General features: G+C 46.0%; 3 protein-coding genes across 3 annotated transcripts in view; 2 read left to right on the plus strand and 1 right to left on the minus strand.

Annotated features, from left to right (window-relative positions):
• Nucleotides 1–16,934: 16,934 nt before the first annotated feature.
• ABHD8 (abhydrolase domain containing 8) lies at nt 16,935–22,012 on the plus strand. The gene is made up of 4 exons (XM_054981756.1): nt 16,935–17,647; nt 18,155–18,325; nt 19,177–19,393; nt 21,857–22,012. The coding sequence occupies exons 1-4, from the start codon at nt 16,941–16,943 to the stop codon at nt 22,010–22,012; spliced, it is 1,251 nt and encodes a 416-aa protein (XP_054837731.1). The 5' UTR covers nt 16,935–16,940.
• A 24,998-nt stretch (nt 22,013–47,010) lies between these two features.
• On the minus strand, nt 47,011–60,329 carry BABAM1 (BRISC and BRCA1 A complex member 1). Its single transcript, XM_054979217.1, has 9 exons — nt 60,274–60,329; nt 58,669–59,013; nt 57,434–57,492; nt 55,025–55,145; nt 54,032–54,110; nt 52,775–52,799; nt 50,753–50,882; nt 50,549–50,635; nt 47,011–47,694 (listed from the first exon to the last, which is right to left on the minus strand). Exons 2-9 carry the CDS (start codon nt 58,951–58,953, stop codon nt 47,494–47,496), a joined length of 987 nt encoding a protein of 328 aa, XP_054835192.1. The 5' UTR covers nt 58,954–59,013; nt 60,274–60,329; the 3' UTR covers nt 47,011–47,493.
• A 3,148-nt stretch (nt 60,330–63,477) lies between these two features.
• The window catches only part of USHBP1 (USH1 protein network component harmonin binding protein 1), a 24,634-nt gene continuing 16,950 nt past the window's right edge, over nt 63,478–71,161 (plus strand). Inside the window, exons 1-4 of the mRNA XM_054980317.1 lie at nt 63,478–63,538; nt 66,880–67,028; nt 68,907–69,022; nt 70,219–70,343. Coding sequence (XP_054836292.1) covers nt 63,530–63,538; nt 66,880–67,028; nt 68,907–69,022; nt 70,219–70,343 — 399 coding nt within the window. The 5' untranslated portion in view covers nt 63,478–63,529. The remainder of the gene's footprint in view (nt 63,539–66,879; nt 67,029–68,906; nt 69,023–70,218; nt 70,344–71,161) is intronic.

Raw genomic sequence — 71,161 nt, forward strand, 5'->3', positions numbered from 1 at the left:
TGGGCAGAAAATATGCTTTCAGAGGTGCAACATGGAGCAAGTCTGGGGATCAGATACTCCCAGAGGATTTCTGTGCCCGTGTCTTTACTCGAGACGTGTTATTTTTCTGTGTGGAGGTGTCAACACTAAATATTGTTCTTAGGTTTAATATCTGTAACTGGAGAGATTGTGGTTTCCTATCAGGAGGTTAACACCTTTTAAGGTTCTCTGGGATCTGCCCCCTCCTGATTCCAGAGTGGGACTTTTCCCCTTAAAGCACGTTTTTCCAGTGGGATGCCTAGTGTAGCTGATCCATTATCTTTCCAGCTTATAGAGGTGCCTTTCTAACATATAAGAGGTACCTGAGAAGCCAGCTGTGTGAATCCTGAGTTCGAATTGCTCCATAGCTCTGAACTAAATGGACTGATGGGAGTTCTTGTAAAATGGCTTCTTGTCTGTTTGGTATATCTTTCTTTCTCTCTGTAGTCTCCTTTGCACCCCCAAAAAACAGGACATTGACTTTCAGAGAGGCATTGCAAACCCAAGCAAGAGAGATCGTGGGTTAAACTTTATATTAAAATAGTTAATAGCTGCTGCTAGGCTTGTGTAGCTTCTGCAATTCTGTATTCATGTTTGTGTAAGAAAAGAAACGGTGCTGACACAGAAATCAACATGGGGGAAACCTCAACTCTCTTTTACTTTAAAAAAAAAAGGGTTTCTAGTCCTTGAAATTGTCAAAATAGTCCCATTCCCAGTGGGATCTCAGAAATCAGGTTGTTCAGTGCCCAGGGGGTGGAGCTGGAGAGACTTTCTCCATTTTTGCTCTTTCCTGTGACTAAAAGTGATATCCTAAACAGACTTACTCCTATCTAAGCCCATTGAAATCAATAGGCTTAGACTGGAGTAACTCTGCTTAAGATTTCACTGTAATTTATGCACAATTTGCAAATAGGTGCAAATATGCACAACTGGCATAATGTATTTCAGAATTCAGCTTGCTTTTGACAAACAATTCGGAATGTTTCAAATATATGCAAACCACAGGCCAATGTTAAGAAGCCAAGGACATTTTATTGACTTGGAGTTATAGACCCCCCAAGCATCTGGCATGTGATTTCCTTTTAATATCCATCTTAATAACAGCTCTGTGTTCCTGTTTCACAGGAGAGGGATGGAGGCCGATAGCAGGTAGCTGAAAAGTGCAGATCTAGACGGTTTGTGTGGTATAGTGGTTAGAATGTCAGACTAGGATCTTGGAGACCCGGGTTCAAATCCCCACACTGCCATGGAAGCTCACTGGGTGACCTTGGGCCAATCACACACTTTCAGCCTAACCTACCTCACTGGGTTGTTGTGAAGATAAAATCAAGGAGAGGAGATCGAGGCAATCTGCTTTGGGTCCCCGCTGGGGAGGAAGGCGGGGTATAAGTGAAGTAAATAAAATAAATAACGTGGTATGCCACTCTCCTGTGGTGCTCCATGGCCCCCCTTGCCCCATGCTCCTCACTGAAGGTATTATCATCTTACTGTCAAGGTGTGATGTTAGTAGACCCAATTTGCCTCCTGCCAAACCTGTACAAAGCAGGGGTGTGTGCTTGAAGCCTGGTTTAAACATAATACCAGCTCAGCCAAAGGACTCAAAGAAATCAGGCTCACCTGTGGATTTTGCTGAGCACCTCATTGAAAGTGGGCTGTACCTGAGCAAAGGGCTATGCAGTCCACGTAGCTGCTTTTCAAGTATAGTACCCAAGTTCAGCGAGATGCCACGGGAGTGCAAAGTTCCATCTGGCCAAGTGTTTTTGTTTCGCTAGGTCTGGAACTACAGCATAGGCAGACAGGAGAGCCTCCAAAGCCACTCAAAAGTATGCTGTTCCAACTTCATGCCTGCTGGCAGGGAGTTACTTCTGGTTCCTCCAAGAAGGATAGCAGAAAGTTCATTACAAAAGTACAGTGCAATTTAAAACAAATCAGGTTCAGCTCTGATATGCATGTGCCATCTTGGAAAAAGGGAACAGCAATAGTATTACTACTACCACCACCACCACTACTACTACTATTATCACCTCAATGACTACCACCATTACTTCTTTTACTACTACTAATCCACTCTCTAGGGTTGCCAGGCCTGTGCCAGGCAATCCCGGGAGCTTTGGGCGGTGAGATATAGGAAGGAGGAGTGTGACACAACATGTTGATACCTCTTTGGGGTAAAGGCCTGGAAGTACTATTACCATGTTGCATGACACTCTAGGAATTCCCCCAATCTCTGTGGCAAAGACCATAGAGATTGAAGAAATTCCTAGAGCATTGTGGAGACAGTGATATCGTCACTTTTGTGCTGTCCTGGTTTTCTCTTGCTGCAAGAGTGGGGAGAGCCTGCAGGGCAGGAGGTTGCCTTCCTTAACAAGTAGGCTGGCAATACTCCCCCACTTCCTATAGAGTTTTGGCAGGCATGATTTTTAACACCTTTGTCCAGTTATTATCGCACAACGAGAGAAAGCTGAATTGTTTTCTTTGCCTCTGTGGATGGGTAGCCAACTCTGGGTTGGAAAATTTCTGGACCCTGAGGAGGGTGGGGTTTGGGAAGGGGAGGCACCTCAGTGGAGTACAATGCCATAGAGTCCACCTTCTAAAGCAATGCTTTTCTCCAGGGGAACTGATCTCTGTGGCCTGGAGATTAGTTGTAATTCCAAAACATCCCCAGGCCCCTCCTGGAGAATGGCAACCCTACTCCCTGGATTTGCAACAAGGATCAGAAATATGATCAATAGCACTGCAAATGGCCAGAGCTTTCTGCTGATTGGATCAGGTTAGAGTCAGTAAAACTGCGCTGGCTTAAAATACAGCTTCACAGTTTGCTTTGCATTGTTAAGGGAGAAGGGGAAGTCAAATAGAAAGCCTGTAGCCTAAAAGGAAGAAATTAGCCTCTGCAAGGTCAAAAAGAGAACGTCCATGGAGAGGGATGAATAGATAGGCTTGCTGCTCATCAGCGTGATTTTAAACACAGAAGGAAAGTTCTTGCAGCTGCTATTTGGGTGGCAACATCAATGTCGATGGAGCAGTCAGATAATTTTAGATTCGGGAATTAATGTTCTTGGAGGGGGCGGGGGGCATTTAGATGGTAATGCATACTTCAAATGCAAAGCTCAAACCTGCTTTAGAACACCCAAGCAGATGAGCTAAGGGCCTGGATTTCCACCACCCCAAACTCCATCCTCAACGGACACAGTACTTTAACAACAGTAAGAAATTCAGGTCAAGACCACAAGCAGCATACAGTCTAAATTTCAACACTGCGGGAAGCGCATAAATGGAGAAACAGGCAAGACCCGTAATCTTTATCCCCTGTGCTATTTTCCACATGCAAGCCCTGTCCTCAAGAGCTGTTTCTTATTCTTTAGAGGAAAATATACCTGGGATTTGCATCAGATTGGTGCGGAGGGAAAGGGTTAAACGTACTCCTTCCTCCGCAGAAGGAAATTCAGGGAGCTGAGCTCAGGAAAAATCCTACAGGGAGATCTGATTATAGATCTTCTTTCATCTCGTCTAGTTTGTCCCTTGGGCTTCAGCATTCTCAAGGACGAAATTTGGAAGTTAAAGAAGAGCTTTACAGAACAATATGCTTTGTGGGGGGAGGAATTCTGATGGCATCTTTTAGGATGGTGCTGGAAATAATGAATGAAAGGGAGGGTTTCTGCCTAAATAGACAGAGGAAACGTTGCAGGAATGAGGTTAAAGTCTGGCTAACTTTCCCCATAGGAAGGAGGGCAGAATCTGAGATGACTGCAGTAGGTGCTTGCAATACATTCAGGGGCCAATTTTCCACGCACACACGCATGCATCTATACCCACAGCCAGGGCTTTTTTTCCGCAGGAATGCGGTGGAACGGAGTTCCGGCACCTCTTGAAAATGGTCACATGGCCGGTGGCCCCGCCCCCTGATCTCCAGACAGAGGGGAGTTTAGATCGCCCTCCGCGCATGAAGGGCGATCTAAACTCCCCTCTGTCTGGAGATCAGGGGGCGGGGCCACCGGCCATGTGACCATTTTCGCCGAGGGCGATTTAAACTTTAAAAAACTCCCCCCTTGTTCCAGCTGACCCAAAGTGACGTCATTGTGCGGTCCTGAGTTCCACCACTGAGTTCCACCACCTCTTTTCCCAGAAAAAAGCCCTGCCCACAGCCAGCAGGCTTGTCTGCATATGACAGAAATTCAGAGGAGTTAGCCGTGTTAGTCTGACAAAGAGAACTTTGGTTCTTGAAAGCTTACGCTACAGTAAAGTTGGTTAGTCTTAAAGGTGCTACTGGGCTCTTTTCTATTATGACAGAAACGTTACCAAGAAATCTAACATCACAAAGGCCTCTTGTTAGGAAGGTCTCCTTCCCTCTCCTCATTGGGTTAAGAAACCGAGGCACAGCATGGACTGGAGAGGAATGTGTTGAATGCATTCGGTCATGAGCCACCTTGAGCCCTTTTGATAGGCTAAAATAAAAGAAAATAATCAATACCGGAGAAAGGAGACTGCTTTCCTCTCAACTTGCAAATCCCACCTTGCTTGAGTCAAGCAAGAAAGCATCTAGTTTTCTGCATGCAGGGAATCTGTTGTGTTGTGACCCCTGTGCAGTCAAGAGTTCCAACGCCCCTCAGCAGCTGCAGTGTCTAAAATGGTAGGCTGAGTCTTGCGCAGCACCTTAGGGTTCATGTGTGTGCATTTCAGTGCACATGCGCAAGTATTCTTGGTTGGCTCTGGAAACACTTTCTTGGAACACTTTCTTGGTAGTCCAGGGTTCTGGATTGTTTCAGTTGTGTGATGGGATGGTGCTTTCCTCAATGTGTGTCTTAGACATACTCCAGAAAGCTGAAGCTAATAAAATTCATTCTCACAAACAACAGATGGTGGTAAATCTCTGCCACTTCAGATTGCAGTCCACATGAAAGAACACTGCTCCATACAAAGAATTCTCTGTGCATAGAAAACTAGCATGTCAGCAAAAATGGTACTAGCCTAGCTTCCTTAGCATCTAGTTTTCAGCAGGCAGGGAATCATTGATGTGAGGGCATTCAAATTTCCTGCAAGTAGAAACTAGCACATTAGGGAGGAATAGAAAAGAGCAAGAATCCAGTAACACCTATAAGACTAACAAAATTTTCGCTGTCTTATAGGTGCTAGTCTTTTGTTAGTCTTATAGGTGCTACTGGACTCCTGCTCTTTTCTAATGATACAGGCAGACTAACACAGTTACCCATCTATCTCCATTAGGGAGAAATGTTATAGCCCAGTCTCTTTCTTGATGTAGAGGATTTTTGGAATTAGGAGATAAACCACAGCAAGATCTTAACCAAATTAGTAAATCTTCAAGGCCTGGGAAACCTCCAGTCCCTTTTCCAGTGTTCCACATTTTGCATTTTTTCCCCCAATGCACAAAACACAGCTTTTGTTTCACTCGATGCTCTATGCAGCTGTACTATCATTCTTAGCCAGCTATAGCTTTCTGCATGAAGTTTATCTCCCTTTGTGCTGAGTTATATAAAATCTGAGCACTCTTCTCTCAAAGTAGGTCAGTAAAGCTGTTTTTTCGGGCAGCTCCTGCCAGGAACAGAGGAGACCATGAGTTGGGGGAGGACAGGAGTATGGTGGGGAATTCTGAATGTGAATGAAGAAAACTTGGCATAAGATATGAGGAGGACTAATGAATTGTGGTTGGCTTTATTAGAAACCTGCATTTTTTCTTTCTGGAGGAGGAGGGGAGGAAATGCAGTCAGAGTTGGGAATACATTGTGCACCTGTCCACCCAGCATCTCACTCGGTGGCATCTTTTGCACATGGAGACGCTGTGGCACAAGTGCTGTTTGTAAGAAGAAGAATTGGTTTTATGCCTTTCACTACCTGAAGGAGTCTCGAAGCAGCTTACAATCACCTTCCCTTCCTCTCCCCACAACAGACACCCTGCGAGGTAGGTGAGGCTGAGAGAGCTCCGAGAGAGCTGTGACTGACCCCAGGTCACCCAGCTGGCTTCAAGTGGAGGAGTGGGGAATCAAACCTGGCTCTCCAGATTACAGTCCTGCCACTCTTAACTATACCAAACCGGTGGCATTTGGAAATCCCTTATTTGGAAGGGGCCTCAAGAAAAGAGACCAAGTCAGGTAGTGGGAAGACAAAACTGTATAGGGGATAAAGATGAAGAACATTTCCTTGGGGGGGGGGGGGTGAGATGAGGCAGAAGTCCTTTTACTTTGCGTGTTGACACCCTCCGCCTCAGCATTTGGCATCAGAATGCTCCAGAGCTAGCTTAGAACCACAGAATTCTCCGCTCAATGAGCATCATAGAGTTCCAAAGTCTTGCACAAACCAGAGGAAACATTCTAAGTGATACAGGGATACTTGGGGAGATGAACTGTCTCACAAAGGTTCTTCCCACCAAGATTTCTTCTCGTCCGCCCGTTTTCCTTCTTTAGCCAACGCCTCTCTCTGTGCTTTTTGCTCTGCTGGATATGGGGGCCATCTTGCCTCCGCCACCAATAATAACCCACCTGGGATGGTTTCCTAGGAGATAACAGAATGTTGTCCTTAGAATGAATGTGGCATTTTTCTACACCTGTCATCTGGGTTCGGCAGGTACTTTTAATTTTAAGCTGCCCAGTATTCTAGCTGCGTCGTAGGATTGGTAACAAGCCTGGAGGAAAATGTCCTCTCTCTTTCATAGAGGCTTAATGGGTGGAAATGGGTGAGCTTCTCAGGGCAAGGAGGTAAATAATATCACATGGTAACTAACATTGCATTAAGCCTCTATTAAAATGATAGGACATTTTTCTCCAGGCCAGTTGGCAACCTGGAGCCTTGAAGAATGGAGGTGTTTTCCTAGCTCTGTAGAACCCTGTAGAAAAGCATCCGTGATGGTCTTTCAGCCAGATAGCGCGCAGTACAATGGCTGCTTTGTAGCCTACTCCACAAGTATTTAGAAGCATCTAGCTGGCCACTATTGGAAGTAGGAGCCGAAACAGACGTGACGATTTTCATGTGTTCTCCACGTGATTGCACTTACACGTGTCTCCCGCAGGTTTTGCAGTTCACGTGCTGCCCGTGTGTTTCGGCATACAGCCCAGGATGCTGGCCCTGGTGGACCTTGAGTCTGACTTAGAGCCAAGCTACAAGTGACGCCTGACACAGGTTGGACACTTTTCAGCTTCCCTCAAGTTTTGATGGGAAATGTCGGCATCCTGGTCTTGCAGCTGTAATGGAGAGCCAAGCTGTAAAGCCAGGACGCCTACATTTCCCATCAAAACTTGAGGTAAGCTGACAAGTGTCCAACCTGTGTTAGGCGTCACTTGTAGCTTGGCTCTAAGCACGGCCCATTGTATGCACTTAGTTATTTAAAAAAAGGGATTAAACTGAGTCACAGAGTAGGAAAGGCCTATCGTTTAGTTGTGATAGCTCAGTGGAACTTCCATGTTCTGAGGTAGTCTACCTCTGGATACCATTTTTAAGGGGGAGAGGTCAAAAAGCAGCAGAGGAACGTTGCCTCCAATGTTTTGTTTGTATGCTTTCCGAGAGCATCCAATTCAAAACAGGACACTGGATTGGATGAATCTTTATTCTGGAAAGGCAGGCCTAGAGGCAGTCTACCTGTAAATAATTAGATGCTGGGAAGCACACAGTAGGGGAGCTTGGTGCCCTTTGTGGCCCTGGTAATGGGCTTCTCACTGAAGCATCTGACTGTCTGCTGTTGGAAGCAAGATGCAGGATTAGATGTGGGAAAAGATTTCAAACAGCTGGGTTGGCCCTTTGATCCAGCAGGGTTCCCTTTTTATGTTCCTAGAACAGCTTCCAAATTTCTCTGTTTTGCACAGCCTTTCCCCCTCCCCCATCCACAGAAACACTGGATTTGCCTGTAGGCGTCTTGCAGTAGCAAGTAGCATTGAGCCCACATTTTCCAAGCCTGTGAAGAGCTGCACAGACTCACCCCATCTTCTCCCTCCGTACATACCCCAGTCCCGTAGCTCTGAACATCTTGTTCTTAACAAACCTTGGAGACGACACTCTAAGAACCTACCCGGATCTCTTTTTCCCCACATGGGAGTCAGCATGAATAAGGAGGCGTGACCCGCTGTTTCTGCTTTCCTTCTTAATTAGGGGTCTCTTTTTGATTAGAGGAAGCAGGAGGGCTTTGTGTAGGCCGCAAGCTCCAATTTTGCTGTCAGCCTGCCCCGATTCCTCCATATTTGAACCAATTTCATCCTTGCTGGGGGAGGGCAAGAGGGGGCTTATGCAACATGGTTCATTTCTGACTCAGTAATGGCAAATCACATTATGAAACTGGCACTTAGATCGTCAACTTTGTCAGCCAGAACAAGCAATGGTACCCAACTCAGCCCTCGTCGCTATGGTTACCAGCATCCCTCTTTCTCTCTCTCTGTGCTTTTCACGAAGATCCCCTACAGTTCACAGGATTTAATTTTGCCCTCTTCTGAGAAAGGCCCTTTGACACTGAGGTATGGAAGCAGCCATAATGTCCGTTGTCTGGTCCTGGCTCTGACACTGAATCGCTTTTGAGGAGGACCTGCTCACAGGCTGGTTATATAGCTCATGTTGTAGGGGGCTTCACTTTCCCCTTGCTTGAAAGTTCCCCTGGGATTAACATCCTCAGGTGTGAAGGACAGCAGCTAAATAGAACTTAGAGCCAGCATACCTCTGAATACCAGAAGGGGAGGCCACTTCCACACTCGTTGAATAATGCACTTTCAATGCATTTTAGCAATCCTTTGGAGGTGGGTTTTTTGTTTCACACATAAAAACCCATTTCCAAATGATCACTAAAGAGCATTGAAAGGGCATTATCCAACGGGTGTGGAAGCAGCCGGAGTGTGTGCGCAGTGGGTGGCAGGTGTGGCTATTCCTGGGATGCTCAAGTCAGAGAAAAACCTTTCAGATGCTTCTAAGTCTTCAGTCACCCAAGACTGAGCAGGAGAGGTCCATTTCTAAACAGCAGAGTGCATGCTTTGCAGAAAGCTGCATGTACAATCCCTTGTGTTTCCAGTGGAAAAGGATCTCCGGAAGTCAGTCTTGGAGGAAGATTTTTCTCTACCTGAGACTTTGGAGTGCTGCTGAAAGTTAGAGGAGGCAACATTGGGCCAGAACGGGCCTCAAAAAGTGTTGGCAGAATTCCGATGCAGCATCGTTGAACTGATTAAGAATAACAAAAGCTAAATTAATGGAACTAACGAACTGGAAAGAGAAGAAATAAACTAGCTGCCTTGCTAGTTGGGAAAGTTCTCTAGAGTTCTAGAAGAAAGGCCTAAGAAGAGCATTCTGCAGAGAGACAATGAAAAGCCCCTTTAGAAAGAAGGCACTTCTGCTCCCTGCAGGATCTTCTTCTCTTCTTTGTATGCAAGACATTGCTTACTCCAACAGTTAAGTAGAGCTCAGGGCGGACAAGGGAGAGAGAGCACAGGCTTTGCCTTCAGAAGGCTCCATCCCTCCCTCTTAAAAAGGATCTCCGAGCTGGAGAAAGCCTCACTTTGCCAGAGAGCATAGAGACGTGCTTCTTGTCAAAACAGGCAACCCTGCATGGGCCAGCATGGCAGAGACCATTTGACTCAACAGAACAGCAGCTCAATGGATTCTCCGTCACTCACTGAAAGTGCCAGTTCATACCTACTTAAGGTAACCAGCTACAGGCTGGGAAATTCCTGGAGATTTGGGGGGGTGGAGCCTGGGGAGGGCGGGGCTTGGGGAGGGGAAGGTCTTCAGTGAGTATAACGCCATCAAGCGTTTTCTCCAGGGATATTGATTCTGTATCCTTGTGCGATCAGTTGCAATTTGGGGAGCTCTCCGGCTACCACCTGGAGGTTGGCAATTCTACCCCTGCCCTGTTCCTCAACCCAGACTCTTGATTTCCAAACCCATGCCTCTTGGGAAGGACAGCTCAGCGCTGGCTGATTCTTTCTGACAATGATGGATTCCCAGGCGACAGACGGGCTGGGGGTGGGGAGGCAGCCAACACGCCAGGGAAAAAAAAGATAGAGCCTGATCTTTTCCAAGAGGCATCTCTGCACTGCCTTGACCTCCCCATTCTTCTCCCTCCCCTGTGGTTCAATTCCAAAAGGAGCCGATGTCAGCTTTTCTTTTCTTTTTTTTCCCCCCTAAGCTTCTCTGATTTCCCTTCTGGAATCCATCCCAGTTTTTAAAGAGCTCTCCTGAAAGCCCAGAATTGCAGAAGGGATAGCAACAAGATCAGTCCGCGTCTGTGCCTCTTCCTTGAGCCAAGATTCGATTTGCAAAAAAAAAAAAAAAACAGCTGCAGAAGCATTTTTGGGGAATGGTTCTTCTTAATGCAATCACTTGTTCCTGGCGGCAGATTGGAGTGTTGTTAAAGGGACAGATTCTGAGGCGGGTTCAGAAGGCAGCAAGATCAGCAGTGTTACTCAGAAGTAAGTCCCAGCTGCCTTCAAGGGATTTATTCTCCAAGGCAATGTGAAGCATACATTTGGGGCACTGCATCTTTTATTACCCTGGGTTTATATTAAAAACAGAGAGTGGGTTACTTCCATGCAAGAAGTTGACGTTATCTCCAGATGTGAATGAAAAGCCTGTATTGGGTGGGTTATCCTGCACTGTGCATTTCATTTTTATTTTCCTGGCCTTAACAATATTATGGTCAGCCCAAATGATGCACAAGAGAGAGACTTTAAATTAGTTTATAGCATGCATTTTAAACTGGTATAATAAATCATTACTTCATTCCGGGCAATGACAGAGGATTATGAAATTATGCATTGTATGGAGAAAGCGGACACAGAAAACTTTCTTCCCAAATACTAGGACTTAGTGGAAGCTGCTAGGCAAGACATTCAGGCAAAAACACTGCATTTCTTTATGCGATGTACAATTAACTTATGGAACTCAGTGCCACAAGATATAGTGATAATGGCCATAGATGGATTTACCAAGGGAGTTGGGCAAATTCTTGGTCTATCAATACGAGCCATGACAGCTGAGTGGAACTTCCAGGTTCAGAGTCAATCTACCCCAGAATATCAGCTGCTGAGGGGCAAATAATAGACAAAGTCTGAGTTGCCTTATAGGCAATTCAGGGACTTCCCAAGGACCATTGCTGGAAACGGGATGGTGGATTAGATGGACCCTTGGCTTGCTCCAGAGGGACTTTTCTTAAGTTTTTATTAAAGAGAATTAGAAAAAACTGTGGAAGAGAAGAAGGGAGGAAGTCTATTCCCAGGTAGTTGCCATTCTAGTTAAACGTGTATCATGCTAAGAGTGTGTGTTTAGTACAGGCAAAGTTACAGCATCCAAAGGGTTAACCTTCCCCTTCTGCAGCTTCCTCTTTGCTCTGCTTTGCTTATGTCTAATAAAAGAGCCTCTAATTAGACTAACAGCCTGTTAATTAAATCAGGAGGCCTCCGTAATGGCTGCCCTCTTCTGCTTTCTGATGCAGCCCAGGGGGTTCTGTTGGGCTAGTGCCGGAAGGTTTGGCTCCCCTCCCAAATTGAAGTTCCATCCCTACCGCTGTTTGCATGCCATTTCCTTGGACATCTGCTTGCAGATGGGAGGGTACATGTTTGAATGCTTCCTCCTCCTGGAGGAGTGGGAAACCCCAGACCTAAAAAACTAGCATGTCAGGGTTCCAGGTGGGAGTGGAGTTCTCCTAGAATTACATCTCCTATCCAGAGTACAGAGATCGGTTCCCTGGGAGGAAATGGCAGCTTTGGAGGGTGGGCTTTGCGGCATCATGTGCATGCTAACCTCCTCCCCTGCCCCAAATTCTGACCGCCCCAGGCACCACCCCCAAATCTCCAGGCATTTCTCACGCTGGAGTTAGCAAACCTGCATTCGCTCACCCGTTCTGCTTTCTCATGCCTAACTCTTCTTCAGATGTCCTCATTTAACTCTGTTGCCACACTACTTCTTGGCAGGGCTGATTTCGAGGGGGAAAGTGCAGGTAGTTCCCCAAAGAGGTCACATGTCAGGTGGCCCCGCCCACCCGACTCTCAGCCATTTGGGGCCTATTTTGTCCTGAATTGGGGCCAAAATGGCCCGGACCGGGCCTCTGACGGGTGGTGGATCACTCTTCTGTTCAGCAGCAGCCTGATCCTGACCATTTTCAGGCCCTTTTTGCCATTTTGGGCCCACTTTCGGCCCTGAATGGCCAGGATTTGGTCCAAAGCAGCCAGGATAGGTGATGTCAGGGGGTGTGGCATATGCAATTCAGTTATACTAATGACACACTTCCAGTGATGTCAAGGGGCATGGCATATGCTAATGAGTTCTGCTAATGAGTTCCTCCAGCTCTTTTTCTATGAAATGACCCCTGCTCCTTGGGAAAGCACAGTGCAGGAATGGGCAACCAGTAGGGTTGCCAGGTCCAGGTTTGGACATTCCTGGAGATTTGGGAGGTGGATCCTGGAGAGAGCAGATTTTGGGGAGGGGAGGGGCCTCAGTGGGGTATGATGCCCTAGAGTTCACCTTTCAGAGCAACCATTTTCTCCAGGGGAACTGGTCTCCATTGCCTGGAGATCCGTTGTAATTCCAAGAGAGATCTCCAGCTACCACCTGGAGGCTGGCAAGCCTAGCAACTGGCAGCCAAGATACCAGTTAAACCCTGGAAGCCATTTGGCCTGGCCATACACTCCCTGCCAAGTTCATCCCCTCTCTCCAGTCATGCTCTCTCCTACATCTAGATCATAGACAAAAGACACTTCAGGGACTGGGCCGCACATGGGATAGTAGAGTGGATAGTGGATAGTGTCCAACTAGAATCCTGGGAGACTTTGAGCCAAGCCACAAGTGACGAATGACACTTGCCTGGCAAGTGTCATTCATCACTTGTTGCTTGGCTCTTGGAGTCAAATCCTCACTTCTACCATGGAAGCTCACTGGGCGACCTTGGGCCCATCACATACACTCCTCCTGTCCTACCTCACAGTGTTGTGAGAGAATGGAGAAGGGGAGAACAGTGTTCTAAGATGCTTTGAGTCTCAATTGGGGGGAAAGTCGGATATGAAGTTGAATGACCTTTTCAACACAGGGCTGGCACATTTATCCAGATCCTTCAGGGAAAAAATGGTCTGCTCCCAGATGCATCAAAGAAACCCTCAAAGCTTTCCATTAACATGTCCCTGTCTCATCTTATGCCCTGGTACCCCTCCAGTTGTGTACCTTTGCCCTCAGCTGCCCAAAGGTCTTCTGCTCCCACAAGCAACTGCTCTACTCTTTCTTCCTTGCTGGGCATTATGCCTAGACTTGCCTCCCAGAACACCTGAGCTGAAAACCTGGATGACCTTTCCCTCCGGAGTCCCCATCAACATCAATAATTCACTGCCAACTTTCTGAATAATGAATACGCAGCAGAGAGGAGAGCCGGGTGCAGGAATCTCCCTAGCCACTCCTGTCCCTGACTCACAGAAGATACGGCAATGCTGCTTTTGAGAATCCGGAGGCGGCCTTAGGGTTGCCAGATCTGGGTCGAGAAATATCTGGAGATTTGGGAGTGGGGCCTGGAGAGGGTGGGATTTGTAGAGGGGAGGGACCTCAGTAGGGTATAATGCCATACGGTCCACCTTCCAAAGCAACCATTTCCTCCAGAGGAACTGATCTCTGTTGTTTCAAGATCAGTTGTAATTCTGGGAGATTGCTGGGCCCCATGTGAAAGATGGCAGCCATCTACACCCCAAGTTGGAAATGCATCTCAAGTGCTAATTTTTCAGCACAGTGGTTAAGAGCAGGTCTTTCCCAGAGGAGGGCATGGTTTACTGAGGGGAGGGGCCTCAGTCAGTTTGGTGTAGTGGTTAAGAGCGTGGGACTCTATAATCTGGAGAGCTCGGTTTGATTCCCCACTCCTCCACTTGAAGCCAGCTGGGTGACCTTGGGTCAGTCACAGTTCTTCCAAGAGCTCTCTCGGCCCGACCCACCTCACAGGATGTTTGTTGTGGGTATAATAACACGCTTTGTAAACCGCTCAGAATGGGCATTAAGTTGTCCTGAAGGGTGGTATATAAATCGAATGTTATTATTATATTATTATTCAGTGGAGTATAATGCCATAGAGTCCACCCTCCGAAGCAGCTGTTTTCTCCAGGGGGGACTGACCTCTGTCATCTGGAGATCAGCTGTAATTCTGGGAGACTGCCAGGCCCCACCTGGAGGTTGGCAACCTTAGTGGTGACACCGGCCACTCCTAGTCAAATCATCTCCATCCTCTCTGAACACAAACACAAAACCAACACTACAACAGCTCCTTAAATGTCAGCACTAATATATAAATTCCAGTGCAAGTAATTTTTTTTTTAAAAAAAGATAAGTCATGATAATCTTCAAAGCTTTGCAGGACAGTGTTTAGGCGTGCCAACTCCAGATTAGGAAATTCTTGGAGATTTGGAAGTGAAAACTGGGTATGGTGAGGTTTGGGGAGCGGAGGGTCCTCGGCAGGGAATAATGCCATAGAGTTTACTCCACCTCCCCCCACCCAAGGCAGCCATTTTCTCCAGGAAACTGCTCTCTGTCCTCTGGAGTTCAGGTGTAATTCCAGGAGATCTCCAGACCTCACCTGCAGTCTGGCAAGCCTAATTGCTTTGCAGTACCATCCGCTGGCTGCGGTAGAACCAGTTCCTTTTCACAAGGATTCCATAGTCTATCCATTTGCCTTGGGCCTTCCGTCTAAGAGCAAGCTCCCTTCTTATTTAGACTCCTTGGTTAGCCCAAAGTTACATAGAACCTTTTTGCATTCACGATTCAATTGCCCCTTTTCAATGGCATTGCTGGGCTGCCTATTCAGGATCCCGTTCTCAGATCGGTTATGCCCCTGCCCCCTCCAATCAGTCAACTCTCTTGGACATATTATCTTGCAATGTCCTTATGTGTTTCAGCTTAGGCTAAAATGGATTATGCCAGGCCTTGATAAATGGACTATGCTTCCTCTAGCAACATTAGAGCAAAAGGTTCAATATCTCTTAGAGGATTCTGATCCCAAACATACTTATTTTGTTGCTCAATTTCTAGAGGTTACAAAATAATCCACAAAATAGAAAGGCACCGTATGGCTGGAAAAAGAGCTTCCTCACACAACTATATCCAAAAATATAACTATTTATCTCACCAACCAGGTGTTCACAAGAATATAGAATAACACTTATGGTAGAATCCCAAATACACGAGTGAAAAGTCAATGACAAAACAATATGATTTGAGCCTGAGTAAATAATGTCCCCGAGTAAAGTCCAGATTCTCCAAGGTACATCAAATGTATAGCGAAGGCCAAGCTTTCTTCTTTGTAATTCTTTAGGAGGACCCAGAACCATTAGTGGCGGATGGCAACTTCTGAATCGACGAGCCCACAAAGGAGCCACAGGACATGCGGGGAAAGAATCACAGCTATCAGCTCCTCAACAGGGTGCAAGCTGGATTCCCGTTTTGGGATAGCTTTCTCAAGAGCGTTGATAGACAGAGTTCCAGATACAAAACCAAACCTCACTTCTCTATTCCCAAGTGGGAGCCTGGATACAGGTCCTGAAAGCTATCCCGAAACAGGAATCCAGCTTGCGCCCTGTTGAGGAGCTGATAGCTGTGATTCTTTCCCCGCACGTCCTGTGGCTTCTTTGTGGGCTCGTCGATTCAGAAGTTGCCATCTAATGGTTCTGGGTCCGCCTGAAGAATTACAAAGAAGAAAGCTTGGCCTTCGCTATACATTTGATGTACCTTGGAGAATCTGGACTTTACTCGGGGACATTATTTACTCAGGCTCAAATCATATTGTTTTGTCATTGACTTTTCACTCGTGTATTTGGGATTCTACCATAAGTGTTATTCTATATTCTTGTGAACACCTGGTTGGTGAGATAGTTATATTTTTGGATAGTTGTGTGAGGAAGCTCTTTTTCCAGCCATACGGTGCCTTTCTATTTTGTGGATTATTTTGTATTCTCCGTGATAGGTTTTTGTTTTGGCGGTCGTTCTGTACTACACGGTGCCCTTCTGCTTTTATAATTTGTTCAATTTCTAGAGGTAGCAGAGAAGTGCCAAAGGGAGGTGTTTTAAGATATGGGTTTTATTTAAGTTCAGTTTTATTGTTCAAGACTTTGATCTAAGGACAGGGAGAAGAAAGAATTCCATAGAAATGGGGTGACTGCTGTAATGGTCTTGCAATTCTGGGGCCCTGGGCAGAAGTCAAGGATGGGACCCCAGAATTACTGTGTATAGCAATCCAGATTAGCAATTGCTCTGTAAGGCACTAATCAGGGTAGCAGTCCCACCCCACTCCCAGCCTCTGCCCTGACATCTCCAAGGCAATGACAGTGAGGGATAGAGCCACCACCCTTCATCGCCGTCCCCTGGGGAATCATGGCAGGCAGCAGCAGCAGCAGCTTCAGGACAATGACCAATGATTGGCCCCCTCCATCCGCCTTACAGCTGATTGCTGGAGGGATGCTGCCTAAGCGACGCCCCTCCTGTCATCACCTGCCATGACAGCAGAGAGGCAAGAAGTGGTATCTGGTAATCCAGACAGCTCAGTGATCACCCCACCCCTCCCAGCATGGGGCCGGAGAAGCTGTCCCATTTGCCCCATGGCTAAGAGCGACCCTGGTTGCAACACATTCCTTCAAGGGCTTGCAGCCTTCAGGACTGAAGCTGTAAATGGCTGATCTACAAACCAAGAAGTCTTTGCATGGGAGGGGGAAGCTTGACTCTGCAACAAATTTCTGGATGGCTTGATTCAGGGCACTATCTCTCAGGCTTGTGAGTGTTATGCACCATCAAGTTGCCTCCAACCTATGGTAATCCTAGGTCCCTTAGATCCTAGATCCCTTAGATCAGCCTTAGATCCTTTTTATTTACAATATACATTTTAAAATATTTCCGGGATGGGAGCAAAGTGTTTATGTCTGGACGGCTAGAGAGTTTTGCCTGCTAATGGCATGGTTTTGCTCTTGTTGGTCTCGGCTGCAGGAATCACAATGTTGACCAGCATCACCGAAGGGCTGCTGTGTTGCCTGATGGGCAAAACACCCAATGCAGTGGGGCCTCTGGAGAGCATCGAGTCCAGTGACGGCTACAGCTTCGTGGAAGTGAAGCCCGGGCGGGTCCTGCGTGTGAAGCACATTGCTCCAGCCCACCCAGCTGGGACAGAGGAAGCGCCCCAGAAATCCGGAGCAGTGCACTGCAAACGGCGGATCACGGTCTATCGCAACGGACAAATGGTCATTGAGAACCTGGGTGACTCCGTGCGCTCAGACATCCTCCAATGCCAGAATGGCACTGAACCCAACAGCACTGTGGAAGTTGACGTTTCAGATGCAAACACCACGGTTCCACCCTCAGCCAACTCCTCTGCCACTGCTGTTAAACGCCGCCGGCGCAAGCCGAAGAAGACAGTCAATATTGACTGTTCCAAGTACATCACCAGTTGCAAAGGGACCCACGGTGATGTGGTCCTCTTTTTCATCCATGGCGTTGGAGGCTCTCTGGACATCTGGAAGGAGCAGCTGGACTTCTTCACCAAGCTGGGGTACGAAGTAGTAGCCCCAGATCTTGCGGGCCATGGGTCCAGCTCAGCCCCCCAGATTGCTGCTGCCTACACTTTTTATGCCCTGGCCGAAGACATGCGAAGCTTGTTCAAGCGGTATGCCAAGAAGAGAAACATCCTCATTGGACACTCATATGGGTAAGAAGGGAAGGGGGCTGGCCCTCTCCCATACAAGACGCCTCTGGGAACCAAAATGCAGGAATGGGGATTCTAACTTCTCTATATCAGATATCTGTTAAAGTACAGGAGGTGGGTGTCCCCCACACCCCTTGGCAACTTAGCCATCATCATTTTATTTATTGAATATGTTTGCCTATCGCTTTCTCCTGAACCTGTCCAAGGCGGCTTTCCAGGTATAAAACAATTCAAAAACACAGTATCAACAACAAAAACAATAAAAGGAGCTTGCGACAGCACAGAAAACATTTTAAAATTTCCTTAAAAACACAACAGCAAAAGATTTAAGTTAAAAATTTGGTCAGGAAGTATAAAACAGCTTACAATCAAAAATTCAACATACCAGTAGGAAGATGGGGAGCCAGGATAAAAAGGGCAGGAATCTACATTATTCCTTTGTTCCCGAGATGATCCCCTAACGTTGTCTTCCTTCCTTAATTGCCTATTTCCTCCCCTCTCCCCTTGCAGGGTCTCTTTTTGCACTTTCCTGGCCCATGAATACCCAGACCTGGTTCATAAGGTTATCATGATCAATGGTGGCGGCCCAACGGCTTTGGAGCCCAGTCTCTGCTCCATCTTCAACATGCCGACCTGTGTCCTCCGCTGCCTCACACCGTGTCTGGCCTGGAGCTTTCTCAAGTGAGTAACTGAGATGGCCGGGGGGGGGGGGGTAGGTGGGCAGGAGGAAGTATTACTAGGGGGAAAACAGGCATAGGTGAAAGCAAAAAGCCGGCCACTGGCGATTCCTGATCTCCTCATTGATTGCACACAGAGGGCACTGATAGAAACGCTCTGCTATCCTGCAAGCTTCAAGGTTCCCTGGCAAATTAGTTCAATGGTAGAACTCAGAGCCAAGCTACAAGAGACAAATTACACGAGGAGGCGCACGTGAAGAGAGTCACAATGTTAACTGGGAAGCTGGGTTTTAAAAAAAATCGGAAGGCTTTGTCCATTTCCCCTCTCTACAGAGCCAGTGAAATCGCTGCTCAGAGAATTTGTCAATTTCCTCTTTGCCTCCTGAAGGCTCTGTCAGTTTCACCTCCCCTTCTAAGAGGCAAAGAGGAAATAAACAAACCCTCTGAGCAGGGATCTCCCTGGCTCTGTAGAGAAGGGAAACTGACAAAGCCTTCCAATCTCTTTTAAAACGCAGCTTCCCGGCTAACATTGTGACTCCCTTCACGTGCTCCTCCTCATGGAATTCGTCTCTTGTAGCTTGGCTCTGTGTTTGCATGTAGAAGGTCCAGGCTCAGTCCCCTGCATCTCCAAAGTGGGTTGGGGGACAATGAGAAGATGCTGAGGAATTGACATTGCAGCAAATCACACATGTAAAGGGGATTCCTGATATTTCCATTCCACAGCAGAACAAAGACAAGGTAATTTTTAAAAATGCAAAATCCAGGGAGAAGTTGGGGTGAGAATGTCAAGATTCACAGCCTAATCTGTAATTCCAGGCTGCCTACTTAGCTCTCTGCTTCCCTCGTCCTCTGCAGGGCTGGCTTTGCTCGCCAAGGCGCCAAGGAAAAGCAGCTGCTGAAGGAAGGGAATGCCTTCAACGTCTCGTCCTTCGTCCTGAGAGCCATGATGAGTGGTCAATACTGGCCCGAGGGAGACGAGGTCTACCATGCTGAGCTAACGGTACCGGTGCTGTTGGTTCACGGAATGCACGACAAGTTTGTTCCCATCGAAGAGGATCAGCGTATGGCCGAGGTACGGGCTTGCGAATGAGGCTGCATTGCCCACAGAGCTTATCTCAATGTCCGTTTACAACAGAGTGGCTCTTCCAGTTGAATGAAGTCAAACCACCTGCTAACAGTTGAATTGATGACTACGCAATGTGCTTTCATTGCATTTCAATGCAATTCAGAGCTGTTCAATTAACTCTCATAGATCTTGAACAGTATAACAGGAGTCCACAGGTCAGGCATCCCTGTAGTAGTGGAAGGTCCAAATGCTCTACTAGTGACGTAGTATAGAGGTGGAGACAATATCCATCCATCCAGTGTTCTGCCCTTTCTCCAAAGACCTCAGTGCAGCCTACATGGTTTCCCGTTCCTCTTCTTTATCCTTGTAACATCCTGCAAGGTAGATTAGGCCTTGAGAAAGTGACTGGCCCAAGGTCCTCTTAGCAAGCTTTATGGCACAGTAGGGATTTGAACCTGGGCTTCCCAGATCCTAGTCTGGCACCCTAACCACTACACCACGCAGGTTCCCGTATAGACTGGTGCAAAATCTCTTTTAACCAGAAATCATCTCAGTATGTGACAGGACCACTGGGAGGGCAGTGGGCTACCATTTAGGGGGGTACTTGCTAGCCTTTCATTTAGTCATGACGCCGGGGATGCAGAAAGGAGACAGTCTTGTGTCTAAAGAGTTGCCCTGGTAGTGACTCTATCTCTGCTCAGTTGCCGTAAATCCGTTGAGATTAACAACAGAGAAGTATGCAGCCCTGGACTCTTTGAGTTTAACTGTTCTGCAAAAAAGTGTAACTACACAAAGGGAGGGGGGACAAACACCCACAAATAATGAAAAATGAATACAAATTCTGTTTGAAAACCTGGACAAACGTACACCAGAATATAAAGAAAGTCAATGAGTGTTCGTAAGAAGATGTGATCTGAAAAGATACATGGCTGCTAGCAAAGCATTTCAAATTATCTTCTTCAGAAGGTAAAGGTAGTCCCCTGTGCAAGCACCGAGTCATTACTGACCCATAGGAGGATGTCACATCATGACGTTTTCTTGGCAGACTTTTAATGGGGTGGTTTGCCATTGCCTTCCCCAGTCATCTACACTTTACTCCCAGGAAGCTGGGTACTCATTTTACCGACCTCGGAAGGGTGGAAGGCTGAGTCAACCTTGAGCCGACTACCTGAACCTGGCTTCCGCCGGGATCGAACTCAGATCGTGAACAGAGCTTCGATTGCAGTACTGCAGCTTACCACTCTGCGCCACGGGGCTCCTTCTTCAGACAGATGTTATTCTTTTCTTCAGTTACGTGGAGTATGCTTCTTTCTTTCTTACATAAAGCCACCACTGAAATACAAAGCTGAAAGTAACCAGATTTTTTCTCCAGTCCATACAACACAAGGTCACAGCTGCCCTTATATTTATATTCTGGTGAAGTTTCTACATATTTTCAAAGAGAATTACTATTTATTTTTCAATATTTGTGGGTGTTAGATTCCTCCCCTTTCTGCAGTTACACTTTTTAACAGGTGGGTATAGAAGTGTTGCTTGCCGCTGCCTCCTCTTTTGTGTGTGTGTGTGTGTGTTTAACCATTGCTGCATTTAAAAGCAAGACATATTTGAAAACAACCTGTAACTTATTGTGAGGGTGCCTCTTATCAAAATGGACATGGGGGACACTCAATATTCTCTGGTATCCTGGACAAGGCAGGTGCATAGGATCAGGTGCAGGGAAGGCGGGTTTGCAGCAGTGTATTAAGCCCATAGCACAATAGGAGAGCAACTGCTTCATGTGCAGACAATTTCAAGTTCAATCCTCAGCAGCCTCGGTTAAAAGGATCAGGTAGTAGATGGTGTGAAAGATTTCAATCTGTGTCCCTGGAGAACCAGAGTAGACAGCACCGGCTTTGACAGACCAGTGTTCTGCCTAGATGTAAAGGCTACCCAGCCACTGACAGCAGGTGCCTTTTGGCTATGCAGGAGGCCCACGTTCAATCGGCAGTACTGTAGGATCACAGATACAACCGAAGATCTGGCCATAACGTACAGGAGAGCAGTTTCCATTTAACATTTGCAGCTTCCATTTAACATTAACTTACTGAGGTTGCCGGTAAAGATCTCTCCAAGTTTACAAGCAAGTTTTGAGTCCAGTAGCACTTTAGCCTTGCTTATTTACTGCAGATCAACATGGCTACTTACCTGAAACTATCTCCAAGTTTATAAGAATTTAGTGTTTGGCTCGGGTCTCTTAAAAAAAACCCATTTATTGCTTTTTTTTTTAAAGGACATGGGCCCTGAAAATTCTATCACTATCCATCTTGAGTCTCAGCAACTGTAAATGAAATAAATAAATCAATATTATGTTCCTTCCCTGGAACGTTCTTCAGATTCTAAGGGTGTGTGTGGGGATCTCTATTCAGTTTCTGCACCTGGGAAATGGAGTCCTACCAGTAAACCAGTTTCCCCCTCCAATTTTGTCCTCAGATCCTCTTGATCGGCTTCCTGAAGGTGATTGACGAGGGCAGCCACATGGTCATGATGGAATGTCCAGAGACGGTCAACACGCTCTTACATGAATTCCTCCTTTGGGAGCCAGAGGCGGTTCCGGCAGGGGATGGGCTAGAAACAGAGAAGAAATAAAAGCCATGTGGAGGAGAGCACACAAAAGACCTGCTTCCCTTGTTGCTTCTCCAGGAGGGACTTTCCCGATGGGAGTCTGTGAGGGCAGAAAGCTTGTCTGTAGAAGCCCACCCCACCTTGGGGGAAAGCTGTTGTCTACAAGCAGGGCAGATGGAGCAGAGTCTGAGCGCTGCAGGCCCGAGCCAGGAATAAAGTGAACTCTCAGATGCCTGGGAGGGGAGGGAGAATCTGCCAGCGCCAAGTTTTCATCCTGGTTCCTTTGTAGCAGCTTCATTCATTTCTCATGCCTCCGCCTCGGGTAGGCTGGAGAGAGATGGCTGCGGCTTAGCCTCAAAGGCGTCCCTCTGGGTATGAAATCAACAGTGAGGAAAAGAGGCTGGCAGTTCCAGGTCCATCCCTTTCCTTGACTGTGCCAAGATGGTGGCCTCTTCTTGGGTTCGGGTCACCCGGATAACTTGGGAACAGAAAGGACGATTGATGCCATCGGAGTTGGCCTTTAAGACCCCGGAGAACCTGCTCCAACTCTCTTGCTGCTGCTTCGTCCTGGCTGTTTGGGAAAGCGGGAAGGACGCATCAACAGTAATGGGTGTGGTATATCAACTGAACGGCTGCTAGGAACGAACCCGTGCCAGATTTCTTTCACCCGCTCTGGGGAACGTCCTCTGCCAAGGCACGAAATGACCACTTGGGGGCTTGCTCTTCTTATGGCACCGGGTGCTGCAGTGGGAGAGGCTCAGGTGGGGTTGTGCCGGGCTAGTTATACATACCTGTCTCAGAGATGTTTCTCCCTACATCAGCCCTAAATCTTTAACTCCCTAAGATTGCGAAGCCTACCCAGAGATGGAAGGTCAGTGCTGCAGTTTTTCTCCTTTACAGCTTGTCAACTTTGCAAAAAGTTCACATAGACCCTAGGCTGAATGATAACACCTCCGATTTTTGGTGCTTGAAGAACGACAGTCAAGCCTCAGTGGTAGACCTTTAAAGCCGCTGCTTCTGCTCTGGTAGGCTATGCACAGACACTGGCTTCTCTTCCTATTTGGGAAGAGGATAAACAAGTAGGAACGATGCTTTCTGGAACATGCTTTGTACAGGAATGGTCATTTCTTTCCGTCTAATGATCTCCTAAAAAGCTGAATGGTTTCCAAGAACATCAAAATAATACAAGTGTCCTAGGGGGCTCTGCCTCTATGGATTGTGTGTATTAACCTCTCAAGATTTGATATATTACTGTTGCCATTTGATATCTTGTGGGCCCCCTTGGCTGTCCCATTGCACGCACTTCATGTTCAATATTTAGGGTTTGCTTAATCTTTCCGCTTCGTCCCCTTTTCTCTCCATCCCTTTCCTATTTACTCTTTGAGTAACCAGAGTCACGGCTTGACCTCACAGTCCACAACACTTAGGCAGGGTATGATTTTGTCTCAGCTTGAGACATCTTCCTCTTTAGCCACTTAACCTCCAGGCCGAAGGATTGGAAGGTGTTTCTATTGGCACGGTTACCAGGGCTTGTGAAAAGAGTCAAGGGACACATCAGCTGAGCTGACCTGACTGCTGGGGTAGTGCAGAACCTCCCATAGGGTAGGGAGCATTAAACACTTACTGCATAAATCATTCAGCCCTAGTCTGCTCCCACCTTCCTAGACCACAAAATAAATATACTGACATGCTTGCTTGGGTTGCTATACGAGATCCGAGTATGATTTGCCCCTTTCCATCACATTCCGCTGGGGATCCATCTTGGCCTCTCATCAGAGGCCCTTTGGAAGGGCGGAATCTCCTCTCAAAGGCCTTTTTATCAATGGAAGAAGCCTTTCTTTCAGGTTCCTTCTTTTGCACACCCAAGTGAACACGGCATGCTTGTTGATGCCAACCAGTAGCCAAGTAGGATCTCTGGAGCTCGCCTGGTGCAGGGAATAGCCCTGTGAACGGCGAATCATTGCTGAAACTGTGTCATATTTCTGAAAGGGTTCTCAGGATCCTGCCAACCGTATACGGGATCTAGTCCTACAAGGTTGGTTCAGCCTATCAAGCTTGGGACAAAACTTTAGGATGAAACGTGCCCACATTACTCTCCCCACCAAATGAATTTTAAAAAAGAAATATTCGAAGCAGCTGAAAGAACAAGGCATCTCTGACTTCATAAATCCAACACTTGCCCCACCAAAAGTACTGAGTTGGTAACCATTTCCCCCTAGGATTTTAAACACAGAATCCAAGCAAGCTCTTTTCTGGCTGAATCTAGAACAAGCATGTTGTAGTTTCATATTTAGAGGGTACGGAGTGGAACGGGGAGGGCAGAGAAGACATGATGGGATGCCAGAAATCAACGCATAAAATCCAACTACAAAGTTAAGCTTGGTCTCCTGTCTTCCACCTGCTTTTGGTCTGTCCGCTGCAGCTTTGGTGGAAGACAGAAAGACCAAGTCTCAAAATCGCGATGGAAGAGTACATTTTGATCACAGTTAGGAGAAACACTATCATAACAAGTAGTTTAATACGTTTTTACACTGTATTCTTTGGGTACTGTTAACTGCCGTTCTCATGCCACGGTGTGTCTACTGAAGTTCGTTTTTGAGAACTCCAAAATTTCCCTCTGCTTTCGCAAGCAGAGAATAGTGTACGCAATCAGTCTCACTATCTGGAAGTTGAAATAGGACTGCACAAATAGTGTTATTCCAGACTCTCAAATAAAGTATTATATTCTCAACAGCTGTGGATCCATTTCTTAATTTCAGGGGGGGGAAATGAGATTGTAGAGGTTGGGGACAGGGTGCCTACCAGATCAGACAAGTTTTGCCCATCACTTGGATGCTGAAGGGGCAATGACTTGTACCCGGTCTTTAGGGATGATGGAAATGGAAAAAGGGGAAAGCATACATGCAGCCTGCTGCCCCCAATGTATGGTACTGTCATCTCATTCCAAAGGCTAGAAAGTGCTATATTCATGAAGGAAGAGCTGCTCAACAAGCTCTATCAGCCATTGACACCTAAATGGAACATCCATGTTCAGAGGCAGTGTACCTCTGCATATCAAGATTTTGGGAATACTTGATAGGAATTGCATATGTCACCTTGAGCTCCTTGAAAGTGATGTGAGTCAAAGGGAAGTTAAAATGACATGAGGCTACATTGGCCAGATGACCTTTTTCTAGGAGCTAAGTAAGAAAGACACACATGTATTGAAACACTGGAATGAAGGATTTTGAGAAACACTGCCCTAAATGTAATATATTCATGGAGAAAGCTGTTCATCAAGCACTGATACTTAAATAGAACCTCCACGTCCAGAGGCAGTCTACCTCTAAATATCAAAATTGGGTGGATCTGCACACCATCTATGCAAAGGTGGGGAAAAAAAGCAGAAGAGCTCATGTAGAATTGGTAGAGTTTGTGCTAAACTTACATATAGGGGTTGCTTGGAAAATCAGGAACAAATTATACGTTACAGTAACCACAGGTTCAACTCATGGTTGCCAAAGGAGGATCAGGCCTGTGACCAGGGGGGTGCCAGGCAATCTTGCCTCCGCCCCTGGTGCCTTTTCAAGAGCTGAAATAGCCTTCCTACGGCTGAAATGACACCGGGGGGGGGGAGTACCCAGTCCCCCTGCACTCACTGGCCCGATCAGGATTGGGCCCGCATGGCATTTTTAAATGGTCAAATTCTTCACTAAAATGGCATCGGCAGCCACAGGTCAAACCCACAATGTCATGCTCCCAGTTTGGCATGCACCTGCTTCAGTCAACACTCAGTGCGTATCATCCATAGGACATTTTAAAAAGAGATGGCTCCATTTTCTGATTTCCAGAGATTCTAGAAAGGCAATCAGTTCTTGAAAGAGCTCTCTCTGCCTGGAAGGACTGAGGGCCTGGCTTGGCAAAAAAAAAAAAAAGCTGAAAGAAGAATTCAAAAATTAAGAGCAGGACCAGAAACCACAGCAAACACCCACGAGGAGATAAGTCCACACACCAATCTGAGCAATATCATTTAATGCTGTCATTCTCCTCAAGACCAGAGAAATATCAAAAAATATAAAAACAGAGGTATAAAAAAGCATTAATTGTAGTCTAAAACAGCCACAACACAGAACAGTGTTCTTCAAAATGGCTTCCACGTGCCTCATAGTGAAAGAGAACCTGATTTTAAAAAGAGATGAACATTCAGTCTGTCTACCTCCACCAATATTTCATTTCCAAAAGGAGGCTACAAACTATCTCAAACAACACAAAGGAAGACCTGCGGCACCCTTCACAAGCTGGCTGGAATGTGTGGAGGATGCTCTCTTCCTGTGTGTGCTTTTATGAAGTAACCTAATTGCTTACCAGTTGTTAACTGAATCCTCCATGATCCCTACCAAACATGAAAAAGATACAACAGCTGGGGATGGGGAATGATTCACAACTTGGAAGGGGGAAAACAGCAGAGCACCCCAAATTATTCTTTCCCAGGAAATAGGACATCTTGGCAGGCATAGCCTCCCTCAGGTGTCTAGGCCTGCATCTGCCTGTCCGGGCCTTTAAACACGGATCCCTCACAACCCCAGCCTCAGGGTTACCAGTGGCAACCAGTTCTGCTGTTACGACGGACTCTTCAGCCACTATGAATCAACAAGTCCCTTATTTCAGGCAAGGCTTAAGTGCTTGTAAGAAGATCGCATTGATCCCAAAGACTGGGCACAAGCAAGACTCTTGCTTTCAGCTTCGATGGCCGCTGGGAGGATAAAGTGACAACGACTGGCCCATCACTGGTCTTTGCGGATATCTGTGGGACGCAGCTGCCGTTCTCCTTCGGCCAAGAAAATCTGCATGGCCCTGTGCAACAGGTAGATGCCCAAGCACCGGCGCCGCTTCATGGACCAGCCTGCCACAACGCCGTAGTAGTTCCCTCTTTTCTGATTGGTCAGCATCTTCAGCCCTAAAGGGAGAGAGGAAAGGTCAGGCAGAACCAGGCCGTGCACAAGAGAGATGGCAGGCCTTTAGCCGTCACCACGTTAGTCCTCACCAATGGCGTCCACCATACTGGCCTCTCGTGTGTAGGCCTCCACTGGGATAACGTTCTGGAAACAATGCATGGAGATGACGCCCTCTCCGCTCGCCCAGATTTCCAAAATGTGCTGGACTTTGTGACACACCTGGAAGGGGGGAGGGGGAGAGAAGAGAAGGAACTTAGGGACAAAGAAAGAGAAACGAGGCTGGCTGAGAGAGGCAGGGTGCAGTGCTGCGCTGCGGGAGCTACAGTCCTCAAGGCCAGAGCGGCTCACAGGACTACTAACCACCCTCCTCTTAAAAGCTGAATGCACAAGAGTTCAAAAACACAAAGAAACTTGCCCAACCCTTGTGGATGGATACCGGATAGGCGCAGGGTCCCTCTTTGCAAGAGGCAGTAAGCCAGCTCTCTGTCTGCCCCAGACAGAGAACCAGTTTGGTGTAGAGGTTAAGAGCGGCAGGACTCTAATCCGGAGAGCCAGGTTTGATTCCCCACTCCTCTGCTTGAAGCCAGCTGGGTGACCTTGGGTCAGTCACAGCTCTCTCAGAGCTCTCTCAGCTCTGTCAACCTCACAGGGTGATTGTCACGAGGATAATAATAACACTTTTTCAACCACTCTGAGTGGGAAGTATATAAATCAAATGTTATTATTATTATAATTCTTTCCATGCAGGAAGTTGATGTTATCTCCAGATGTGAATGAAAAGCCTGTGTTGGGTGGGTTAGCCTGTATTGTGCATTTCATTTTTATTTTCCTGGCCTTACCAAAATTATAGTCAGCCCAAATGATGCACAAGAGAAAGACTTTAAATTAGTTTATAGCATGCATTTTAAATTGGTATAATAAATCATTTCTTCATTCCAGGCAATGACAGAGGTTTATGAAATCATGCATAGTATGGAAAGAGCGGACAAAGAAAACTTTCTTCCCAAATACTAGAACTTGGTGGAAGCTTCTAGGCAAGACATTCAGGCAAAAACACTGCATTTCTTTATGTGATGTACAATTAACTTACGGAACTCAGTATCACAAGATGTAGTGATAATGGCCACTGGATTAGATGGATTTACCAAGGGAGTTGGGCAAATTCATGGTCTATCAATATGAGATAACAACATACTTTGTAAACCACTCTGAGTGGATGTTAAGGTGTCCTGAAGGGTGGTATATAAATCAAATGTTGTTATTAAATATTTGTGTGTCATGAAGTAGCGGGGAAAAACGGCTTCACAGACTGATTTAATGCCAGCTCACCAAATCATGGGCTGAAGGCTTCCAATCTAATAAATAATAAAAAAATTTAATACTCCGCCTCAGAGCTGAAAGCAGGGGTGGTACTGTCAAGATAATGGTGAAAGTTGGATCGGTTTCTTTTTCGCGGCCATGTCGGACGCTCCTCTCGGCAGGTCCGAGAGGAAGCGGCCGAGCAGCCTGACCGGGCGGCTGATCTGCAAAGGTTAGCCCCCAGGACTCCCAGGGAGGGAGTCTGGGTCCGGGACGCGGCGGGAAGAGCCCTCTGGCAAATCGAGGCAGGGGGTAAATTGCCCGTTTGTCCCTATGGAGGCCGGCAGACGTGCGCGGCACCTTGCGTGCTGCCGGGCCACGGAAAACGGCAAAGAACAGGACTAGGCGGAAGCCTGTAAGTAAGCGAATCCCTTCTGTCACTACAAGCACATGTGAAGGAGTGGTGGGATCTGAAGTTTAGAAGATTTGGATTTTTCCCCCCTCGCAGAGTCTCGGAAGATTGGCGGTCCCCCCCCCCCCTAAAATGGCAGCAAAAAAGCAGAGTCCTGCTCTGGGCAAGTCAGTTTCGGCTGCCCTGCAGGGAAGAGGGGAGTCGCTCGAGGAATTGGTGAAAAGATCGGTCATCGAAGCCATAAAACCCTTTGTTGACAAGCTGAATGAAACAGATCAAAGGGTGGGCTTAATTGAGAGCGATGTGAAAGCCATCAAGGAAGTAGCGGGGGGGGGGGGGGGCAGAGAAGTCTGCCCGGGAAAATGCGTCACTTATGAGAGCAACGAACAAGGAGCTAAAGTTGGTGGAAAACCAGCTGATTGGGCTCCAAGTGGAGCGAACACAAACCGTTTTGCGTCTCCAGAATGTTAAAGAGAAGGAAAACGAGGATTTAAGGGATCTTGCCTCAGAACTTTTAGCGACACCCGCGAGGGCAACTAAAGAAGAAGTAAAAAGCGCCATTTTGGGAGTCCGTCGGGCATCTTCAAAATATGCAATGAAGCGGCAGCTGCCTCGCGAGATTGTTATTGAGTTTTCATCTAGGAGGGTCCGGGACACTATCCTATATAACTCATATAATGCGGACTTGGACTTTCTGGGAAATAAAGTCAAGATACTGAAGGACGTTCCATTTTTAGTTCGGAAGAGAAGACTTAAGTATAAAAGGCTGGCAGCTCTTTTGAGGGAACGTGGTTTAAAGTACAAATGGCTATTTCCGGAAGGAATCGGGTTTAGTTATAAAGATCAAGCTTACAAGATTAATTCGGAAGATCAGCTAAGGGATTTTGTGGACAAAAATCAAGAATTTGGGCAAGACACCAAGCAAAAAGAAGATTCGAAGCCTGAAGGGAGGGGGGAGGCAACGAGCGCTGCGGCTGTAGCTGCTCAGAGAGAACTGCGTCAGAGGCCCGGGAGGGGGGGGGGGAGATTTAATTTGAACTGTAATTTGTATTTTGTAAGATCAACCATTCCATCATTACTTTATTAAGCTTTAATTTTTAATTATGGCAGTATGAAGGGAAAGCATTGAAGTGTAGTGTTTAGGGTTTGTATGCTGCCTTCCCCTTTTTTCCACCCCCCCTTCCCCCTCTCTTTTTTTCCTTCTTTCCCTCCCCTTGTACTATTGTAGTTTCTTATAGTTTACTGTTTTAGATGTTAAAAATAAAAAAAATTATAAAAAAAAAAAGATAATGGTGAAAGTTTAGTTCCCCCTTGCACTCAGGTTTCAATAAAAGGCCACCACACACTAACGCTTTACACAGAAATGGGTAGCCATCTGTATAAATACAGTTCTGTGTTCCCCGCTCCCCCTGCCACACTGAGTTTGGTCTTTAGAGTGCTTTGAAAGGGGATTAAGTAAAGGTCTTTCACTATTAGCCATGGGTTACATCTGTGGTCAGAAACAGCGTGCCTCTGAAGAGCAGACACTGTGAGGAAACGACGGAGAAGGCTATGGCCCTGTGCCCTGTTGACAGATCTTCTGGACAGCTTCTGTGAGCAAGCGAATACAGCACTAGATGCCCCCAGCAGGGCTCTTCATATGTTCTAAAGCTAGGCATGATCATTCCTCGGGGACCCCGAAAAGAAAGCTGAAACTCACGAAAACTGGAGGGCAAACCCAGAGCGCTGTCCACGCTCTACCCCGTGCTCACAGTTTTAAGGCTGAACTTTTTTTTAGCTGAGAGGGCAGATTGCCACAACTGTCTCCTTCCCTGTCTTCTTTAAAAGGGCCGATGCGCAAGTGAACCAGCCCAGACCTTGGCCCCCTGCTTTCGCCGCCTCTCCTTGTAGTGGGTCAAGGCTTCGTAGAGGTGACAATATGGCCTGGACCGCTTCCCCTTCCCCACGTAGAAGATGGCGCTGATGAAGGTCCGGAAGCATTCTGCCTGGCTTATGTACTGCGAGCGGAAGGGCAAGTTCTGGGTGACCCTGGGAAGAACAAGAACAGTTGTAGACAGATTAACCAGAACACAATTCCTGCGGATGGGTGTATGGATGCAAGCCCCCCAGGCTCCTCCTTCAGGCACTGGCCACCCTGACAGTCAGGCAGGAGAGAGGCTTGACCCTGGTGAATTTTGGGCTGAGAGCTCTGCCTTCACCTAGGCCCTGGCTCTCCAGCCTCCTGGGTTTGTCTTTGGGGTGTACTCATGGCTCAATTAGTAAGTCCAGACATGGCTTGAACAAAATATATTTTAGTTATAGATTTTCCAGGCTGTACGGCCGTGGTCTTGGCATTGTAGTTCCTGACATTTCGCCAGCAGCTGTGACTGGCATCTTCAGAGGTGTAGCACCAAAAGACAGAGATCTTTCAGTGTCAATGCGTGGAGAAGATGATAGCGGGTAATTTATATCTACTCAGGAAGATGGGTTTGGGCTGAGTCATCCAGTAAGAGTTTCCCAGGGTGTGGAATGCTAATGGGGGGAGGCTTCACTGTATTCTGAGAGATCTCTGTCTTTCGGTGCTACACCTCTAAAGATGCCAAGACCACGGCCATACAGCCCAGAAAATCTAGAACAACTAACATTCTCCGGCCATGAAAGCCTTCGACAAAATATATTTTATTAGCTTTTAAAGAGTGTTTGCAAAAGCATTAAGCACTCAACAAGAAATCAGGAAACAGGTACAAAAGAAACATCCTAGCTGTTGCTAAGTAAAATTCTGGCTATCTAAAACTTTTAAGAGCTGACTAACTTAAGCTTCACTGACTGACGTCCAAAAGATGTTCATCTTACCCATCTGGTAGTATGGAAGCCCTCTCACAAAGCATACCAAAGGCCAACTTTTCTAGTCTTGAGAAAATCCCTCGTAGGTGTCAGAAAAGGAACTATCCCTGTCTGACCCCCCCCCCCCCCAGGATTGATCTCGGAGCCTCCTACCACTAGACCACAGCCCCTCCCCACAGGGCATGTTGACCACTCAAGGAAAACAAGTGGCAGTCTATAAGGATGGCTCCATATTCAACTTTAGAAAATGGAATGCTGCTTTCTTGTGAAACACAAAGGAACTTTTCTAGTCCCCAGTGAATCACCAGGCAACTCAGGAGCCAATCAGGGTTCGGCAATTAATTGGCATTACTGAGATGAGAACATACAGGGAGGATGAGATAAGGAGCTCTCCGAGACTGCTCTTCAACGCCATTCACTTGGGACTCAAAGAGTGCTTGCAGGTGTTCGAAAAGAGCAAAAGTCCAGTAGCACTTACAAGACTAGCAAAATTTGTGGTTGGGTATGAGCTTTCGGGAGTCACAGCTCACTTCTTCAGATACAGCTAGAATGTGAGTCCATCTGAGTGATTTCAGATGCCAAATGACAATAGCTACCACAAATTTTGTTAGTCCTATAGGTGCTCCTGGACTCTTGCTCTTTTCTGCTGCTACAGACAGACTAACAGGGCTACCCATCTCGATCTATCTTGCAGGTGTTGTTAATTAGCAGAGACTGGATGTCTCAGCTAGGCCAGAACCTGCCAGCGCTTACTGAACCAAACTGAGCCATTGTTCAGCCATTTTAGCTGGAATCCTAAATCGTAAGTTCACTTTCCACACAACGGGCCGCACCTTGCGACACACAGCAACGTTCTACCAAGCTAAGAGTTTCATTGCATCAGGCAACAAAGGCCAGGCTTAGCGAATTTTTGATGAGTATACACTCTCTCTCTCTCCCCCAAGGGCATTTGACTGAAAAGCTGGCCAGGTGCTTTTTGGACACTGCAATTACCCAGCTGTAAAGACATCCTTAAGGCGGCTGTCTGCTTCACAGCAGCCTGCTCAGGTGAACTTATCCTGCCCTAGGGGAGAAGCTCCTTCCTTAACAGCAAATGCTCTCCAAACAGACCCACACAATCTTTTTTTAATAGATGTTTTATGGGGACACAAGTCCTTGCCTTTCTCCCCACCCACATCCTTCCTCTCGATGCGTTGAGGGGGTCAAAGCTCAGGGGTAGAGCACATCCTTTGTGTGGGGGTCCCAGACAGAGAGAATTCCTGGTAGAAGGTGTCGGGAAAGGACCTATCCCTGTCTGAATCCCCCCAGGATTGATCTTGGAGCCTCCTGCCACTAGGCCACAGCGCCTCCCCACAGGGCATGTTGACCACTCAAGGAAAACAAGTGGCAGTCTATAAAGATGACTCCATATTCAACTTTAGAAAATGGAATGCTGCTTTCTTGTGAAACACATAGGGACCTTCAAGAAACATTAATAGTACTACAGTTTCCCAGGGAAGGATAAAACCTGAGCCATCTTCAATCGCTGTGGCTGGCAGCCAGGCCTTTGCATCAGACACCGTGTAATTTCCGTAATTTCCTGCCAATTAAGGTTTGGGGCTCTCACAATCCCACAGCTTCCTGGTACACAATGCTTCACTATCATGTTAGGAAGAAAGAAATGAATGGACGTCTCTGGCTTGAAGGACTTCCAAAGAGATGCACAGTTCTTGACGAGGAAATGACCGAGATGAGAATCGGGGGATGAGCTTTCGAACAATACCTCCCCAGGCCGCGGGGATCTCATTACCAGCTCCTCATCAATGCTCAAAAAGTTAGGGACAGATCCCAAGCGGCACACCTGGAGAGGGGATTTCTTACCTGGGGTCCAACAGCAGGTAATTAAAGCTCGACTTGAGCACTCCCTCCCTCCACTTCCGGTTCTTGTCTGGCTGGTCAAACTGCCTAAACAGAATCATCTCGTCATCTTTGCCATCCGGGATCTGATATGTTTCCAGGGCAGAAGAAAGCTCTAGGCTGTACCCTTGACACAAAGAAAGAGCGCGTCATCACAACTCAGCAAAAGACCACAACAGGTCTAAGATGCATGTTGAGAAGCCAACCACGCTGTCTCTCCACAGTTGCCCGGGGACATTACTACTTAAAAGCCCTATTTACAGAACTCCCATCTCACTTTAAACAAAGAACCCAGCTGTATGTTGCATTATTTGTATCCATTCTAACTCTGGCTTAGACAAAAGGTTTCCAAAGCTCTCCTGGAAAATCAGGGAAATCCAGCGGAAGATTGCAGAGTCTCTGCCTTCCCCGTTCTGCTATCACCATTTATAGCTAATTTTCCTTATATCTGGGAAAGAGAAGACACAACATCTTGCTAGAGCAGAGAGATAATAAACAAAGATAAACAAACAACTGATAGATGGAGAAAGGTGGTCTGGGACGCCACCAGTTTTCTCTGCTTTGGAAACTTCAGGATTCTCAAATCAGAGCCTGGTTTCCATGTGACCCCTTCTGACATGATGAACCCAGACAAGCTCTTACACCTGAAGCTGTAATACTCAGGTGATCAAAGAGGGCAGCTCTCTCCCCTACACTCTGTGCCCCACTAAAGCTGTGAGAATCAAACAGCTAGGAGTTAATGAAGTCCAATGCAACTGGGGCATAGTATGGGTTGCAGCCCAAGTGTGATAGGCCGGTTTTACATGTCTGGGATGGATGGAGAGCGTATTCCGACTCTCACACGTGCCTTGCATGAAGAAACACCACCACGAGATTAAAAAGGGTTCCACCAAGATCTGATGCCCAGAGGAGTTCACCTACCTGCGGAGCCCTTCCGGGCCTTGCTCTTTGGGTCACTCACCAGCTTCTCCAACAGCTGCACGTAAACTTTCCGGGTGAGCCCCGTCACGGGTCCTGGATTGACCCCAAAGTCTCGCAGCTTCCTGACTAGAGCCTCGTCGGAAAGGTGGCTCAGCTCCGACAGCACCTGCGGATGACGGTTCTCCTTGTCCGACTGCCCCGACACTTGGCTCTTCGTATATGCCCGCCAGTCATAGATAATAGTGTCTTCAGAGCTCGTAGTGCTGGCAACCGAGTGGTCTGTGCTTGGAATGTGCCGCTCGACGAGGGCGTGACCTTCATCTTCGTCCACATAGAGGTATTCCACCGGCTCGCCAGTGCTAAGATTCACAGGCCGGCCTCCAGGTGACAGTGGGACATCCTGGTGGCAGTAGTTGGAAGTCGGACTCAGTCTTTCAGGCAGATGGCTGAAGTGTCCTGCTATGCCCGACGGACCTCTGGAGGAAAGCCTGCTGAAACTAATCCTTGCGGGATTGGGCGGCCTTTGGGCACTACTGTGCATGTTAGTTGACTTTTCAAGCTCTGCGCAAGAAGGCACAGCATCAACTCCTGTTGATGCTGTGCAATCTCCCTCTCCCTCCTTCGGCAGCCACGTACTCTCCATTAAAGGAGGTTTCATTTCTAAACTTGCACAGCCATCAGTGCCAAGTTTTACATCCACCTCCTGGCTGGACCTGTCATCATTTGTGCAAATCTTCCTCCCAGAGTTTGTCGGTGCTCCGAAGCTGGCAATGACAGAGCCTGAAGTACTAGACTGGAGCCAGCTGGCTTGCTGACAGCTCCTGGGGCTCTCCGCGATTAATTCAGTATCCTCCAGGCTGCTGGTTTCTTCCTTCACCCTGCAAGGTGGGCTCCCGTTCATCAGGTCCGAGTCCGGCTTCCTCACTTCACTGGCTGTCCACGGCATCCCGTCAGGACTTCTCACTCTCCTGGAGCGCCTTGGCATCTCCAGGGTTTCATCAAAGAGGGAGGAGCTGCTGCTGGCATAGGAAGCAGATGCGGCCATGCGGCTCTTGGACCGGGGCGTAACATGGCAGGGCCTTTGGTCGCACTGGAGCAATGGCGAGTGGCAGACCTTGGTTGCGAGCATCATCCTCCTCAACTTTGCATCCAAGTCTGAGGTCTCTTCTTCTCCAGTGTTCAGACTGTGAAGGGGGACGGCCACTGTGTCATCCACAGGTGCGACGGAGCTCTCGCCGACTGGTGGCGCCGGCGTCGTTTCTGATTCCTTCTGGATCAGTACTGTGTCTTCAGCCCACGAATCCCCTCCTCTTTGCACCACATCCTGAGTGCTGCAAGGGAAAGCCGACACAGGACTCCTTCCTTGGTCCTCATTCAACCTGGTCCGTGCTTCAGCAAAGGGGGCACCGTTCAATCCCTCTTGCAGTTTAACATTAGCAGCTTGTTTCCCGGTCAGAGAGGCCAGAGCCTCTAAAGGCGCCGAGTCCTCTTCTCCAGGAACAGCCAGACGGTGCAACTCCCTCAACTGCTGAGTGCAAAAGTCCCAGTTTCCCATAGGATCTTTTACAGGAAGGTCATTCCGGGACATTTGGGAGGGGCCTGCCTCTCTGACACTTCCCAAACATTCACTCTCTCCAGTGATGTGGAGATGTGAAGAGCGCATTCCAGCACATATCCTGGAAAATGCTTGTTTAAAGTGAGATCCATCATATAAGCGTCTTACACTGTCAGATCTGGCGGGAGAGGCCCTGTCTTCACCAGCTGCTTGCACTGAGCTTGTCTCTACGTGCTCTCCTAAACAGCCCTTGGATGCACCAGAACGTGGGCCTTGGAGAATCTGCGATAAGCTACTACTTTGTACACTGTCGGAGCTGCAGGGAGAACCGGCAAGGCCAGCTTTCCTCTCTTTGTGTTTCTGAGCCTTGCCGTCGCAAGGCATTTCCGAGGAACTGGCAAAACATTCACTGTCGCATGAGGCATATCGGCTGCTGCCGCCACCATCGGAGCTCTCACTAAAAGACTTCTCCTCCCCAGAGCATCCGTCAGGTTTCCCATGTGCCCTGGTCAGAAACGCCGGAGCAACCACAGTGTTTTCCAAGTCCGACGTGACCGTGGAATTTAATCGGCAGAAAACGTAGGCGTGATCTGGCGAGGTGACATCCAATCCTTCCTGGCTGGTTATCTTCACCACGAGATCCGGATCGAGAAAGCTCTTGTACTGAGAAAGGTTGAGCGTGGCGTTGGCGTCCTGCGTTTCAAGGACGGCTGCTTCACACTCACCCTGAATTGCACGAGGGGGAGAGCCTATCCAGGCCTCCCCGGATCCCTTAGAGTTCAATACTTCTGGGCTCAGTTTAGGATGTCCTGACTGGGATTCAACTGAACAGCCAGGAGAGATGCCATCTGGGAAAGCTGCTGGGTCCGGAGACAACCGCCACCCTCCATCGATAGTGTTTTTGAAGCAGGGAGCTTGGGGCATGCCGTCGTGCGCTTCTGATTTGGGACACGCAATCTTATCATCGGGAAGCCGTGCTACGGCAACGTTTCCAAGAACATTGCTACATGAGATAAAAGCATTGGACGAGGCCACCGGCTGAGCACAGGGATTGCTGTGGCCGTACAATGTACCCTGTCGCTGAGAATCCTCAGTCACCAGTTTGGAGGATAGACAATCGCCAAAGCGACCTGCTCGATCCTTTGGGATACCGTCGGTTACAAGCCCATTTGGAGCAGTCGAAGCAAGGCGGTGGATGGAACCGCCTGGCCTCGCATCTTCCAAACTCTCTTTCGGAGCCCATTTCTGGCTCCTGTTGCAGCAGCCCGGGAGAGTCTCGTCTTCAGACAGCCAACTGTCAATTTCTGAGAAATCTTCAACGTCCGTGGAAAGGAAGCTGTCGGTTCTTCTGTGGGCTGACAACAGACAGGAAAGGGCAAAGAAAACACGGGTTACGTTCCTTGGGCATCAGACCCAGGAAAGGAGTCTGGGGAACTGGTTTCACAGGCCTTTCAGCCAAGAACTTACACATCCAGGGGCGCTGCTCCGGTCCGGATTCTCCCAGGAACTGCTGAAGGATACGGACACACATCTCGTTCCCTTGCTCCATGGCGAGATCGATGGCTCTGTTCCCATCCTGAAAGACAAAAGCAGAGGACGAGAAACTAGACGTTGTCCCAAAGAGCAACGACAAGCTCACCATCTGGCTTGCTGGTTCCCCATCCACCGGGAAACCATTTTCACTCTTGATAGTTAAATGCACGGATGTTGCTGTACGCACTGGAAATGCCACCAAAGCCCTTTTCTTCATTTATATTCTGACAATGAGAAGCAATGAAGAGTAGCTCTGTTCTTTCTATAGCACCGAGAACTCAGCCACTAGTTAATACTATCACACTCGGCTTCTACCGGATAATCTATTGCCAACCTTATGATATGAAGCCCCTCTCCTTTCTTTTTGGCTTGAGCCTCACAAGGAACTGGAAACTTCCAATTCATGCTGCAGACAGAGGCCGAATAATTTCTGGCTTTTATATTTTCAGAGGGAGAACAGCCATCATTCTTCCATCGCACCAGGCCTTGCTGAAAACAAAAAGCTTTTTGCACCAATCTAACCTAATGACGTCTGTGCAACACCTCCTCATTAACACAGGTAAGAGCCTCTCAGAAACATCTCTTTTTGTCACCCCCCCCCCCCGCCACACCTTTGCACTTAACATCCAGCTTGATGAAGAGTTTAGTGAAACATAACATCTTGTTCACTCTGTTGCAGCAATTTTGTTAGTCCTAATAAACACATTCTCGCTCTCGGGTATGTTTTTATCCTACCCTTCCTAAGGATCTCAAAGCAACGTACACAGTGCATCCCTTCCTCATTTGATTCTCACAATCACCCTGCAAAGTTAAGTTGGGCTGAGAAACGATGACTGGCCAATGGTCACCCAGCGAGCCTCCATGGCAGCACAGAGATCTGAACTCTCAGCTCAGAGTCAGATTCCCTACTCATTATACCGCTCTGCCTCCAATGTTAGATTTTTTTCACCGTTATTGATCAACCTGGCTGCCTTTAATTTTTGTAGCACATGTCACCCCAGAAATCAAACAAAAGTTCCCTTCTGCAGATGATTCAACATTCGGGGCTCCCCTAATGGGGACCCCAAAGCAGCTTATATTCTCCTCCATTCCTCCATTTTTATTCTCACAACAACCCTGAGAGGTAGATTAATTTGAGAGGGTATGCTCAGCCCAATGTCACCTAGCAAGCTTTCATATCCTGGTCCGACACTTTAAACACTTTAACGCACTGCTGTTTATTGCAAACATTGCTCTGTTTATTGCAATCAAATCAAGTCCTCCTCCTTTTCCCACACCCCCCCCAAAAAAATCAAATTTACTGCAAAGTGAGTCACTGATGTTGGAGCAACACAAAATGCATTCCACAATGCACCGCTATACTCCCAAAACTCAAAAAACCGGATAGGAATGAAATAGAATTTCAATGTGCTTGGGGGCTAAAGAGATTAAGCTCAGATCTTGGACATCCCCCATTCAAACTTCGCTTCCACCACAACATTGCTCAGTGGCCTTGGGAAAGTCGCTCTCTCTCTGCTCTCCCAACTACAAAAGCAGAGATAATTCTACTGGCCTACCTTGTAGGGTTGTTGGGAGGTTTGAATTGCTTGGAACGCTGCAAGCGCTAGCCAAGATAATAATATGGCTAAATATATTCACTTTATCTCCGTACAGCTGCAGAGCAACAAGATCTCCCTGGGCCCTTAATTACTCCCCATGCCTTTCTCTGGCTTTCATTCCCCGCTGAAACAGAAATACTCTGAGGCTGAGCTTTGGCTGAAAAGCAAGCTAAAAATGGGGCAAAAACCAAGAAAAATATCGACACAAGTAAGACTGCCTTTGTTCACATTCAGCACAGGTCACTTTTGCAGTTTCTGCCCCACTCCTATTGTGAGGCAGCCACTTAACAAGCATCGGGGATCTTGCAAAAGAGTGCGGAAGCTAGAATGAAAACGGCCAAAACATTTTCAAGGCGGTGTTTCTACCTGAGCCATCACCCTTTGTGAAAAAGAAAAGCCCCAAAGAACCAACAGGCACCCCCATCCGCACTCTACGCACAGCGTCTCCAAAGGCGGACGCTTTCCGACTCACCTGGTCCGCCAGACTGGGGTCTCCTCCTTCAAGCAGCAAGAGTTTCAAGCAGGTATAGCACCCCCAGGAGGCTGCGACATGCAAGGGGGTCAAACCATCCACAGACCTGGAATACAGGGATAAAGGACAAGAGGGTCATAGGCACCGTATATCGAGAAACTTAAGAAGATAAGCAAATCAGGTTGGGTTGGACCGAGGGCTGGCTTAGTCTGGCAACCTCCATCTCAGAACAGTCTGTCATTTTTTTAAAAAAAAAATTACTGAAAACATTTGTTAGTTACCTTTCTACCTTATGGCCGTCTGGGCAGCTTCCACAGATACAAAAAATACATTAAAACCTCAATTTAAAATCACTATCAATAAAGACCAAGCGTATTGAATGCAGTTCTAAACAAAACTGTCTCCAGCTGCCTCCTACAGACTGAAAGTGAGGGGTTAGGAGCACCTCTCTGGGGAGATGGCTCCGTCATTGTGGGGCTGCCACTGAAAAGGCCCTCTCTCGTGTATCGACCGGACGAGCTTCTTTGGTCGATGGGACAGTCAGGAGGGCCTCTCCCTGTGATCTTAATTCCCAGGCAGGTACATATGAGAGAAAACAGTCTTTCAGACACCCTGGTCCCAAGCCAGGTAGGGTTTTAAAGGCTAGAACCAGCACTTAGAATTGGGCTTGGGAGATCTTCAGGGGTAGCCCCAAGTGGAGTGCATTGCAGTAGCCCAGTCGAGATGTAACTAAGGCATGGATCCCTGTGGGTGCTGTTATGATGCTCCTGGGAAGCATGCAGGCAAAGCATGAGGGCAATATCCCTCCCCTATTTTTGACCCCGGCAGCTGCTTGATTCGAGATCACCTGGAACCAACTCCAGCTGACGTAAATCTGCCCAAATATTGAATGAAGACTTCCTCAGAATCTTCACTTGGAACAGCATACATCCCCCTATGCTGCTCAAGCAGGCAGGGTACCCGGCTTTAGCGCTGCACAGCCTCGCAGCCCCTCCAGGCTTTGAGCAAAACCAGACTTCTGCAGAAGCTAAGCAGAACCAGGTACAACTCAGCATCTAGACACTTTGGGCCTCAGTTTGATTCAAACAGGATCTGGGAGTCAGAGCGCTTTGTGTGTGAAATGCAAGCACAGCATAGACAATCAAGAGAAGGCGGTCAGGGGCAGCCTGGGAGGAAAAAAACATGCCTAGAAAGGCTCCTGTCCGCCCCGCAAAGAGGGAAGGAAGGAGAGGGATCCAGCCGGTGATACACACGGCTTGGCTGGGTGCCACCTTCCCTGTGCCAGGGGGCTGTCCAAGTTGGGGGTGGGAACAGGCCATCAGCCCACCGGGGGATGCCCTGGTGGCCATAATGGCCAATCCACCCCTGCCCACACCCGACTGCCCCCACCCACGTGCTGTGCACATACGAACGAACATCATCTCCGGTTATCAATAGAATATAAATTTGAACAAAATTGTGATGTTCAAATAAAGAGCCTGCCCTTCTCGGAAAAAAAGTGTCACCTCCTGAGTACCTGACATTGGGGTCTCCACCATACTGAAGGATGAGGCCGAGACACCGAAGCCCGCTCTCCTGCTCCATGCCGGCGGCCAAGTGTATGGCGGCAATCCCCTCGGGCAGAACTAGATTGGGGTCTGCACCCCGTTTCAGAAGGGCTTCCACCATCCTGGAAATCAAGACACAGCTGAGAATGTGAAGCAAACAGAAGGAAAGCCTGACAAGGCATCTAGTCGAGGGCGCAAGAAGTAATCATAAGCAGGTCTACTCAGAAGTAAGTCTGGACTTACTCCCAGTGTTTTTAGGATTACATCCATAATCTCTTTTGGAGGGATCTGCTAGACTTTTCTAAATATCTCCCAAGGAAGGGGATTCTCGGTTGCCGTGATTAATGTAGCACCGACAGCATTTTTATTCAGACAAATCCTGGCCTTGGGGAGCTTACACTGATAAACTGCTCTTATAATACCAACAGAAATGTATTAATATTATAGAGGGAAATACGCCAGATGAAGGAAGAGCTGCATCTGTCCAGCCTTCAATAAATCGTCTCGGTTCCCAAGAGATCTCACGATCCTGCAATTCTTAAACCAGACTGTATCCTAGGTACTAGGGAAAGGGTTCTGTACATCTGGCATTACAATTTTAGATTTGCATGACATGTCTGGCAGGGTGGATTTGATTTAAATCGAATTGATTGAAATCACGATTGAAATCACTAGTCAGTAAGACTAGATTTAAATCTCAGTTTTCTACATAAAGACTCATTCTTTCCTACATAAAGACTCTCACACTTAGCTTCTCGTGCAGATCTATTCTACCACCAACAATCTTCTATTCATTGAATTTTTTGAAACTTAGCACTTAAGAGGTAAGAAATTGATTCTGTGTTCAAAGATTTGCAAAGGAACAATGGGATTAAGGTCTTTTCCTCAACTATGTATGTTTATTTTATAACCTTTTTGCTGTGAAGAAGAGGCAGAAACAAATTCACAGTTTTGAGAACTGTAAAACCAAGCATCTGTGATAATATCTTCTAGATAGAAAAATTGCCCAGTAGTCTTACAGAAACCTCTGGAAGAGCTTGACATTGTGAATGGATTAATGACATTCGTTTAAAAAAAAAATTAAACATTGCATGAATATACAGCCTCATGCTACATAATTAAAAACTAATCCTTATTTCGTGATGATAACCTTTGGACAATAATGTATCTTAAATAGAAAACTATCTTTACATTTTTCTTCAAAAAACATTTTGTTAAAAAAACTCGATTTTTTAATTTTAAAAAACAAAACAATCCAATTTTATTATTATTATTTTAAAAAAATCATTGATTTATATCCACTCTGGTTGCATGACATGTCAGGGCAAAACACCACTACTTCCTGTTCACCACACTTGCCCAAATTCAAACACTGAAAAGGAAAACTGAAAATGCTGCAATAAACACAGCCAGCAACCATATCCCTTGCTCTGTGCCCAGACATGCCCCTGCACAGGAAGAAAAGAAAGGAGGGGAAACCAATCTTAAGGATATGAATCAGAAAACAAAGGCAAGGTCTTGGCTTGTTCAAAAAAGAACCACAGTTTCCAATTGCTTGGAACATACTTGTTTTGGCCTCTTTGTTACCAAAATCTAGATATTTTGGTCATAGAACAGCTATGGAGCCCTGCTGGATCAGAACATCTAGCCCACTACATGGTTCCTCAGAGAAGCCCATGGGATACGAGAAGCCCACAAACAGGGCAGGAAGGCTACGGCCTTCTCACTAAGAGTTAGTCTGAGATAGACTGCATCTGTTTTTGGAGGCTCCATCTGGCTTTCATGGCTAATGCTAGACTTTTCCCCCTCCATACATTTGTTCAGTCAAGAAGATCCATCCAACAGCAGACAGTGCCTTAAATGCATTCCAATGTGTGAGAAGCAAGGGAAGAAAATGGATTAGGATGGGACAAGAATTTATCATAAGAAAATAAATCCCCGTGGCTGTTTCCCCACTAAAGGTCGTTCACCTGGCATCAACCAAAGCCCACACCTTCTCCAGTCCAGCTCCTATGTTGTGGAACAGACTTTTTCAGGAGATGCTACAAGCCATTTTATATATAACTCATATGTATCTTTTGGAAGCAGGGGGGTTATTTGGAGTTTTATTTTCTTGTTTTTAAATTGTGATGTTTTTAATTAAGATTTGTAAGCAGCCTTGAGTCACAAGAAATGGGGGGATATAAATATAAATAAAGAGAAGAGAAATCAAACCAATATTGATAAAATGATGCCAAAGCGGGCTTGCTCTCTGGGCACATCAATTCTATAAAGTGAGCAGGTTATTTTAAAAAGATATTTCCCCAAAGAAGAGATAAGACTCGAATGGTAGGAAGAGCCTTTCATAAAATTTCTCTCACTCTCAGCCTAGCCGAGCTCACAAGTTTGTTGTGAGGATAAATAGAAGAGAGAACAATGTCAGCTGCTTTGGTTATCCATTGGAGAGAATAAATAAAGTAAATAACAACAGACACAGTATTTCTACTAATGGATAGAGCTATAAATCACGAGGCCACCATTTTAAATTCCATGTGTTCTATGAACTCACTTGACAACCTTTCATTAAGTCACTCAGCTTCAACCTTAGTCTCTCCCCTGCGTGATATGAGGCTAATATTGGCCCACCTTGCAGGACTGCTGTAAAGATAACAAGCACCATATTTACACCACTGTGTAAATACTGAAAATATTGATGATGGTGATTTTGGACTCTCACCTCCTTTTGTTATCATGTTTTTATCTATGAATGATACCCTCCTGTGCTACTTGGAGGGAAGGTAAAGGCACACACGCTGTTTATGGTCAGAGACACCATTCCTAGCCAACTGCACTGAAAGGTTTGGGGTAACATGTCAACAACTTGCAAACGCCCCAAACACAAGAAATTTAATGAAAATTATTTTGGCAAAAAGAAATTTGCTGTCCACAAACATTCATCTTTGCAGACTAGGGGAAGGGTGTTCTGGTTTTGCAGAAGTGACATTTCTTTTGCAAACAGAAACTTCAAATAAATAATAAAACCTTCAGTTCTGCAAATGAGAATAGGGAAATATAAGATGTATCATTGTGAATTTCTCTTACGAAACTTTTCGGGGAGGGTGGCACTTTTTGTTTTGCAGGAGTGAGTTTCCCTTACAAAAAATCAAGAAGTTAAGAAAAAAGGGGGGGATTCACATTTGCCAAGCCCCCTACAGACACGTGGAGACGCATCCCCACGTACACTCACTCAGTTTCCTCGCCCCGCAGCGCTTCGCATAGTCTGGCAGAGAGCTCTAAAGTGCTTGGCCTCATTTTCCCATGAGGGGGCGATCGAGAGCACGGAGAAGCTACATCTGCGCATGCTCAGTCCGGCAGCGCATGCACATTTCCCTCGCATCCGACAAGGATCGATTTGGCCTCAGCCATCCCCATGCACCAAACCAGGTGACACTTAGCCCTGAGAAGCTGCATTCGTGCGGCCAAGCGCCGTTCCCGTCACGACACAGAGGTTCAAAAAAACCAGTCCAACCCGGTTCCGTATTGCCGCCGCTGAAGCTGCGCCATCTTGCTTTCCAAGTTTGAAGCTTCCCGCCCTGCCATACGTCATCCAAATGATTGCCAGATTGACCTAGTTTCGCTGGGGCAATCTCTTGTGCAGGGATTGGCCAGAGGCACAACGTTCCCACCCTCTTCATCCGCGCCTCCTCCGTTGATTGGTTTATTCCATTGATTGACGGTAGGCATCTAGGGGCGTGAGGGGCAAAGTGCTTTTGTCTGCAAGACGGTCTTCAGGGTTATTTTTGAAGCGCTGGCTTTTAAGTCATTGGTGTTTATTTTGGTGCTTTATTTTAAACAAAAAAATCAGTATTTATTTTGGTGCTTTATTTTTTAACAAAAAACAGACTGACATTTTATATGGTTGGAGCGTTCGTTGGTTAGGTAGCCGATTTCAAGATCGTACCTTCCACCTATTTGCTTCTGAAAGGGCTTAAAAATAAGTGTGTCTAAATAAACAAGGTCCTTGAGCAATGAGAAGCTTTTTATTTAGCTATGTTCAAAGCAACCAGAGGATGTGGAAATCAATTCGCTAAGCATCACCTGACTAAAAATTCCAGCCATTTTCTCAAGGAGTTAGCTGTTAGTCTGCAGTTGCAAAATAGTAAAGAGTCCAGTAGCACCTTTAAGACTAACCAACTTATTTGTAGCATAAGCTTTCGAGAGCCACAACTCTCTTCGTCAGATGCATGGAGGGTATGAAGAAACTGGCCATATCTATCTATCTATCTATCTATCTATCTATCTATCTATCTATCTATCTATCTATCTATCTATCTATCTATCTATAGACACACACACACACACACACACACACACACTATCCCCCCTTCTCCCCCCTCCCCTCACCAACTATATATCTCTGGCCAGTTTCTTCATACCCTCCATGCATCTGACGGAGAGAGCTGTGGTTCTCAAAAGCTTATGCTACAAATAAGTTGGTTAGTCTTAAAGGAGCTACTGGACTCTACTATTTTGCAGCCATTTTCTGGCTCTGAAAACCAAAATACCACAGCATGGCAATAGCAGTTAGAGTCAGACTAGGGAAATGATGTATAGATGGTATTTAACACCGAAGAAGTTGGCCAGTGGTAATAGTCAGATGTCTGATAAATGTTGGAAATGTAAACAACATGAAGGTTCATTTTATCATATGTGGTGGTCTTGTGACAAGGCAAAACAGTTCTGGGGGGATATAGTAAGGGTAATGTCAGATATTTTACAAAGAAATATAAGTAAAACCCCGGAATTGTTATTATGCATGAACTTAGAAGACTTTGATAAAACGGACAGAGTTATGGTATTTTATATGATTACGGTGGCCAGAATGTGTTATGCACAGTTGTGGAAGACTCAGGAGATACCATCTATGGAAGACTGGATTTTGAAAGTTCTGAATATGGCAGAAATGGACAAATTAACGAGGAAATTGAAAGAGCAAGAAGTATTGGAATATACATTAAGCTGGGAAAAATTCAAGAAATATGTGGAGAAAAAGTGGGACATGAAGGGGAAATTGTGGTCTTTGGATAGTTGTTAAGGGGGAGATAGAAACTTACTTAAGGTTAAAAGGGGTATATTTTATTATATTTTATGGGATTAGTATAGAGTTATGGTATTATGGTATTATAAAGTTAAGAGTAAGATAGCGTATTTATATGGGAAGTAATAAGGTTGAACAGTAAGAATGTATAGGTAATAGGGAGTATATACGATATTTTAGTGATGTAACAGAAGTAATAGATTTATAATATAGATAATAGGTATCTAAGGATTAGTATATTACACACACACACACACACACATATCTTTTTTCTCTTTTAGTTAGTATATGTACTTATTATATACTTATATATATATATATATTTATACTCTTAATTTAGATAAGTATTATATTAAGATAGTTAATACAACTAACAGATTAGATTAGTATGTATTATATAGATATATAGTATATATATTATTATTATAGATTTTAAGAATTTATAATATATATTCTTTAGGTTAAGTTGGGTATGGAAAACTTTAGGTTAAGTTGGGGGTCACTAGATAAGGGAGGGGGGAAAGGAGGGGGAAAATGTAATGGGGTAGAAAATGATAATGATTATCATGTTTATGTTTGTTAACCCATCCAATAAAAATTTTGAAAACTAAAAACAGAGTCAGACTAGGGAGAACCTGGGAAATCCATATTTGAATTCTACTATAAAGCTCGGTGAGGGACCAATGGGCCACATAGGGTGGTGGCTGGAGATCTCCCAGAATTACAACTGATCTCCAAGCCAGAGAGATCAGTTCTCTGGAGAAAACAGGAAATCTCTATGGTGCTATTGGGCTTGGATCTTGCTTTGGAGGATGGACTCTATGGCATTATACCCCTAATGAGGTCCTTCCCCTCCCTGAACCCCACCCTCTCCAGGTTGCATCCCAAAATCTCCAGGAATTTCCCAACCTGGAGCAGGCAACCCTATGTCACTGTCTCAGCTTCACCTACCTCACAGGGTTAATGTTGACAGGATAAACCCGAAGGAAGAGTTGTAGGCCACTTTGGATCCCCATGGGAACAAACAGACCAAATAAATAAAACACTTCCGAGAAACTTCTGCTTTCCTTCCCCAATCTTTGTAAGGAAAATTTATTTAACATTGGATGAACCAACAAATGAACAAAGCATCTGAAGAATGCTTCAGCTGCTCAACCCTCGAACATTTCCTTTGCCAAGAACGAGAACAACAAGGGCCGATTCTCATCCTACAACCTTCTTCACCCCTTCTATCCCCTGGAACCTTCTAGAACTTTCACCCCTTGTACTCCCCCCGCCCCAGTTTCCTTGCAACATTAGAAAACTTAAATCAATGGAGGAGCATTGTCCAAACCAAGCAATCTCACAAAAAGAAGTCACATTTCCAGGCCAGAAGCCCACTTGCGAAGAGAGAGGCTCCATCACAACCCCAACTACACATCCCATCCCTCAGTCTGTGTTAGACGATGGCCTCGAGCTCCGGCGTCTCCTCTTCCTCCAGCATGCTGTAAGAGGCATGGGTCTGGAAGGGGCGCTGGAGAGGGTGGGCCAGCAGCTTGGCCATACAGTTGTGAAGTTCCACAGCAGGGCCAGTCAGGGACACTTCGTACTTGTAGTTGGTGCCTTTGGTGTCAAGGTTGCTGAAGAAGGCACACATCTCCTAGGGAAATGGAGAAGCAAGGCCATGAAACACAGGGCGGGAACTGCTCCCAGCCCAGATCTCACTCAGCAGGGTTTTCCTTTGAACGTTAAGATAAATATGAATTGCCCAACCGGATCAGATCAAGAGTCTATTTAGTCCAGCATCCTGGTTCCACTCAGATACCGCAGGGAAGCATACAGAAAGAAAGTAATGGTCCCTCCCTTATTGTTTGTTTGCAAGCCACTGGGATCCAGGGGTACACTGCCTCTGAATATGGAGGTTCCATCTAGTTATGTGAGCTCTAGATCAGTTCCTCCTCCAGGACAGGCTTATTGGATCAGACCAAAGTTCCAACAAGTCCGGCATCCTATGGGATGCTTTTGGGGAGCTCATGAACAGAGCCTGTGGACAACAGTCCACCTTTTTATTGAAAAGAAATGGGCCTTGGCAGAGCAGCTGCTTTGCATGTAGAAGGTCTCAGGTTCAGTCTACCACAGTTCTAGCTAAGACACAGGAAAAGGGCTTTCACTGAGATCCTAGACAGTTGCTGCTAGTCCCCAGAAGGGAGCTGTGAGTCTCAAAAGCTTACACCCTGAAAATCTTGTTGGTCTCTAAGGTGCCATTGGACTCAAATCCTGCTAGTCCAAGGTGACCAATGATCTGTCTTAATAAAGCGCTACTTCGTATGTCCATATTTATTAGTTATTGCATTTCCATCCCATCTTTCTTCCACAATGGAAAGCAATGTGGCAAGCCCAGGGGTTTCCAGGTCTCCGAACCAGGCACTGATTGCACCTTGACCATTTTAGCTTCAGTCATGTGACTGTATCAGGTGCCTGTCAACCAGACCTGCGACCATATCAAAGTCTCCTTACCAGCTATTAGTCATGACAGCTATATTCATGTTTGATATTCATGTTTGAACTGAGTTGCTATTTCATTGGTTTTATCTATTGTACCTTATTTATGATTGTAACCCGCCCTGAGCCTGCTTGCAGGGAGGGCGGGCTAAAAATCTAATCAATCAACCAGCTAAATGGTACCTCTGTGTTCAAGGACAGTGTTTATTTATGCTATTTATAGTCCATTTTTCTCCCCAAGGCAGAATACTTAATGTAAGTCAGTGCAATCAATAGGATAAGGAGTCATCTAATAAACAATGTAAAGGGACTAGGATTGCAGAAATCTGAAACAAGGCATAAGTATTAAATACGACATGTTAAACAATGCAAGGAATGGTATTATGTAAGCAGAAATATAATGCAGTGAGAGCAAGAGGTATATTTCTTATGTTGTTAGAATTGTATCAGAAAAGTTGTACACTGCTCTGAGCCTAATTAAAGGGGAGGGTGGTTTAGAAATCAAATAAACAAATACAATAAAAACACACAGCAACAGATTATAATATGTATTAGTACAATAGTCCACCGTCCTCCTCGCTATTGAAACATGGTCTACTGTATCAAAGGCAGCAGATAAATCCAGTAAGAGCAGCAAAGAGGCATGGCCTTTGTCTACATTCAGAAGATCATCAACTGAAGCCTCCAATGCCACGTCTGTCCTATTGCCTGGCCTGAAGCCAGAAAGGTTGAGAAAGTTATTCAAGAAGGCCTGGAGTTGATTCACCACTATTTTCTCAATTGCCTTGCCCAGAAAGGACAAATGAAAGACAGGTGATAAGTGACCACATCATTTGTTAAAGCCGCCAAGGGAACGTACCCTGAGGCAATGATTAACTTATCATAGACGTCAAAGACTTATTTACGTGGTCCTTACATGATTTCAGCAGTCAGGATGGACGAGGATCCATAGCACAAGTGGTAGCCTTCACAGATCTCAAGATCTTGTCAACATCCATAAATGGATCAGACCAGACAATATGTTACATATTTATTCTGTCTGATCCATCTTACAACAGGCATACAAGTCAGAGTGTTTTGTCAATAAAAAAAAACTGGCAACGGCATCAAAACTAATTTCCAGTTCCTGAATGAGACAAAGGCTCATATTTAGGAGCCACTAAATGGGACCTGGGTGGTGCAATGACAGCAGAGAAGTAACACTTCTTGGCGGTTGTCACCGCCGCTTCACAGGTCTTTCTGTGAGCTCTGGAACACGTTTTGAGTAAGAAGATTGTTACCTTTATGCTCCCTCTTGCTTCCCATTGGAGCATCTGGCTGTTATTTACTTATTTATATCCCATTTATTTATTTATTTTTATGTCATTTATAATCCGCCTTTCTCACTGAGACTCAAGGCGGATTACATAGTGTGAGATTAGTACTATCAGTAGCAAGGACATTTCCATAAACAATGCCAGAGGGTAAATAAATACAAGTTTACAAACACACAGCACTATCAAGGACCCAATACAGAGTTGAAGAAATGCTGAAACAGAACATAATCAATTCTAGGACTGACATTAGACAACAGGAAGCACAGGTAGTATATAGGAGTACATATTTAAAGCAACAGATAATATGTAAGGCAACATAGTGGTGAAGTCTATGGTCTCTAACTCATTAGCAAAGCATCTGAGACCCCCTCCCTACAATACAGCCCTCCTATCCGAGTAAAAAGCCTTTTTGAATAATTTCCCCCCAGTGAGGACTCAAAGCACCTTAGAACATCATTCTTCTCTCCTCCACGTTCTTACAACCACCGCCCTGTGTTAGGTTGGCAGAATTGTAACTGGCCAAAGTCACCCAGCAAGCTTCCACAGTAGAAGTGGGAATTCGAACCCGGGTCTCCCAGGATCCTAGCCCAACACTCTATGCACCACACCACGCTGGCTGGCCATTGCAGAAAACAGGATGCTGAACCAGAGAAGAGACCTTTGGTTTGAATTTAGCTGGGTTCTAGAAGATCTTACCTTCCAGCTGGTCTCTTCCTCTTTGTCCTCCACACCATTGTGGATGTAAAGCACATCAAAGAAGAAGTAAGGGCACTGCAGCATTTTCTGGGAGAAAACAGAAGAGGAGAGTCTCAGCGACAAAACAGCTTGCTTGTGGTTCAAGGCCCCCGGAATGAGGTCTGACCAGGAGGCCATTCAACATACGGACAAGAAAGAGCGCACCTTCATCTGATCCGTCACAACCAGCTGAGGTTGGCAGGCTGGCCGGCTGTACACCAAGATGGTTCGGACCACATATGGCGGTGGGATAGTCTGGACATTCTCGGTCACAGGAAGCTCCGTCTTCTGCTGTCTTTACGGAGAGAAAGGGAGACAAAATGCGTGTGTGTCCGGTTTGTGGGTCTGAAATTTTATTCTGCAAAGAAGTATCTTGCCTCTGTGATACATGCCCTGGTGACATTGAGATTAGATTACCTGCAATGCACCCTATGCTGGGCTGCCCTTGAAGACTGTCAGGAAGCTGCAACTGGTACACAATGCTGCGGCCAAAGTGTTGCCTGGAATGGGTCACAGGGACTGTATCACGCCTGTCTTGTTTCATCTACACTGGCTCCCAATTTGCTCCCAGGCCCAACTCAAGGTATTGGTGTTGACCTTTAAGGCCATATGAGGCTTGGATCCAGCGTACCTTAAGCACCGCCTTCTCCCATATGAGCCTAGCATCCTCTCCAGTCATCTTTGGAGGCCCTGCTTCTCCAGTTAAACTGGATCTCGGAAGTAACAAGAGACCGATGGTCTGACTCTATATAAGGCAGCTTAACGCACTCATAAGCGGATCAATTGGTGCAAAACGCTGCGGCTTGACTGTTATCAGGGACGAGCAAGAGCATGAACATCACTCCCATCCTGCAGTCACTACCGTTAGTTACCGTGCCCAGTTCAAAGTATTGGTTATCACTTACTAAGCTCTTCACGGCCTTGGTTCAGTATACCTATGGGACCGCCTCTCTCCCTATGCTCCTCCACGGCAGCTTCATTCTTCCAAACAGGGTCTCCTGCAGGTGCCAGCCTGCACATGGGCGAAATCAACTGCAGCCCATACATGGGCTTTCTCTGTGGTGGTCCCCACTCTGTGGAACGGATGGCCTGAAGAGGTCAGGAAAGCACCCACTCTCCTGGCTTTCCGCAAACAATGCAAAACCGAATTATTCAAAAAGACTTTTTACTCAGATAGGAGGGCTGGATTATAGAGAGGGGGGTCTCATATGATCTGCTAATGAGTTAGGAACCCTAGACCTCACCACTATGCTGTACTGGATTCCTACTAACGCTCTGTCTTTGTATCTATTTACCCTCTGGCATTGTTTATGGAAATATTCTTGATACTGACTTTACTAATCACGCACTGTGTAATCCGCCTTGAGCCTCAGTGAGAAAGGTGGACTATAAATGACATAAATAAATAAATAAAAATGCCCTTCTGCTTTTAGCTTGGGTGGCCAGCGCTCAGGAGGAGAGCACTAGCTTGGCCTACAGAAGAACCCATGCTTAATCTCCATTTAAAGGACATCACAGATCAGGTGATAGGAAAGGCCTTCTTTGCCTGAGCCCCTGGAGAGCTGCTGCCAATGAGAGCAAATACTGAGCTAGACAGATCAATAGCCTGCATATGGCTCCTTCTGGTTCAATTTTAATCAAGGGCAGGGTGACTTATACTTTATTTTTACTTCATTTATAGCCTATGTTTCTCCCCAAGGGTGACCTGAAGCAGCTTACATCAGTCTCTCCTCCTCCATTCTTTCCTCATAACAACCCTGTAAGGTAGATTAAGCTAAGAATGGGTGATTGGACCCCCCCAGTTCCCCAGCAAGCTTCCACGGCAGAGAGGGGATTTGGACCTAGGCGTCACAGATCCTAGTCCAACATTCTAACCACTATACACACCATCCCCAAATCAGAGGGGAAAGGGATTGGTGGGTGGGCAGATGAGGTGCAGTTCTAATTAATTTTCATTTTCATGCTATTTAAGTCTGTTGTGCTTTCCAGGCGGTTTGAATTTTCTACTTTTTTCGTCTGCTGTCCCTCTGACTTTATTTCTGGATTTTACTATGTTTGGGATTGATTTAATCATAAAAAAGCTACTTTGGAAGCTCTTTAAAATAGCCTGCTAACTGCTTCCATCAGAAACACAAAAAACTAAATTGGTCAAGTCTGACTGAGCCACAATCAACGACCAGAACTTACATGAGGCTGAAAAGTCCTTCCAGATCTTAAGCAGAAGTGTTAAGGCAGATTCACACATTGCACTCTTTCCCCATAGACACTATGATGTTGTTAAAACCGCACCCCTCTAGAACATGAGCAGAAGGTGATAAAGATCACAATCAAAATATGATGAAAACTGCGACTTTTAAATCTCTAACCCATCAACTCCATCACCCAGATATTTAGAGACAGGCCAAATAAGATTACTTTGAAGAGGTCCAGTTAGTGGCCATTTCCACACACGTTGAAAAGGCACTTTCAATGCACTTTAGCAATCCTTTGGAAGTGGATTTTTTGTTCCACACATGGAAAAGCAGTTTCATATGTTCACTAAAGAGTATTGAAAGTGGATTGTCCAACGTGTGTGGAAGCAGCCAGTATCTAGATCTGCTGGAGGGATAAAGACCTCCCCCACCCCATGGCCCAATGCAAAGATCATCACTAACTTCGCTTTTGCCTCTGTGCTAAGTTGATGGGGGGGGGGCAAACAGCAACCATCAAAGGGCTGAATTTGGTGCAAAGGCCTATAATGACAATTTCTCCGACACTCTCCGACAGCACCTCTTCCGTTAAAATGACAAATGTCTAAGATTGGTCAGGCCCTACCTGGAGTATTGTGTGCAGTTCTGGAGGCCTCACTTCAAAAAGGATGTGGACAAATTGGAACGGGTGCAGAGGAGAGCAACCAGGATGATCAGGGGCCTGGAGACCAAGCCCCAAAAGGAAAGACTGCGGGACCTGGGAATGTTCAGCTTGCAGAAGAGGAGACTGAGGGGAGACGTGATTGCTCTCTTTAAGTATTCAAAAGGCTATTGCTTAGAGGAGGGAAGGGAGCCATTTCTGTTGGCAACAGAGGACAGGGCTTGAATCAATGGGTTTAAACTACAAGAAAGGAAGTACCAGCTGGATGTTAGGAAAAATTTCTTCATGTTAAGAGTAATTCAGCAGTGGAATCGGCTGCCTAGGGAAGTGGCGGGTGCCCCCTCATTGGCAGTCTTCAAGGAGCGGCAGGATGAATACTTGTCAGAGATGCTTTAGACTGTTCTTGCATTGGGCAGGGGGTTGGACTAGATGGTCTGTAAGGCCCCTTCCAGCTCTATGATTCTACGATTTCACTCTGGCTGTGGTTCTATTGTATTATCGAGCTAGTTTCTCCCACTCCTTTTCCCCTTCACCAAACTGCGTCCGCATGCGCGTGCGCGCACACACAAACCATCTTCTTGGCCAAAAGGATACTGAATGTCTTGCAAACCACTGTCTCCAGGTCATATAAACAGCTGCAGACCTCTCTGGGATCAGAGGTGAAGCCAGAGAGCTGGGGAGAGAGGGAGAGAGAGAGAGAGAGAGAGAGAGAGAGAGAGAGAGAGAGAGAGAGAGAGAGAGAGAAGTCAGTGATTCCGCACACATTGGATAATGCACTTTCAATGCAATTTATCAATCGTATGAGGTGGATTTTTTGTTCCGCACACAAAAAAATCCGTTCCAAATGATCTATAAAGAGGATTGGAAGTGCATTATCCAACGTATGCGGAATCAATATTGATTGTAACAGAAGGGTCTATTCCATTTCAGGTCCTCATTTCTCTCAAAGGTGCAAGACAAGTCATAGCCATTTTTCAGTTTTGAGAAATGGAATTCTCTCTATAACCTGTATGTCACCATGATCACCACTGCTCTGACGAAAAACATTTTGGTGGACTAACCCCAGGAGCTTGTGTCAATTAACCAACAGTTTCAAATCTGCGTACTTTTGCGTATAAAGTAGGGGAGGTTAAGATATGTTTTTGAGATTGTGCATTTAAGGATGTATGGACTGCTTTGGCGACCATTCTGGCACCCCACAGAAATAGCAGCTGTGACCCTAATATTCCATGTTGCTTCTTGCCTATCTGGCACCCAAACGATGCCCCCCGCCCCCCGCTCCTTTCTTTTTCTTCTCCCTCATTTTTTCTTCTTATTTACTGGGCAAAGTTTGGATTGGAAAGTCTCACAGGACATTGTGTCAATTGTTCTTGCTAATTTGGTACTATCTAGATAACGAATTTGATTTTCTGAACATCATATGTTCTAATAGCTTATTATTACTTATAAGAATAATGGAAAAATTTAGTCCTTGGGGAGCAATGATAGGAACAGCTCCTATTCAGAACGGAGACGGGGGAACAGGGGAAATGGCCTGCTGGCACACAGTATCTGAGGCCAACTACAAGCTCCACAAGTTGAACATACCCAAGTCACATCATTGTTGACCACCACCAACGCAAACTCGTGGCTCTTGTCGATCTTGTGCTTGGTCCGAACGAACATCTCTATCATCTTCTGAGAAATGTTCAAGGCGTTTGTTTTGGACCTTACAGGGAGTGGGGAGAGAGAAAACACCACAAGATAAGACACTGTCCTCTCTGGCATCCATCTTCTCTTCCTGACTCCATCACTCTTCCAGTTCAGACAATAGAGTTTTGTTCCACATTCTAACCAGAACTGCCAGAATCATTCCTCTCTGCTACCTTTCAAATAGTACATCACTCTCTTCCAAACCCTTACTCTGATTTCCCGTTCCCTTCGCACAAATTTCTTCATGCCAGGCGCCGAGTCCCTCTAACTCATTTTTTGGCTCCAATTTTCTGGTAAGAGCCAGGGGCTCCACCAAAAAAACAGACAGAAAGAACTATATCCCTGATTGGCAACTAATTTTGCCAGAGGACCAGTCTGTCAAGGGAGTGGGGCATACACCCCACTTCTCAAAACAGCCTGCTGTCATCTTCCTCTGCTATCAGTGTCATTCATTTAGGCCTCCCTATTCCCTCTGGGTTGGCTGGACAGCACCCATTCAAGAGCCAGATGCGGATTACCAGTTGCTGACCGGAGCTATATATGAATAAGGAATAAATGCACAGCTGTATCGCAAAGGCGCCAAAATGGCTACTACAGAATTGGTATCTCTTTAAAAGAATTAGAAAGAATATGGGCTACCGAAAACTCCATGTCACTGGTTGCTATATGATATTCTATGCTAAGCAGACAAATGTATGCAATATTCTGCACGTGCTCAGAGGAAGCTATAATGTAGTCTACCCACCACGTAATACAACTGGGTTCTGTAAGACTTTTGGGAGTGAACTCAATGTTTTGATCAGCAATTCTAGTTACTCTATTCACTGTCCGGATCAGTCATAGATTTAGAGTGATTTGAATTAATGTAATTTCCCCCCACTATCCTCTCGCTTTCATCTATTTTTGTCAGTTACTTTAACAGCTTTAGTTTCATTTTCCAACTTTTTACGTTTTGTTAGACAACTTCTAGGTGTACCTTGGGCCACCTTTGAGGCAGAAAAGATCCACCTCTGGCGTGAACTCTGTTTTTAAAAAAATTCTAGACAGTAGGCAAGATTGAAAAACAGACGAAATTTTGTTCCTCTCCAAGACAACACTGAGAAACCTCTCAAAGCTCCTGACTACTATTGACCGACAGCATGAAACGTATGAATGGCTGCAAGAATAGTTTTTGCACAATATTGGAAATCGAATAAACTTCCAACAGTTGATGATTGGTTAATGAAGATGTTGGAGACTGCGGAAATGGCAAAACTAACGGAGTTGTTGAGGGATAAAACAACAGCCAATTTTGTGAAGAGCTCGAAACCTTTCATGGACTTTCTGTATGTAAAAGAAAAGTCAGAGCTAATGATTTGTGGATTTGAAAATTAGAACTGTAAGATAGGCAACAAATAAGAGGCTGAAATATGGAAAAAATGCGGGTATTTTCGCAGTAAAGTCGAAGTTATATATTTAGTAAAGATATGGGTATTACGGAAGAGTTATTAAGTAACAAGTTTAAAGAAATTCTGTAAAATGTCCACAATGGTATGTCTCCCTCTATGTTTTCATTCATTCGTTTGTTCCTTTTTTAAAAAATGTTTTTGTTTCTACATGCGAATTTTTGTCTGTTGTAACAAAATAAAATAATTTTAAAAATGAAACTTATGAACAGGACTTTTTACAGATCTTTCGTTTCGTAGTAGCTTGTTTTGGATAGGAGGGAAGGCAGCATGGAATAACCCAATCTCATCAGACAGAAGCTAAGCACGGTTGGTACTTGAATGGGCAACCACCAAGAAAGATTCTACAGATGAAGGCACTGGCAAACTCCCTCTGCTTCTCACATGCCTTGAAAACCCCGTGCCGGGGTTGCCATAAGTTGATTGTGACTTGACGGCACACGCACACAAACAGAGCTAGTTTTGTATGTTATGAACCGCGATGTTGATCCTGTGGTTATCTGTATATGTGTAGACTTTTGACAGAATTAAAAAAATCCAGAAGTGCTGCCATATTAGTCTGTTGCTGCAAAAATAAACAGCAGTCAATTAGTGCCTTTAAAGAAAAACAAATGCTAAAATAAAAAGGTTCCACTAGAGGCCTTAAGAAAAACTCCACTAGAGCTTGAGAAAAAACAGACATTCTTCCTCCACAAGGTTTCAGTAAGCATTGCTGGGATGGCCCCAGCACCCTCACTTCATCTTCAGTAGCCTTTCTTCGCTGAGGGTTTCTACTAGTTTTTCATTTTTCAAAACACCTGTTGCAGCAGACATGGGTGATCGCACAAGATACGTTCTTCTAAACGACGCCGCTCCTTACCCGTTAAAGGACTCTAGTTTGGAGAAGGACATTTCCTCGGCCAGGTCCAGACAGATGATCTGAGAGAAAAAGAGTAGCAGAGAAATGAAGGAAGATCTTACACTTGTCCAGAACAAAATCTAGAAAGCCAGGACGGATCAGGGGCTAAGCTGGAAATGTTGAACGTTTTAAAGGTAAGGTACAACCGGAGACTTGACAATTCGGGGCGGGGGGACTTGACGGAAAAACAACACAGCATCTTCCCCTTGGGCCCAACAGAAGGGAGGAGGTCTATTGGATTATTTGGGGAGAAAATAATCTAACAAAATCATTTATCTTCTGGGCTGACTGGTGAAGCTCTTTAAAAATTAAGATGCGTTGTAAGGATGCAGCTAATTACGCAACACAATTTGTTACGTTGTTGAGGTGTTGGTTTCTCCCTCTCTTAAAACCAGAGCTTCTGCAAGACAGAATCGGTTTCCAGAACACTTCAAAGCCTCAAAGAAGCGAAACCTTTCCCTCTGCCAGGAAAACTGAAGTTTTCCTTGATTGGAGACTGATATGTCTCTGACCTGAACCGCTAACCAGAAAACGGAATCCTATATAAAGAAGCCTGCCAGTCGTCCTCACACCGGGAAGATTTCAAAGTGACCCTCTGACGCTCACTTCAGACTGTTGATCCATCTGGGCCACCATTGTCTGTCCTGACCAATGCTCTGAGGCATTGGACAGAGAAAGGTCTTTTCCAACCTGAGATCTTTAATTGGAGAGGCCAGAGTTCACTCCTGGGACCTTCTGCATGCAAAGCAGGGACTCGACCACCAAACTAAGGACAATGTATTGTCGAAGGCTTTCAGGGCCGGAGAACGATGGTTGTTGTGGATTTTCTGGCCTGTATAGCCGTGGTCTTGGCGTTGTAGTTCCTGACGTTTCGCCAGCAGCTGTGGCTGGCATCTTCAGAGGTGTAGCACCAAAAGACAGAGATCTCTCAGTGTCACTGAGAGACACTGAGAGATCTGTCTTTTGGTGATATACCTCTGAAGATGCCAGCCACAGCTGCTGGCGAAACGTCAGGAACTACAACGCCAAGACCACGGCTATACAGCCCGGAAAATCCACAACAACCAAACTAAGGACACTCAATCCCGACAAGATTTAAAAGGGGTTTCCATCGCTCATAATTTGGCCTGTTAACTCCTAGATTGGCACCCAGGACCCAGACTGGATGGTAACTTCCCTTCTCAAAAGAAACTCACCACTTTCTCAGGGCAGTTGACCCGTGGGGTCTTGACTTGGAACTCAGTGGGGGGCACCGGGGTTGGCCAGCCCTTGCCATCAGCAGCAGGAGCCGTGACGTTCTGTGGGCTGTCACCAGTGCTGGCGGCCTCCCCTTCCCCTTCGCTGCGGCTCCCCACGCTCGCCTGGGCACTCAGGGTGCGGTCTTCGGCACCCTCGGGGTTGGACCGGGTCCTTGGACGGCTCTCAACTGTTGTTTTCTCCTCTTCTTCCTCAGTCGCACTGCTGGGTTCCGAGGTGTCCATCAAGGAACCACGGTCCAGGGGGGAATCCAGGATTGCTGTTTAGGAGGGGCCCTTTTACACCTGGGAAATACAGCAACAGTTAGGGATAACAGCACATTCCTGACAAGAGCATCCAACCCTTTCTTCTCCACCAACATCTCTCTTAGAAAGAAAGCACATTGGCTTGTATGACGTTCTCCTACAATTTATATTTTTAGTATGTTTCTGTTCTGCTCTTTCCTCAGTGCTGTACAATGTTCTCCTCTCCTCCATTTTATCCTGACAACAACCTTGTGAGGTAGCTTAGGCTGAGAGAATGTGACTGGCCCAAGGTCACTCAGTGAGCTTCCATGGCAGAGTGAGGATTCGAACATGGGTCCCCCAGATTTTAGTCTGACACTCTAACCCCAATGCCATGCGGGCACCCGAGCTGCTTCAAAACAAAAACAGCGGTAAGAGCGTCAGCAAAACTAATATGAGCGAATCATTCCCATTTGAAAACAGATACAGAGGAAAATCGACAAGCAAAAGGAAAAGACACTATAGGGTTCCTCCCAGAAGTTGAGGGTTATCCGTCAGAAAAAAAAGGGGAAATTGATGGAACAGAAGCCAGAATAGAAGTCCAAATACATGATAAGAATGGAAGAAATGGGGTATGGAGGAGAAGTCACAGGAGAATCAAGTGTGTGTGCAGGGATGTGTGTAATGTGATCAACTAAGCCACCTCTCCTAAACACCCCATATGTCACAGTCAGACCCCAACACCTTCCACCCTCTCAATGCCCATTAGACAACCCTAGAACCATTTCCCACACCAGTACTAACTCCTTATTTTGAAATCTTAACTTCCCATCTGCTTTGCTCTCCCCAGAAACCTTGCTCTCATATCCTACCATGAGTTTATTTCTCCATTAATGTTACTTTACCAGCTATTGTGATCAGCAAGATGTGCTTTGCAAGAGCTCAGCTGCAGCAGCAAACCAAGAGCATCTTGCAAGAGCTCAGCTCCCAGATAGGCTCCCAAGTTCCCAGCCACATCAGAACAAGTGCCTTTTCTAGCCCTATCCTAGGCAGGTTTACTCAGAAGTAAGCCCCGGTCTGCTTGACCAGTCAGCTCCCAAGTAAACATGCCTGTACAGGTGGGGGGGGACCTTTCAGGAATCTATAGAAAATTTAAGAAATGCAACATTGCATTCATGTGTAAATAATGTGCATTTCTCAGCATCGCCGCCCCATCAACCGTCCCCTACAGCCAAGAGCCCATTTAAAGCCTCCATTGCTTGGCTCCCCTGGCATCCGATATTCCGCTTCCAATTTTGCAATAGTATAGCTGTACCCTACCGTCTCAAATCACCAACCAACCTCAACAGTAATTTGCAAGCAGAACCGGAAATGGGTCCCAGGGCAGGAAATACGAGCCTCTCCCCTCCCTCCGCTCTCAAGGGCTGCTGGGAAATGTAGTTGCCTTTGAAATTTGGTTAGCAATTCTGGCTGGGAAACCTTATTTCCTCCACCCCAATTATTTTTTATGAGATGCATTTTGGGCTCGTGTTTTTTCCAAAGGAAACACTGGACTTTCTGTGCATGCTCAAAAGCACGTTGCATTTTTCTCCCGGGGGGGGGGGGCTGCTTTCCATCGAGGAACGGTTTTCGTGCGCTCAAGGAATTTTTTGTACTTTGCACATGCCTAGTGGTCGATTAAAAAAAAAATCTTCATTTGGGCAGATAGCAAGTATCGTGTAGCTATTAGAGGGTCGGATGATCCAACTCCTACGGTTGCCAACTCTGGTTTGGGAAATTCCTGGAAATCTCGGGGGGCGGAGTTTCAGGAGGGATTTTAGCAAGGTATAATGTCATCATAGACTCCACACTCCAGCCCTGAAAGCCTTCAACAATACATATAATGTCATAGACTCCACACTCCAATGCAGCCATTTTCTCCAGGGGAACTAATCTCTGTTGTCATTCTGGGAGATCTCCAGGCCACACCTTGAGGTTGGTAACCCTATTTGGGACGCTTAGATTTGAATTTCCACTCTCACTGAGTAACCTTGGGCTAGTCACTCTCCCAGTCTAACCCAGCCTACAGGGTTGTTGTGAGGATAAAATAGAAGTGGGCCGCCCACTGTGGGGTGATGAGCAATATTGTAAGCTGCTTTGGGTTTCCACTGGGGAAGAAAAGTGAAGTATAAATATCTAAACGAATGAAATTCTTATTGTGTCCTGAATCTTTACTGAAAGCCGGTGAATTCTAATATGGTATTTTGGGACAGGAAGGACTAGTCTGTTTCCACTTTCTCCACCTATCATGTTCCTCTAATCCTTTTCTCTGAACTAACCCCCCCACCCCAAACTCCTTAACCCTTCCTGCTTCAGACCCTAGATCATACAGGTTGCCCTTTTCATTCTGCACCTCTCCATGATCGGGATTTTTGTGTGTGTGTGTGGCATCCAGAATTGTACAATGGATTCCAGATTGAACAAATGACAAAACAGTCCTGCTGGAACTGGGGTTGGCTGCAGCCATCAGATCAGAGAGAGAGGCTGCAATCCGAAGAAGTGCGTCTCCAGGGGCTTCTACCTGTTCTGGCCCTCTATTAAAAGTACCAAACCGACTGCTTCCATAAGCTCTCTCCTGGCTGAGGTTCTGGGCCTTTAACACCTGGGCATCAGGTGCCAGTTCAACTGGTGCAGCTGTCTCTCATGGACTCTAACTTCACTGGTTGATTTTCTGCCCATCAGAGGAAGCAGGGCTGAGCGAGATGGTTGCAATGATCTGAGTCAATATTTATTGTTTTATTTAGACAAGGCATGTGTTGCCTCTCCAGAGCTGCTCAGGGCAGCTCACAAAGTAAAGACAATACTACAGATTCATACACTTCTGATTATTAAAAATCTCATAAAAAGCAACATTCAGCAGATTAAAACAAACCTCCGGTTTAGAAGAAGACTATGAAATCAGCTTTTAAAAAAAAGATGGACCACTTATATGAGGTAGCATTATGTCTTTATAGGTTACTGTAAATTATGGCTGTGCAATAGCTAGTGTTTGTTTATTTACTTATTTGCTTTATTTCCACTTAACTATTTTTGCTGAGACTCCAAGTAGATTACCAGTGAAACCAATGCGGCAAGAGACTCAAGGTAGATTACCAGTGAAACCAGCGCAGCAATCATCTAAAGCTATTAAGCAAACATTTTCTAGGACTTCTCAATGCGTGCCCAGTAAAGAAACATTTTTAGCTATTAAGCAGATAAAAGGCCGTCGACATATCCATTCATCTTCCTTGTCCACACTTCAAAACATATTTCAATCAAAGACAGGTTATATAGGCTAAGAATAGCCTGGGTGTGGCAGAATGACCAATCAAAGTACTGGATAGTGCAAAAATGGCTGAAATGATAGGTAAAACTGTTGCAGGAACCAGACTGAATCGAATTTATTATGTAGTGGTGTTCCTGTTAAGCCTGTTTGGTGTAGTGGTTAAGAGTGCGGGACTCTAATCTGGAGAGCCGAGTTTGATTCCCCACTCCTCCACTTGAAGCCCGCTGGGTGACCTTGGACTAGTCACAGTTTTCTGGAGCTCTCTCCGCCCCACCCACCTCACAGGGTGTTTTGCTGTGGGGATAATAATGACATACTTTGTAAACCGCTCTGAGTGGGCATTAAGTTGTCCTGAAGGGTGGTATATAAATCGAATGTTGTTGTTATTATTATTATGTTATTATTAAGTATATGAAAGTTTGGGGAGGTGACTTTTTGTAATCATTCCACAAAGGGTTTTTGAAAGAAAATGTATCAGGTGATATCAGGGGACCAATCCACACGCTACAAAGTCCTTGTCTCCCATACACATGCCGTGTGTCCTCCTGTCAGCCAGGAGTGCGATGGGAGTTCCCTGTTGCTTGAAATCTAATTCCCAGGAGTATGTGGGCTCAGTTCTGATTGAAACTATGGTGTGAGGGAAGAGGGGGTTCTCTATGCCTCCCCTGTGGTCTTTTCCTAACCTGAAATGTCCTCAAGGGGCGGCTATTTGCCCCATTGGAGAAATTTGTGTGTGGCTCATCAAAACATGTATTACTCACCAGTGCCCGTCAGCTTCCTCAAGGGGGAAATTAGGGGTCTCTGGGGCCATTTTAGGTTGGGGAAATGGTGCCAGGGAAAGGCTGAAGCACCCCCTACCATATGCTGTGGTCCTCGTGCGAATCAGGACCCTCTGCACCTAGCAAGTAAATTCCAAGCATGGAATCCCCAGAGTACGTCTAATTGAGAGGCCCCGTGGTGATCCATGAAGGACATAAGGAGTTTGTAAGCTGCAAACTGATCCTATTCAAACAAAACTTTTTCCGTCTCCAGATTTGTTCCTTTGCTCTTTTCCTGATTTGAATTTGCAATTCTAGAAACAAGTGTGCATGGAGGGGACCACACAAAAGATCACTAGTACAGCCCTTTCCTTTTCAGCTGAGGACAGGAAATGTGTGTGGCTGCAGGAAAAGGAAAGGACCAACAGCACTGGAATCTCAGTCGACACTGTTGTTACTGGCCTGGGCTAGGTTGCCACGTTTTAGGCACTGAGGGGAGGCACAAGAAGCAGGAATGGAGGAGGTAAGCAGGGGGGTTATTTGTGTTATTTATTTATTGGGTCTCGGGGTGGGGGTTGCCGTCTTGATGCCTCTGAATTTGTGATATCGCCTTGGTCATTTTCCTTCACCTAGAGTTGCCAGCTTCAAGTTGGGAAATTCCTGGAGATCTGGGGAGTGAAACCTGGAGAAAGTGGGGTTTGGGGAGGGAAAGGACCTTGGCATGGCATAATTCCATAGAGTCCACCCCCCAAAGTAGCCATTTTCTCCACGTGAACTGATCTCTGTGGCCTGGAGACCAGTTGTAATTCCAAGAGATCTCCAGCCACTACCTGGAGGCTGGCAACTTCACCTCCACACCTACTTTAAGGTCCATAAACAGAAACCACACCTGATCCTTCATTTATTTTGCTTCATGTATACTCCACTTTTCTCCCCAACTGGGACCCAAAATGCTTACACTGTTCTCCATTTTTTACCTCACAACAAACCCAGTGAGGTAGGTTGGGCTGAAAGTTTGAATAAATTGAATAAATTGTGACTGGCCCAGACTCACCCAGAACGGCGAATCAAACCTGAGCTGTATTGTCAAAAGCTTTCACAGCCAGAGAAACCTGAGTTGCCTAGATCTTAGTCCATCACTCTAGCGACTACACTACAATGGCTCTCCTTGTCCTATGCCACTGTCTTACCGGAGGAGGGGACAAGTGGTGACAATTGTGGCCCCAATCTACACATTTTTACAACTTTCCTCTATTTTAGGGTTCTCCCCACCATGTAAAAATATGTATTTATTTCATTTATAGGCTATAAATTATAGCCCACCTTTCTCCAAAGTGGCTAATATTGCATTGTTCTCCTCTCTTCCATTCTATTCTCACAACATCCCTGTGAGGTGGGTTAGGCTGAGAGTGTGTGACTGGCCGAAGGTCACCCAGCAAGCTTATATGGCAGAGTGGGGATTTGAACCTGGATTTCCCAGATCCTAGTACAACACTGTAACCAGTACATCACATCAGGTCTCCACGTGAGGGTCTTTCTATCCATCTTGCTCAACACTTCGGGCATCCTTCAAAACGAGTTCTAAGACTATGAAAATTAATGTAACAATAAACTGATTAATCTTTCAGATGACCCTTTAAGGGTAGCAGCTGCCACAGATGCATATGGCTAAGCCTTTGGGTCACCTCTTAGCTGAATTTCTTACCCTTTGGTTTAATTTTAAGGTCTGAGATCTAAATGTAACCTCCATGTTTAGAGACAGTTTACCTTTGAATACTGGATGCTGGGGGGGGGGGAGTGGGCTGTTTTCTTCCTGCTCTGCTTAAGGGTATCCCTGAAATATTTGGTTAATCTTTGTTAGAACAGGGTTGTGGGCCAGATGAACTTTTGGTCATCCAGTGGGGTTCTTCTTAAGAAAATGGATTCCTCACCATACCTTCCTGGATCAGGGGATGGCAAAAGTGGGTGAAGCTGAGGCCAGAAGAAGCTGTTTGCCTCCATCTTTGTGGCTACTGATGTCATTTTTAACCATGGCAAGGACCAGCAACTTCAGCTCATGTTTCCCCACTGTCTCCAGACTCTTCCTACAATCCCAGAGGGTCATGCCCCAGAGATTCTTTACAACCTTTTGCTCGTTCCTCCTTGGCTTCCAAAGAATTAGAGCCAAACTACAAGTGACGCCTGACACAGGTTGGACACTTGCCAGCTTCCCTCAAGTTTTGATGGGAAATGTAGGCAGCTTGGCGGAATGTTGGACAAGTGACAGTTGAAAAGTCCATTGGACAGCAGTCGGAGAGCCCAGCTGAAAGACCAGGATGCCTACATTTCCCATCAAAACTTGAGAGAAGCTGACAAGTGTCCAACTAGTGTCCGGCATCACTTGTAGTTTGGCTCTCAGTTGGGGAAGGGCAGAGTTATCTTGGCGCAGAGAGAATTGACGGATGCCGACAATCCACTGTGACTGCAGAAAACAGGAAAGCGTTATGTTTGCTCCTGTTTCCTTTGCTTACTCAAAACTGACTGATCATTCCCAAAATAATTGAGACGGGCTGGGGTGGGTCAGTCACTCCAGGCAACTGGCATAAGCAGCCAGGGCATGTGCATGTGCTGGGCTGACTTGGAATTCTTTGGCATGCTTTCTGTGCCACCAGCTCTCCGGGTGACTTTACCAGTGCGCATTAACTTTTTGAAGAGCCAGTTCTCTTAGCTGTGGCTTAACATAAGGTTTTAAGTCAGACCGTTCACCAGTAGGCCAAGTGGAAAGTTGACCAGAGAAGAATTCTGTGGAACTTCCAAGTTTGCCTGTTTACTGTAAAAGGTTGCTGGCTTTTTAGTCAGCCCTGTTGCTGCGTCTTTTATCAGCCGTTGCCTGTAGCAACAAGCTGGTGATAATTTTTATAACCACGTGAGAAAGCTTCACCAGCGAGCTTCTGTAGATCAGACAGCAGTTTAAGGCACAAGAGCAGGCCAGGCTGGTATTTCCAGTCTATTGGTACCCTCATCCCCACATTAGTAGGAGTTGGTTCAATGAAATGAGTGATTTGGCCTGCTGCCTGATATTCCTGAGAGTGCCTGTCTTTCTACATCCAGAGGAGTTAGCCATTCTCGAAAGCTTATGCTACAATAAAATTGTTTAGTCTTAAAGGTGCTACTGGACTCTTTTTGTCTTTCTACAAGCCCATCTACACCACAGGCTTTTAATCTGTTCTAATATTATGACCCAGGAACTTTTGAGAGACCATCTCCTTCGTTCCCACTGACGAAACTCCTGGTGGGTCTAAAAAACACCATTCCCAGTTATCAGGTGACCACATCCTAACCCCTCAGATCCCACTGAAGAAATTTTTTAGGCTTCCTAGGCAATTACCCCAGAATCCTCCTAACACAGGACTGGTCACCTAGGAGCTATCCTTATGACCCTTGGAGCTTTTCGCGCTCCGCAAGTATGAGCCGGGCCACTTCTCCTGGGCCCTTTCAGCTCACCGATACAGTCGTCTTCTGACGTTATATGCTGACTGCATTGCCGAACTCCCGACCTCAAGCGATCCGCCGGCCTCAGCCTCCCGTGGTTAGACTGGGATTACAGGCGCGCGCCACCACTCACAGCTGGGCGTGGTGGCGCGCGCCTGTAATCCCAGTCTAACCACGGGAACCTGAGGCCGGCGGATCGCTTGAGGTCGGGAGTTCGGGACTGCAGTAACCATATAACACCTAGGAGCTATAACAAATATGCACCAACCACAATTGCACTGGCCATTGGTGGATCACTGCGCTCGGAACCACAGGTCCATCGCTAGTTCTCCACCGACCCGCACAAAGGCTCTGAGGTGCTCTGTGGTCCTCTTATTCCTTTATGGTCACAAGGGGGACATGGAGCCTGCGGACGAGAGATTCAAAGAAAAGGCCTCAGACGGGGAGGAAATGCTGCGCTACGAACAGAGAATCACGGAGCTGCTGCTTACTATTGCCAGCCTCCATGGCAAAATCGAACACCTGCAGCAACAGAAGGCCAGGTAAGTCCCGCCTGCTGCATGCCTCATTTTCCCCTGGGATCACCTATCCTCCCTTTGATCTCTTGGATCTGAAGTCTTCCTCCCCAGTGCCAGCCTATGCACTTTGATACCTGAAGCAGAGAAATGTAAGCAAAGCACACACAGGGACACACCATTTCCCAAAATAATTAGCAGAGTGGTCAGTCCATCAGCGAGTTCTCTTGCATTCGCACCAGTGAAATGCCCACAAGCACTTGTGCATTCTTATGGGGCTTCATGTCCCAATGTGGGTCAGATCTGTCCATCTTTCCCATTCTACCATCTTTAATGGCCTTCTAGTCTTCCCCTCACCTTGGCTTTTTATGGTCTTCTCCTCCAATTGCTTCCTATTCTAACCCTGAAGATAGTTTCAAGTGGGTAGCCATGTTGGTCTGTGGTAGGATAGGAAGATTCAAGTCCAGTGGCACCTTAGAGAACAAGATTTTCAGGGTATGTGCTGTCCAAAGTCAAAGTTCCCTTTGTCATATACCTATCCTCCTGTCTGATGAAGGGAGCTTTGACTCTCAAAAGCTTATGCCCTGAAAATCTTGTTGGTCTTTAAGGTGCTATTGGACTCAAAACTTGCTGTTCCATTCCAAGTCTGTTATAAGAGTCGGGAACAAGGGAAGCAGCAGTTTTCACTATTATGAACCTCACTCAGCAAGTGGGATGGGAGGGGGACTTACTTGTGAGAGAAGCTGGTCGTTTGCTTGTTGCCTAATTTTTTTCCCATCAAGATGCAGCTGACATATGGTGACCCCACAGAGTTTTCAGTGCAAGAGATGTTCAGAGGTGGTTTACCATTTCCTGTCTCTGTGTAGAGACTTGACTTCCTTGGTGGTCTCCCATCCAAGTACTAACCAGGGCCAATCCTGCTTAGCTTCCGAGATCTGATGAGATCGGGCTAGCCTGGGCCATCCAAGTTAGGGCACCTCTTTATTTACCCTAATTAAAACAGAGATGTGCTACTGTGGTCCTAAACCCCACTCAATTGGCCTGGATTAGCATTTTCATTTTAGAATAAAATGGAGGCCCTGGGGCAGAGAGAAGGCAGACCACAGGCAAATTCAAGGTGAACCATTTGGGGCCTGCTCTTTGCTCAGATCCTTGCAAAGAATGGTAGTTCTAGTGGACCTTGGCCTGATCCTATGAAGCATTTCATAGAAAGGTCTGTGAGTGCTTGCTGGAATCTCCATGTATAGAGGCAAACTACTGCTGTGTAACATATGCAGGATAAAAGAAGTGGGTGGCAATTTTCTTTATGCTGAGGTTGTGGACACTGTTGGAAACAGGATGCTGGACTAGATGGAATTTGTTCTGATCCTGCAGGACACATCTTGTTTTCATTAGCAAGAGGGCAGACTCTGGATTAGTTGTCCCTTAACTCTTCCAAAATTTTTAGTATTTCATACTCTTAAGTCTGTGACTAGACTGGTGATTCTTGTAGATTGCATTAAATCAAAGTTATCTCTCCCTTGGAGAAGGCAGCACTTGATTGAGAGCTAAACTACCCAAGACGAATTACACAAGGATGCTTAAGTGAAGGGAGACGCAATGTTAGCCAGGAAGCGTAGTTTGAATTTCACCTCTCTCTACAGAGCCGGCAAAGATCACTCCTCAGAGGATTTGTTAATTTGCCTCCCTAAAGGCTCTGTCGATTATTAACAAACCCTCTGAGGAACAATCTAGTCAACTCTGTAGAGAGATGTGAAATTCAAACTATGCTTCCCAGCTAACATTGCATCTCCCTTCACTTGAACATCCCTATGTAATTTGTCTCATGTAGTTTAGCTCTGAGATTGGGAAGAAAATCCCTGAAGTCAGAGGCTGATTTGTTCAAATAACTCTCCTTGTTCCCAGAGAGGATGAGGATTTTTCTGACCTGGGCTCAGAATACACGATGAGCCTCCCCCGGCGCCCTCAGCCTTTTGCAGACTTGGTCATGACTCTGCCACCTCCGGTCCACGTTCAGGAAGGTAAGAAGGGCTTGCTGTATCTGAAGTTAGATATGGTTCCCTAATGTGCCACCGAAAGCACTTGTTCCTTTGCATGTGTGAAAAGAAAAAAAAATAGGTGCTTGGATCAAGTTTATAAAATTAATCGATAGCAGAGCGAAGGCTTGAAAAATGAATTTCAATGTTCCTATATTTTTTATTAGATGTGCATCCAGCCATCATCTACTCCCTCCCCACACTGCAAATTGTACACATTTGAGAATGGCTCCTGTCTCACATTTTCACCTTTCTTGTCATTCTGGGAGGAAGAAAGCCCCGAATGGAACTCTGTTGTGTAATAGAGTTCACTGAACACTCTCAGGTGCATTAGGGTACATTGTACACCCCACTGTTATGATTCACATTTCAAAATCTTCATGTCCCCTATGTGGCTACCATGGGACTTGTCAATGTGACATCCTTTGGAAGTTTTTGTACGCATAAATTAATTCCCAAGCGTATGTAAACCCAATTTGGTTTGGGACCAGGGCTCATAGGGAGAGGGGGTTTAAACCTCCTCCTGTGCCATTTTTTCTATATTAAACAGTGCTGGGGAGCTGCTATTTGCCCTGTTGTGGGAACACACATGTACTGATAGCTACACATGACTTGACTCAGGCCCACACATACCTGGAAATTATGTTCCAAGCGTCTAACTTCCAGATCACATTTTTTTAACTTCATTTTATTATCCCACCTTTCTCCCCAGTGGAGACCTAAAAAGTGGCATACATCATTCTCGCTTCCATTTTTTCCTCACAACAGCCCTGTGCGGTAGAAAAGGCTGAGTGTGTGTGACTGACCCGAGGTAACCCAGTGAGCTTCCATGGAAGAGTGGGGAATCGAACCTGGGTAGTCAAGAAAGATCCTAGCCCATCACTCTAGCCCCTACACCACAATGGTCAGGTCACATCAGTTGGCCTTACACATTGGTAGAGATGACGACTTCGTAACATATGAATTAGCCCTCAACTTTGTTCCTCTGTGAGATTCTCTCTATCTGGGAGGTGTAGTAATCTGGTGGGACTTATCTGTGTGAGTTTTCTGGAGCTCTCACAGCTCACATTAAATTATAGTGACATTTTGTCTGTGGTGTGCCAATGTACCTGGGAGCGAAACTCTTCCCTCATTCATCAGCACCAATATTTAAAAAATCTCCCCACTCTCCCATGTTCTAGGCAATGGTGACCTCTTCCTTGATGTCCATAAGGCTATGACTTCTCTCGAGAATACTGTTTTGTCCTATCGGAACCGTATCCCAAGTGCAGAAGCTGAGCTGGAGGGATATGCCCGGGTGGCTGAGGTGGGCAATCTAATGTCACTTTTGTTCCACTTTCTTGGATGATGTGTGCGAGGGGGGAGGTTCTTCTGGGTTTTGCCTCAAGTTGATCTGTTTGTGGGTAAATTTGCTTCATCTGTCTGTCTGTCTGTCTGTCTGTCTGTCTGTCTGTCTGTCTGTCTGTCACACTTTCATCCCTTCCTATGGAGTAGCCCACATTGTCCTCCTGTCCTCTATTTTATCTTCACAGCTGCTCTCTGAGGTAATTTTGTCTGAAAGAGAGAGAAAGTGACTGGCCTGTGTGCTTTGGGGGCTGAACCTAGGTCTTCCGGTACTCTTAACCACCTCACTGACTGTTGTTCTTACAATGCTGTTCTGCTGTTTTATGTCGCCGTTCCATGCCTTATTTGTTCTTGTGTATGATGTTTCTGTCCTTTATCTATCCTAGTTTAGTTGATTGGGTGACTTCTTCAGATGCTTCATTTGTCATAGCTAACCTTATTGGAGGAAGTTATTACTCATATTAATTTTGTATTAGAATACCCTTTAATTTGGGGGGATGTTTATATACTTTTAAACTACCTGCCTATAACTTGGAATGTAACCGCTGGTCAACAAAAATGGACCCTCCGTGCACTTATTGTAGCTAAAAGATTTATATTACAACACTGAAGAGACAAATGCCCACCTCCCATAATTCAATGGATGTAGGATCTTATAACATTATCTAATGTATGGCATATAGACAAATGTGGATGGCCTTATTTTTAAATATTTGGAAACCTTTTATGGATGCTTATGAGTAGATTTCTCTATTGTTTCTATTGTGTACAAGGCTTATT

The sequence above is a fragment of the Eublepharis macularius genome, chromosome 5, assembly GCF_028583425.1.
Source record: "Eublepharis macularius isolate TG4126 chromosome 5, MPM_Emac_v1.0, whole genome shotgun sequence".
Classification (NCBI taxonomy): domain Eukaryota; kingdom Metazoa; phylum Chordata; class Lepidosauria; order Squamata; family Eublepharidae; genus Eublepharis; species Eublepharis macularius.

Bases quoted from the DNA above. Each gene is read 5' to 3' on its own strand.
- ABHD8 (XM_054981756.1), top strand. From the start codon at position 16,941: ATGTTGACCAGCATCACCGAAGGGCTGCTGTGTTGCCTGATGGGCAAA. The intron at 17,648-18,154 runs GTAAGAAGGGAA...CTCCCCTTGCAG, and splicing joins CTCATTGGACACTCATATGG to GGTCTCTTTTTGCACTTTCC. The intron at 18,326-19,176 runs GTGAGTAACTGA...CGTCCTCTGCAG, and splicing joins CTGGCCTGGAGCTTTCTCAA to GGCTGGCTTTGCTCGCCAAG.
- BABAM1 (XM_054979217.1), bottom strand. From the start codon at position 58,953: ATGGACACCTCGGAACCCAGCAGTGCGACTGAGGAAGAAGAGGAGAAA. The intron at 52,800-54,031 runs GTATCCTTTTGG...CTTCTGCTTAAG, and splicing joins AGTGGTTTGCAAGACATTCA to ATCTGGAAGGACTTTTCAGC. The intron at 50,883-52,774 runs GTAAGTTCTGGT...CTCTCCGTAAAG, and splicing joins GAAGGACTTTTCAGCCTCAT to ACAGCAGAAGACGGAGCTTC.